The following is a 71,036-nucleotide window of genomic DNA, read 5'->3' as shown; positions in this document are numbered from 1 at the left end:
GGGAGTGTCCTGTAGGTGCCTTCTTGTAGGAGCAGTGACTCCTGGTGGTGAGGGGCAGCAATGCCTGGCATGTATCCCCCCCAGCATTGCTGCAGCGACCCCTGGTGGCCACTGAGGGCAGTTGCCTATGTGACCCCACCACTGGCATTGCGCCTGTGAGCGCTGGTGGGTGGGTGAGGCAGGGCCCTGTATGTATATCAGCCATTGGGGCAGTGCCCGCTGCGTATCCCACTCTCATCTCGGTGACTCGTGTTGCCCAGGTGGGGCAGTCCCCTGTGTGTATTTACTCCCCTCAACCCCTGCATTGGGCCAGTGACCACTGGTAGCCAGAGGAGTCAGTGCCTGAGGTGTGTTCTTCACCTCCCCCAAGGTGGCAGGGTGCCTGGGTGGCCGTGTCAGGCAGTGCCCTTGGTATCTTCCAACCCCTTTGTGGCAGTGAGCCCTGCTCCTGGTGTGTGTCACTCCCCCACTAGGGATGTGCACTGGTGGCCAAGTGGGGCAGTGCCCTGTGTGTAGCCCCCTCCCTCCCCCCGCCCAGGGTGACCAGATAGAAAGTGTGAAGAATCGGGACGGGGTGGAGGGTAATAGGCACCTACATAAGAAAAAGCCCCGAATATCAGGACTGTCCCTATTAAATCGGGACATCTGGTCACCCTGTCCCCTCTACCCCTGTGCCAGGTATGGCAGGCACTGATCCCTGGCATCCCCGTGGGGCAATATCCTCTGTATATCCCCCTATTGTGGCAGTGACCCCTGCTGGTCAGGTGGGGCAGTGCCCTGTGTGTGTGTGTGTCCCCCTATTTAGGTAGTGACCCCTGGTGGCTAAGTGAGGCAGTGGCCTTTGATTTCCTCTTCTTTCCCCAGCCCCCTCTCTCTCTGGGGTAGGGCCCCCAGTTGGGGCACTACCCGTTGTGTATCTCTACTAATTGGAGCAGTGACCTCCCCGTGGTGCCCTGGTGTGGCAGTGCCCTATTGGTATCTCCCTCCCCCTCTCCCCACACCATTGTGGTAGTGGCCACTTCAGGCAGTGGCCTGTTTATCATCCCCCCACCACCACCACCACCATTGCAGCAGTGCCCCCTGGTGGCCACGTGCAGCAGTGCCCTGCATGTATCCCCCCCCAACCATTGCTGCAGTGACCCAAGGTGCCCAGTTTGAGTAGTAGCCTGTGTGTACCTCACCTCTTGCGGCAGTAACTTGTGGGGCCACGTAGGGCAGTGGCCTGTATGTACCATCTCCTCTGGAGCAGTGACCACTGGTGTCTTGGTGCTAAGATGCAGCCACCTCTGGGTACATGGTGGGGCTGTTTACAGGACAATGGGGACAGCCCCCCCGTTCCAGGAAGTAGGGGAATGTCTGGTGTTCGGGGCAGAGCGTTCCACCTTCTATTGAACTGTGATGCTCTGAGCACCTTTCCCCTGCATGAAGAAGACCCTGTGTGGCTCCAAAGCTGGTCCAGTAACAGGTATCACCTCACCTGCCTTGTCTCCCTGGTATTCTGGCCAGTGTCCAACTTCCCCTTCGCTATTGGTCCTCAAACCTCCTCCAAGCAACCCCCCCCCAGTCCCTTAAGCTGCCAAACCTCCCCTGGAGCCCAACCCGGGGGGGGGGGGACCCCACCTGAAAACCCTACGGCACCATGGGAGTGGTAGTGTCCACTGCCTCCATCTCCCACCAGCCAGGACGGGCCCCACAGCACCATGGGAGTGGTCGTGTCTCCTGCTTCCATTTCCTGACAGCCGCTGCCAGGCCCGGCCCAGACTTCCCATTTCTGTTGCGAGTCCGGCAGCAGATGCTGCCATGAGGCGGTGCTGGGAAGGGTGGTGCTGGTGTCAGGGGAAAGCAGCAGTAGGTGGGGTCTGTGCTCCTGCGGGGAGGTGCTGCCCTTGCTGTGAAAAGGCCCCGCCATTAGGGGAGATGTCATCTCCCTGCCCTGCCACACTCTGCACCAGCCCCTTCTTGTCATGGGAGCAGGGCTGGCTCCAGGCACCAGTGTAGCAAGCAGGTGCTTGGAGGGACCAGTTCAAAGGGGCAGCCCGTCTGGTATCGGGGCAGCACGTCCATAGGCGGCAGGTTTGTATAATTTTTGGTGGGGCCCAAAATGGTGGTGCCCTGCTCCCACCCTGTAAGCCGATATAAAATGAAGCTACAACGCGTCAGTGCCACAAGATTACAAGAGTCAATTAAAAGTGGAAAGTCAGAAGCAGCACTTGCCTACTTCAATATACAGTATTATATTTTGTTGCACCTGTTGTGATTAAGTGGGAATGTTCTTAATATTTTCTCTGAATACTGTGTGGGTGCCTCAGTTTCCCCTGCAAGGTGCCAACTGAAGGTGTTGGGGACAAAGAGATCAGGTGGCCTCCTTGTCCAGAAGAGACACAGAGGCCAGAGGAGGGAGTGTCATTTTGGAGCTGGCTGGGGAAATGGGGAGAGACCCAGAACTTGGTTCTGGGCTCCCCACCCCCGAAGATGGACCTGACAGAGGGGTTCTGTTTTCTGTACCAACAAGCTCTGTTTAAACTGTGTTCCCGTCATCTAATAAACCTTCTGTTTTGCTGTCTGGCTGAGAGTCACATCTGACTGCAGAGTTGGGGTGCAGGGACCTCTGGTTGCCCCAGGACCTGCCTGGGTGGACTCACTGCGGAAAGTGCATGATGTGGAAGGGCTGAATGATCTGAGGTCAGACCCAGGAAGGTGTAAGCTTCTTGCCCTGGAGACAGTCTGCTCAGAGAGGAGGCTCCCCCAGAGTCCTGACTGGCTTTGTATGGAGTTGTTCCAAAGCATCCCAGCATCCCCTTCCACACCATACACTTCCCAGAAGTCCTCACAGGCACTGACACTCCCTCCTTTGGCCTTTGGCTCTTTTCCAGGCATTAGGAGGCCACCCGATCTCTCTCTTCTCCAACACCTTCAGTTGGCACCTTGCAGAAGAGCGGCCCAGGCCATCAGTTGCCCAGAGACAGGGTTTCGGCCATTCTCTGTGCAGACAGCATCACACTGTCCCTCTAGGGCTCTACAACAATCACACCCCCTTATCCCACCATCTAGAGCCTTGAGAAATGCAGAGAGGAAACTGAGGCACCCACACAGTATTCAGAGAAAACATTAAGAACATTCCCACTTTGTAACACCTGTATACGACTAGTTATACACTTTAAAGGGGTGTAAAATAGTCAAGTATTGTGCTAAACAAAATGATACTCCAAACTGACCACCAAATTTAAGTTGCACGTTTTTCCCCTCAGGTGAGGGCTCTGGGATGGGGCTGGGGATGAGGGGTTCACAGTGCAGGAGGGTGCTCAGGGCTGGGGGCGCAGGGACTGGGGTGGGGCAGGGCTGGGGATAAGGAACTTGGGATGCAGATAGGCTGCCCCAGGGCTATGGCCAGAGAGGATCCTCCCTCCCCGTTACCGGCAGCCGCAAGCTCCAGGGGAGGGACCCATCCTCCCCACCCCCCACAGCACACTCACTCTGCACCACGGTCACTGCACATGCTCCTAGGGACTCTCTCAGGTCCAGAAAGCTCACTCGCCTCCCCTATGATGGGTACTGGGGGGGGGGGTTGCCATCACAGGTGGCCTTCCATGTTGCTGCCCCTCACCATAACTTCACTGTGGATGGGGGATGGGGCTGCCCCTTGCCCAGCATGGGGCAGAAGTGGGGTCTGCAGGGTGGTGGCTATGGGGTGGGGGGAGCAGGGTGTCATAAAATTCACCCAAGCCCCAGCTGCTCAGGTCTAGGAAGCCTCCCTCTCCCATCCCTCCTGTGGCGGGTGGGTTGGTGGGTGCTGGGGGAGGGGGCATTGCTTTCACATGTGGCTTCCTGCCTCCCCTGTGCAGCCTGCTGTGCCTCACTGGGGGTAGGGGATGGGGCTTCCCCGTCCCCAGCGTGGAGCAGGAGTGGGGGGGCTCCAGGGTGGTGGCTGGGGCGGGGACGGAGAGGGCAAGTTGTCACAAAATACACCCAAGCCCCAGCTGCTCAGGTAGGCCTATGAACCCCCTCCCCCATCTGCCCTGTGGTGGGTGGGTGCTGGAGGGGAGGGGCACTGCCTTCACATATGGCTTCCTGCCTCCCTGACCCCTGCTTCAGCCTGCTGCCCCTCACCATAGCTTCACTGGGGGACGGTGGGAGGGGATGGGGCTGCCCCCCCTTCCCCACCATTGGGCATGAGTGGGGGTGGGGGCTGGGGGGGAAATCATAGGGTCAAATACGGAAGCCCCAGCAGCTGCTAAGGTGAGTGATGTCCGTCTCCTGGCCGGAAGGCCCCTTTGCGTCTCCTCCAGGTAGGGGCAGGGGAGGGGGAGCGCTCCCAGGCACGGCACGGCCCCCTCCCCTCCTGAGGTGCTACAGCACCAGCAGCTTGCACTGCTCTTATGCTGTAGCCCTTAGGCGGCGGCAGCAGCAGCAGCAAGGGAGAGAGACGCGCGCTGCGCACTCTTTACGTCCAGGCAGGGAAGCTCCAGGGCGGGGAGCGGGGGGGAAGCTCCAGCCCTGGCGGCGGCGGGGGGGATGAGAGGAGGGGGCGGGGGGGGGCGCTCCAAGCAGGGGAGAAACCTAGCTCCAAATATTGGTGGAGCAGAGCCCCTGACTGTGAATATTCCTGGGGCTTTAGCCCCAGGAGCCCATATAAGTTGGTGCCCATGGCCTCCACGAGTGCCGCACGCTGACCAGCAGAACCAGGCAAGCCACGGGAAGCTTCTCAAGGTCTTCCCCTGCTGTGGGTTTGGATGCGAAAAGCACCTGGCCGTTCATCAGCTGTTGCAAGAAGTGTGCAGAGTAGGAGTAGCGATGGGGCTGTAAGTTTCCACAGCATCTCAATTTTGGCAGCTTTCCATTCCCCTTTTCTGTGTAATGTCCCTCCCACAGGTTTCACTTGCGGAGCTGTACGACTCTGGCAGGGTGGCCATTTAGAAATCTTTTCCTTGCTTTTCTTTTTCGCCTGGCCCCAGCGTTAGGACCGTCTGGGTGTTTCAGTGGGTGTGTTTTCCCATTTGGAGGCATTTGGAAGTTTGGAAGGGGAGCCGAAAGAGGCGTTGGCTTTCTGCACAGGTAGGGCCCTTGGCCGTAAAGCTTAACTCCATCAGTGTGTCTGCATGGGGTTCCTCCAGTGCCTCCAGAGCCCGTGCTAAACTCTTGGTGTGGGCGTTTGCTTGCGCCAGTCAGAGTGCGGTGCCTGCGTCTTCCCAGGGCCGGCTCCTGTGAGGCGCGCATAACTTGGGAGGAAAGGGGTAGAAGAGAAAGCAAGTGAAGCTGACTTCGAGTGGTGGTGCCCCTGGGCGGAGTGGTCCTCCTGCTCCTTCCTGTCGGAGGGGTGGGCTTGGGGGTCTGGCTGTGGGCGGTGGGAGGATGGTGTCCAGGGAAGTCCCAAAGGTCACCCTGCGCCGGCGGAGTGTGAAGCCTCTCCCCTAGGTTGGGGTGCCGAGGATTAAGCCTTCCTCTGTGGCTTGGGCTGGGGAGCGTGATCCGGCGTCGGGTCCATTTGGGTGGAGCTGGCAGACGGCAAGAATTCGGGCCATCAGGTCAACCCCCTGTGGACAATGGGGGCGAGCTGGCAGGCCTGCGATTTTGGCTTCGTGGGCGGGCAGCTCAAGCCTGGCCTCCTATGAGCCTGGAAGGCAGCCGGCCGGGCTCACCCGTCTCCAAGTTCCTTTCAGGCAGCAGGTGGAGCGAGGAGCCCAGGGAGGGGAGCCCAAGGAGGTCTCAGGAGCCTGGTCCTGCCCGGCGCCTGTGCCCAGCAGGGCTCTTGCCCGCTCCCGGCCCACCTGGTTTTGGCCTCTGCCACCCCTAGCAGTCAGCCAAAAGAGCAGAAGCCACCCTCTTCCACCTGGAGTGGCCAGCATGGGGCTTGAACCCATGACCTTGGTGTTATTAGCACCACGCTCTAACCAGCTGAGCTAGCTGGCCTACAGGAAGCCCTCCCTTGCCTCACCCTTTTGGAAGGAGTCACCGGCTGGCGTGGGGAATGATGTGGCCTCCGTTATCGAATGGATGGATCAAGACACAGCCTGCTAAGGTAGGGGAATTAGCTCACGTGGTAGAGCGCTCGCTTTGCATGTAAGAGGCAGTGGGATCAATGCCCGCATTCTCCAGTGGTAAGGCAGCCCCAGGGCCTTCTCTTGCCCTTCTTTTAGAAGCCATGGACAGTCAGCCGGCTCAGCTCCTCCAGTGGCCTCCATCCCTCTCCCCGCTTGGCCTCCCAAAAAGCCAGCCCTTGCGGAGTACAAAGCTCTTCCTCCCCGGCCCTTCTCTACCTTGCGCTGACTGGGAGGCCACTGGAGACAGCTGGGGGAAGTTAGCTCAAATGGCAGAGCAGGGGAGAAGTAGTCAGACCCATACACTGACTAATTCTCCAGCCTGCTCCGCTCTGCTCTGCTGTGCTGGGCTCTAGTGGGGGACCTGCACCTTTCTTTCTGAGCTCTCACTGGAGCACAATCCCTTTCCTCCTCCCTCCTTGCTAGTCTACACCAAGCTCATTGGCCGGGAGGGAGAGCCACTCAAATACAGAATTACTCACATCCCAGGGGTCCATGAAGGGAATGAGGAGATGGGCGGGGTGGCACGCGATACCAGCTCAGCTGAGACCGTGAGACCTTGCAGCCTCCTGATCTCAGGCAGCATGGCAGCCGTGGAGAAGAGCAGAGCACGCAGACAGCTTGGAGACAGCCAAAGCCGGGAAGGGCTGCATTGGTCTGGAAGAGGGAGTCGGTGGCTGTCTATCCTGGCGGAGGCAGGGTCGTTTTGCTGTATGCTGGGCCAGGGGCCAGGGAGTCTGCTAGAGTTGCTGAGCTGGGCCTGCTCCTGGCTTTGCTTGGGTTAGAGGAAAGTGGTGAAGATAAGAACGGCCCTCCTGGGTGAGACCGATGGTCCAGCTAGGCCACTATCCCGTCTTCTGACAGTAACCGATGCCAGGCGCTTCAGAGGCAATGGCCAGAGCAGGCAATCGTCAAGTGATCTATCCCTGCGTTGTCTTCTGAAGTTTGGTGCTTGTTTCAGGGGCTAACTCTCAGCCCAGACACACTCCAGGGAGGGAGCGTTGGTGTTTGTGCCGAGGAGCGTGGCTGGGACTCGGACCCCCTTCCCCAGCTCTGGGTAGCACGCCCCCCTCCCCCCCATTTCAGGCTGTGTTCTGCTTAAGTCCACAGAGCCCTTGCCTTTTTTTGCCCGGTGCCTGAGAGTCAGGCCAGCTGCGGGGAATTAGCTCAAGCGGCAGAGCGCTCGCTTTGCATGCGAGAGGTAGTGGGGGACGCTGCCCGCATTCTCCGACCCTGTCGACTAAGGGCTCCTGATGAGCGTGGTGGACGGGAGAGCCGTCCATCTGACTTTTGGCCTTGCTACCCGTAGCGGTCAGGCCGAAAAATCAAAAGCCATCCTCCCCAGGCCCACAGCCACCCAGGGGCTCCTCTGCACCATCTTGCTTGAGCCGGTGGAAGTGGAGCCTGGAACTGAGCTGATGCTCTGAGGATTATTTGCCCTGCGCGCTTCACATGGAGGTTAAAACACGGGGCACAGATCTTTGAGCACCACCCTTGTCCTGAGGAATGGGGTGGGGGCTGCATAAAGAGAGACTGACTCTCCCTGGCGGGCCTGCAGTGGCTCTTCACAGGGGCAGTCCCACTGGCAATTCGTACCAGAGTTTTGAAAGCCTCCTTTCCTGGCCTGGCTCCCCTCCCTTTAGGGAGACTGGTAACCCCAAACTTCCTAGAAACCATCATAGCGAGGCCAATCTGAGCACAGACACCTGCTCAGCACCCTGGTGTGCAGTCCTGAACTCCAGCAATCAGCTACACTCAGCTGCCCACCCAATAAGCGTTACATGGAAGAGCCTTCATGAGCCGCGTGTTCAGGTCCCTCCCAGCGCCAGCTTTAAACTCCGCTGCTCAGTTCTAAGCTTTGGCCAGACGGGGGCAGCCCAGAGCTCAGCCAACGCCTCCCGTTGCTGGTTGCATTTCCCACTCCTCATGGCAGGTTCACACCGCGCAGGCAGATCTCTGAATCGGAGCCGAACAGTTCCCCAAATCCAGCGCTTTAGCAGCAGCTTTGCTAGGAACGTGCTGACGTCCCCAAGTAAAGTAAGAGCCAGAGCGCTGTGTCCAGGATCTCCTATTGGGCCCCTCACCGTGGTGTCTGTCAGGCGCAAGGAGAAACCAGGGAAATGTTTTCATGGCGTTTAAGGGCAGAAGGGGCCATTAGCTCAGCTAGTCTGACCCCCGAATAACACAGAATTACACCATGACACGTACTGATCCCACAGACCTTAGATAGATCAAAGCGTTTCAGCCTCAGGAAGGAGGCTAAACTGGGTACCAGAGGCAGCGAACAAGGGGCCCCCAAGGCAATGGCAGGGAGCTGACGAGGTGAAATATGCCCAGATGATCCCAGCAGGTGACCCACCCCCATGCTACAGAGGTGGGAGTCCCTTTTCCTCCTGCCCTTAAGAATCTCTGGTGGTAAGTGGGTCCCCCCAGTTCCCCAGATAAGAATCCTCCATGTGGTTTCCCTGGCTTCACCTCCAGATAAGAACATTGTGTGGAGGGAGTGGTAGGAAGGTTGTCTGGCAGATCTGTAAAGGGGGACTGTGTCTCCCTGTCTGGCCCAGGCTCCTGGGAGGAAGTGATCTCAGTGTGTCTGGCTGTCTCCATTCCTCCCACCCATAAGAATCCCTGGTGTGTGGGTGCACCCTAGACCATTAAGGATCTCTGGTGGGTGGGTTTCTCTCTCCCCCTAGTCAGGATCTCTGGGGCGTGCCTGTATAAAAAGAGACTTTGACTCACCCAGGCTGGGCTGCCATCATGGAACAGACCAGGTCCTTCTGTGGAGGGTTTGCGTTCCTCCAAGGACGTGATCTCAGTGTGTGTGGGTGTCCCTGTCCCTTCAACCCTTAACAATCCCTGGTGCGTGGGTGCGCTGGGCCCCATTACAATCCCCTCTGTCTTACTCCCCATGAGGGATCTGGTGGATGTGGGTGTTCTCCACGCTACTGGGGGTGCCTGGTGCCCCTGTCCCTCCTGGTTAATGGAGTGTGTGGGTGTCCCCCCGCCCGTTAAGGATCTGTGTTGTGCGGATGCCCCCGTTCTTCTCATTAAGAATGGTGCAACGGAGCATATGGGTGTGTCCCCCACCCCATGAACTAGCTCCCGTGTGTGGTTCCCCTGCCCCCATCCAGGCTCTGTGGTGTGTGGGTGTCGCTGTTCCCCTTTTCAAGATCCGTGTTGCGGGGGGGCGTCCCTCCCCCCAAGTCAGAATTCCCAGCATGTGGGTGCTCCCATCCCCCCAGCCAGGCTCTGCGGGGGATGGGGGATGTTTAAGAAGAGACTGTGTCTCACTGTCTTGCCCAGGCTATGCTGCAGGGGCTATTCACAGGTGCGATCCCACTACTGATCAGCACGGGAGTTTTGACCTGCTCCGTTTCCGACCTGGGCCAGTTCACCCCTTCTTAGGCAACCTGGGGACCCCAAGCTTCCCCAGGATCACCATATTGATGCTGAGCTTAGTGCAGACACCCGATCGGCACAGCCTGCTGCAGCCCAGAACTCCTGAGCTCAAGTGATCCGCCGGTCTCAGCCTCCCCAGGAGCTGGGATCACAGGCACCAGCCACGGGGCCCGGCTTGTTTTGCAGCCTGGCAGCTGGAGCTTTAAACTCTGCTTGTGAGCTCTGTGCCTTGGCCAGACGGGGACTGGGAAATGCTCCTGCTCCCCCCGCCCCCGTCTCATGTCGGGGTGCAGGCTCTTCTGTCCTCTCATGTAAGATCCCGGATGTTTCGGTGCCCCCCATCCCCCGTCCAGGAGCCCAGGTGTCCGGATACCTCTGCCCCCCATACAGAATCCTGGATGTGTGGGTGTCCGTCCCTCTGCAGAGGATCCCGGAGTGTGGATGCCCTTGTCCCCCCCTACAAGATCCTGGGTGTGTGGGTGCCACTCTCCCCCCCCAGAAGATCTCGGGTGGGTGGGTGGATGCCCCTGTTCTCCCTTACAGCATCCCTGGTGCACGGGGGCCTCCCTCCGTCCCTCCCATCCCCCGATGCAGGCTGGGGGTGGTGGTGTATAACTGGCTCTCCCTGTCCTGCCCAGGTGGTGCTACAGCAGCTGTGCACAGGGGCAGCAACCCCACTGTCAACCTGCAGCTTTAACCTGCTCCAGGGGTGACCTGCTTCACCCTCCTTTGGGAGCCCGGGGACCCCGAACTGCCCAGAATCACCTGATTGACTCCAACCTTAGCACAGACAGACAGCGGCTCAGCATGGCAGGGTGCAGCCCTGAATTCCGTCAGATCACCTCAGCCTCCGACTGCACAGCAAGGATCCCACGCGAGAGGCTTTGTGCCCCGCGTGTCCAGCCAGGTCCCTCCCAGCTCCAGCTTTCAACTCTGCTTGTGAGCTCCCCTCTCCGGCCACACGGGGGCAGCACTAACGGTCTCATCTAAATTTGACCCTTCAAACTGCAGATTATAACCGAGCAGGAGATTATAACCCAGGAAGCCAAATCCTTCTCCAAACTGACAGTTGACGCCAAGTTCCCCTTGGAAAGATCAGGATTTTTGCCAGGTGTTGGATCTAAGAACTAAAGAATTGTGTTGTATTCAGAGTTGCAGACTGAACAAAGAATCCCTGTTCCTATTGTGTTAGTCTCTTCTGTAGGGAGACGTTCTTCCCACAGATCCAATCTTGAGTTTATGAGAAGTTGGCACATGTCAGTATAAGATATGGCATCCTTCCACCTCCCTTCCCAGGGACCAATGCCTGCCTTTAGACACACAGAAAACAATATTTATTGCCATAGACTTTCACTGTTTCTTTGCTTTAACCCCTAGGAATGTACCTGTTGGACAATCAAAGGAGTTGCTCCATTCCTATGGACCTCAAATCAGAATTCAACATATATGTTTTATACTACTAACATTTTATCAAAGTATTCATTAAACGTTAACTTGCTAACTTGAGACCATGGGCAGAGACATTATGGAACCTGTTAAACACTGGCTACTGTGCTATCTTGTCTTGCTGCAAAACCTATCCCAGGATGTGGAACTGCCTACCCCGTCACTTTCCCCCGCCCATGGAAAACCTATATGTTCTGTTGTAATCAATTGATTGACAGTGTCTCTGAGCCTAATAAGCCAGGTGACACTCCGCCAGTGCTGTGTGTAATAAACTCCTATTCTTGACCTCTACATGGTGTAGATTTATGTCCTTCACAGACACCTGCTGAATAAAGAGGAGATTCAGCATCCAGCACCCAGTGGTGCCTGGCTGAATGCGTCTCCTCTCCCCACAGCTTGCAAAAGAAACAGGTCTTTTTGGTGACAAGTGTTGAAAGGAGCCACTAGACGAATGTGGAGACAAGAAAAACATCCCCCAACTGAACTTGCATCTGTGGATGCTGAAGCCACAACACAGAGTGCTAAATGCTATATGACCATGGCTGGTGTCAGAAGAGTCTCTGCCAAAGCCTTTTTCCACCAGCAGGGGCCTCTCTGTGCACAGAACTCCTGGTAGCGTGATGGCTGCAGGCAGTGGAGAACTCTATTTTGGCATCTCTCAGTCTCTTTTGTGGTGAACATCTGCAGTGACTGTTAAAAGGCCTCTGGATAGTGGTCTTTGGGAAGAGCTGGCTGAAGAGCCTTCCTAGTAACCAGGAAGTCCTGGCTTGGCCTGACAGTTCTTCCTTGCTGAACCTAATGTCTCTGTTGGCTCCTTTTTTGTATCTCTTTTCTGTCAGCAGAATCCTTCTAAGCGGTGGTTCAAGACAGAGAGAGCCTTCCTTGCGGCTAAGTCTTGGTGCCATGGGGCATGTCTCACCACTGCAGTGCCTCCTATTGGTCGTCCTGGCAATTAGTTCTGGTCCACCGGTGCGCCTTCTTCTAGTGGCGTCTGGCTGCCATCTGTTCTATTATTAGGACCCATGTCGCTCTCAGGACTTCAGTGTCCTGTTATGGACACAGCCCTCTGGCTGTGCCCCACTCAGTTCTCTCCCCTCTTCCAGGAGGCAGCTGTCGTCTAGCCAGACACTTGCCTCAGTGGCCAGCTGCAGTCCAGGGTGTAACCACCTGTGTCAGTGGCGACTGAGGCAAAAGGGGTGCATCTCCAACCCCTGCCATCTGTTTCCCTGGACCACTTCCTCACAGACCTAGCACCTTCCTCTGCCTTTGTATCAGGGCCTCAGTCTGGCAGTAGTCGGCCAGGAGGTCACTCATGCTCCCCTAAACACCTACTTGAGGTGGGCACCATGGCTTAGCTGGTTAAAGCACCTGTCTAGTAAATAAGAGATTCTGGATTCAACTCCCAGTGGTGCCTTGTTGCATGGCTTTTGTCTCCTCTGCTCATATTTTCCTGTGTCTTTCTAGGAAACAGAAGAGACCTCCCTTGGTATCCAAGTAATTGCTTGCTAAGGAAAAGGCTTCTTTGGAGAGAGACATTGGAAAGAATCAAATCACAAGCCTGGAGCTGATGAAAAGGCTGCTGTGACTGGCATTGGCATGGCAGTTGCTTCAACTGCAACCGCTGCAACACGAGAGCCTGCGCCACACGTCCTTGTGATTCGCTGGGGATGTCCACACACAGAGGTCATGTCACCTTCCTTTTGATTGTCAGTGATGAGACATGGAGCAGCTGGGATAAAAGTCCCAGAGAGCGGCACTGTGGCTAAGCTGGCCAAGGCACCTGCCAGGTAAAGTGGAGGTTAGGGATGCAGCACCCAGTGGTGCCTTGCCAAATGTGTCTGCTCTTCCCACCTTTTAGTCAATCTTTTGAGGAAGCAGAGAAGACTGCCTCTGCCTTATAGTGCAAATGCTTCCAAAAGAAACCAGTCATTTTTTCTGACAAGTGTCAGCAGGAGGCACCTAAGAAATGTGGAGACAAGGAAAAGGTCATCGTAACTCAACTTGCATCCATGGCTCTTGAGGCCACAACGCAGAGCACTGAGCACTGTACGACCACAGCTGGTGACAGAAGAGGCTTTTCCAAAGGCATTTTCCACTAGCAGGGTCCTCTCCGTGCGCAGAATTCCTCATCGTTTGATGTCTGCAGGCCCTGGAGATCACTATTTGGCATCTCTCTCTCTCTGTGAACATCCGCTGTGGCTGTTGAAAGTCTGTGATGGGATCTGTGGGATGCAACCTGAACAGTGGGACCCCTGAGCCCTGTGTCCCACCGCCTGGGCTCCCTCTCACACTGTGATGCTGTGACAGGCTGCGAATCTCTGGCACATACTGCACTTACACAGACATCCACAGGTAGGGGCACATCCAACCAAGTTACATGAATGCTTCTCCCAGCCACTCATAAAACTAACGATAGATAGAGAGCCTCCCGCCAATTCCCCCAGCTCTGCAGCCTGGCACCCCTGGATCATACCATCTTGTCCTAGTCAGAAGCCTGATCATGTGAGTTTATTACCCAATCCACCCCTCCCTCATTGTGAACAGTACATGCACCAGCCTTCTAACTGAGCTGAGATTTCCCATGGACTTCAAGCAAAATATGATATTTTCAGTAAAGTATAAAATAGATTCATTAACTACAGAAAGATGGATGTTTAAGGATTATACATGGTAGGCATAAAAGATCAAAGTAAGTTACCAAAGGAATTAAAGATAAATGCACACGCTAAACTTTACACCTTATTACACTAGGCAGTAGTTAGGACAAGCAATTTTCTCACCCCACTGGATGTTACTGTTAGAAAAATAGGCCAATACAAGCCTGTTAGCAAGACTAGGCCCTTAGCATAAGTAGAATCAAGGCCCTTAGCATAAGTAAAATCAAGGCCTTGATATGCAAGCAGAGAGAAAAGCCTGTGTCAGCTATTATCAGTTTATGCTTGGTTTGTACTAGTTCATGCTTATCAGCTAGGCCCACGCTTGGCATAACATATGTGCAGCTGTCCCTTTTATGCCTATGGCCAAAAGCAGTTAGCCTAATGGGTCATCTTCTCATGCATGAAGCCAAAAGTAGTTAGTATGATAGGATAGGAGGTCAAAGGAGATATCTTATGTCTTCCTTACAATGATAAATGTATCCGTGCAGCTGCACCCTTATCATGATGGATGTATCTGTGACAGTTATGCATATCTTGTTCTTTTTTGACTGATATATGTATTCTATGTACTTCAATATTCCCTATAGATACATTTACAGGACCTATAGGGTCAGCCAAGTAACGCAAATAAGACGTCAACAAGGTTGTTTGTTTCGGGGTATAAAGGTAAGCCCCTCTGGCCATGTAAGGTGTGACTCTCTCGGGCATTAGCCGAGACGAGGACACCCGCTCAGCTGATCGATCAATAAAGCTAATGGTACTTGTTTTCCTGATCTTCCGTGCCTTCTTGGTGTAATTGGGTAAGCTCCAGGGAGAACGGGCCCTTTTGGCTAACAAACTGGCGACTCCACGCCGGGACTTCTCTCCCTGTTGGGGGCGTTGACCGGCGGCCGAGGACGGCTTAGGAGAGTGGCCACCTTGAGCTATTGGTTTGCTCGAGCTCCGGGTCGCCGCAATCGGCCGGGACGGCTACGCCCCCTCCACAGAGAACTCCAGCCGACACGGAAGTAAGACAGTACCAGAAGAGGGGAGTCCACCTGCCGGACGCGGCCACTCCGGGCGCGGTAAGTGCGTTTACCTCTTGGGATTGAGGATTAACGCCCCCGAAGAGTGAGGGTTGGGACATTGGGCCCCTAATGGTAAAAGAACCCACAGATAGGAAGGTGTGTGGGTAAAAGTTTTCTGACTAAGGTACCTAGGTTCAGGCACGGCAAATGTATAACTTTACTAACTCCACTGATTCGTGGACCGTGCTGAATGAATATTGGAATGTAAATACTACCCTCTTGTGTTTGTTTTTGATAGCAATACTTGTGTTTTACATTGTACTGACAACTTGGAAACCGCGGTTGTACTAGCCTGGTCTAGGACTTAAGCCAACTCTAGCCGCCCCAAGACTTTCGCGAGGGGAATTTCCCCCGGGACCGGAATATCTTGAAAGCAAGGGGAGTTGGCCGAACCCGTGACCAGGCTGATATCTAGGTGTAATGGGGTCCGGACAAAGCTTGTCTACCCGGACACCCCTAGGATGTATGTTAGAAAATTGGCCGGAGTTTAGACGCCAAGCAGATTATGGAATTGTACTGTGTAAAGATGATCTGGAAAAATTCTGTACCTTAGAATGGCCAACGTTTGGGGTGGGGTGGCCCGCAGGGGGAACACTCAAACTGGAAACAGTGCAGGCTACACATAACGTTGTCACTCGGGATGGGCATTGGGATCAATACCCCTATATAGATATTTGGCAGGATCTCGTGGCCAACCCCCCCCCGTGGCTACGGGAATGCAGAGCGCAAGCTATCAGAGTTTTATTGGCCCGCGCCCCTGTTAAAAAGCCCTGTCCCCCTTATGATACCCCCCGTCCGCCTGCTGTGCTTCCTTCTGCCCCAGACCCGATGCCTCCTCCCCCTGTATACCCTGGTCTCCCGGTCTTGGCAGCTGCAGCAGCTCCACTGGCTCAAGCTCTTGCTTCCCCTCCCCCGAAGGCGGAAGCCCCGGTCGTAGTTGTAGAACCCTTGCCCGACACACAGGCAGCTGCAGGGACAGACCCGGCCACAGAGCTAGGAGATGAGCTGTGTGTTTCAGAGCACTCTGATAAGAGTAGCTCAGTGGCAGACCGAGTTAAACAGAATCATAGGGCAAGCCTCAAGGCGCAGGGGACAGGAAGCTCCACGTTTGTTGCCCCTTTCGGGGACTCCCCGGGTAAGGCTGGCCCAGTTTTTCAGTGCCCCTTACGGGAGACTAGGCTTCCTGGTGGTGAGGGGGGTGTTGGTGTCCTGACTATGGTATATGTCCCCTTTACCACCAGTGATCTATATAACTGGAAAAACCAGAATCCCCCGTTTACGGAAAATCCTGCCCCGCTGACTGCCGTCTTTGAGACCTTGGTCACAGCCCATAAGCCCACCTGGGGGGATATGAGGGTCGCCCTAAATACCCTTCTTACTGCAGAGGAGAGACGCTTAGTTTTCTCCCAAGCCCGTAAGTGTCTCCGAGAATCGGGGGTGGCGGAGGAGGATCTGGTTGCACAGCTCCCCACTGCACCACCCGAGTGGGGACATACAAAGCCTGAAGACCTGACACTGCACCATAACTATGCTACGGCAGTGGTTCAGGGAATGAAACGTTGTATTCGGAAAACCACAAATTGGGCCAAGTTGTATAATGTTAGACAAGAAAAAAATGAGAATCCAGCCGCTTTTTATGAGCGCTTGTGCGACACCTGTAGGAGGTATACTGACCTCGATCCAGAGACCGCCAATGGAAAGCAGGTATTAATCCCCCTTTTCATTGGACAGTCCTATGAGGATATCAGAAGAAAATTACAGAAGCTAGATGGAGCCGCAGGCAAAAACATAGAAGAGCTTCTGGGGATTGCAGTGAAAGTATATGATCGCAGGGATGACAAGGAACAAAGGAAAGGGGCTCGCGTACTGGCTATGGCTCTGAGAGAAGGGAGAGAGGAAAAGGGGGGCAAGGGAAAAGGACGCTCAGGCTCAATAGGCAGGGGAAAGGGCTCCCGGTTGGGTCGGAATCAGTGTGCCTACTGTAAGGAGGAGGGACACTGGAGGAATGAATGTCCCCACCGACAGGTTAGGGGAGAGGGACACAAGGATAGAACTTCACCCGTGCCTGTTTTCTATGGTAGCACGGGGGAAGGGGCCACACTATAGGGAGGCCGGGGGACCCAACGGCCCCTCCTGGCAGCACAACCCGCCAGTCTGGATCCCACGGTAAAAATTAAGATAGAGGGCCGCCCAGTTAAAGCCCTTATTGATACAGGGGCTACTCTTAGTTTACTACCCCTTGACACGGCACCACGAGCCAGAGCCCACGGGTGTGTCACGGTCCAGGGAATAGAGGGGCAACAAATCACACTAAAGAAAACCCTCCCCCTTTTAGTGAAAGTAGGGGACCACCAAATATCCCATCAATTCGTTTGCAGCCCTTCCTGTCCCATTGCGCTGCTAGGACGAGACCTCCTCACCAAATTACAGGCGGAGATCTCGTTCACTGATGGGACTATGGAGGTTAGGCTCCCAAAACAACAAGTTTCCAACTATCAGATGGCCCTACTTAATGCTGCTGTGACACCTGCCCTAGCACCCCAAGGGGTTAACGAGGCTTGCCTGCCGGGCATTAATGCCAGAGTTTGGGCCGAGGAGGGAGGTCATGCCCGTGCCAGAAACGCCTCACCGGTACACATCACCCTTAAGGAAGGGAGCTGCCCAGTTCGTATCCGACAGTATCCCCTTAAGCTGGCCACTCGAATAGGGTTGAAACCTCTGATTCAAAAGTTTGTACAATGTGGGTGGCTAAGGGAGGGCACGTCCCCGTATAACACCCCGATAATGGGAGTGCCTAAGCCCAACGGACAATACCGGCTTGTGCAGGATCTAAGGCAGGTCAATAAGCTCATAGAGGCGCCTTATCCTGTTGTCCCAAACCCCCACACGATCCTGGGACAGATACCAAAGAGCCATGGTTGGTTTTCAGTAATAGATTTGAAAGACGCTTTCTTTTCTATCCCCCTTGATCAGGAATCTCAAAAACTGTTTGCCTTTGAATGGGAAGATCCCGACACCCATTACAAAGCCCAGTACCTTTGGACTGTTGTTCCGCAGGGCCTTACCTGTGCACCGGAAATTTTTGGTAGTCAGCTACGGAGGGACCTTGCTCCCTTCCTAGCTCGACACCCTGCGTGCAACGTAGTCCAGTACTGCGATGATTTACTTTTAAGTACTGAGACAGAGCAGACTTGTAAGGAACAAACTGTAGAACTTCTTAATTTCCTGGGGGCACAGGGATACAAAGCCTCTAAGGAAAAAGCACAACTGGTTAAACAGCAGGTCACTTTCCTAGGGTATTGGCTTAGTCAGGGGAGTCGAAGTTTAAGTAACGATAGAATCCAAGCTATTCTCGATAGCCCTCAGCCCCGAAACCCCAGAGAATTAAGAGCTTTTCTGGGACTGACTGGCTTTTGCCGACTCTGGATCCCTGACTATGGGGGAAAAGCCAGACCCCTATATGAAGCCCTTACTAAAGACGGTCTGCTGCGTTGGAAGTGGACTAAGGACAAAGAGAAAGCATTTCAAGAGCTTAAAAGAGCTTTAATTCAGCCTCCTGCTCTGGCTCTCCCAGATCCACGGAAACCATTTACTTTGTATGTCCACGAAAGAGCCGGGGTAGCGTCTGGGGTCCTCTGTCAAAAGTCAGGACCGACCTGGAGACCCATCGGCTATTATTCCAGAGTCTTAGATCCAGTTGCCAGGGGGTGGCCAGCCTGCTTGCGGGCTGTTGCTGCGACTGCTCTCCTCGTACAGGAAGCCGAAAAGTTAACCCTTGGTGGGGACACTGAGGTTGTGGTGCCTCACGGAGTTCCCCAGATACTAGGAACAGGGGCGGGGGATAGACATCTGAACCCCAGTCGGCATACTAAATATGAGGTGGGACTCTTACTAGCCCCGAACCTCACCTTTAAAACAGTCAGTTCTCTCAACCCAGCTACCTTACTGCCTGACCCTCAGGCTCCCAATGGTGTTGTTGATCCGACCCATGACTGTGTCGAAGTCCTGCAGCAAGAGACTAAACCCCGTCCCGATCTTTCGGATTTGCCCTGGCCCAGCCCTGATCTCGAGGCATATGTCGATGGTTCTAGTTATGTACTAGATGGGAAGCGGTACACAGGGGCTGCTGTGATAATTAAAAACACAGAGGTGGTGTATCCCTTTAAACTCAGCTCCTCTCTATCCGCCCAAGCAGCAGAACTAGTAGCTCTCATCGAGGCTCTTCGATTGGGGGCTGGGAAGACCATAAATCTCTACACTGACAGTTGTTATGCGTACATGGTAGTACATGCTCATGGGACCTTGTGGAAAGAAAGGGGTTTCATTACAGCCTCGGGCCAGAGAATTGCCCATGGGACCCTTATCAAATTGTTGCTTGAAGCCTTAATGCTTCCCCTGCGGGTCGCCGTAATCCATGTCCGTGCACATGGGAAAGCTCCTGATGCAGAGCAGCGCAAGTATAATCGTTTGGCTGATCTGGCTGCGAAGGAGGCAGCACGCAGGGGAACTGTGTGGCTTCTTTTAGTCCAGGACACTGAGGCCGAAACTCCTGTCCCCCGTTACACGACAGAGGAGGTATCCTGCGCCCAAGCTGCAGGGGCCCGGCAAACCCCCTCTGGGTGGTGGAAACTACCCGGGGGAGAAATATTCGTACCCCGTCCGGTGCTCCAGGAAATTCTTCAATCCCTGCATAAAGAGGGACATTTAGGATCGGGAGCGATGGTTGACTTGGCTGCCCGATCCCTTAGAGCAGTGGGTATGCATACAGAAGCCCAGAGAATTGTCAATAATTGCTCTGTTTGTCAGCGCACTAACCAGAAGGGATCTGGCCCCCCTGTTCCACTGGGAGGCCGACCCTGGGCTGCCTACCCCTTTCAAAGGTGGCAAGTGGATTTCGCTGAAGTACCCCCTTGCCGAGGCTACAAATACTTGCTTGTTTTTGTTGACCAGCTTACTGGGTGGGTGGAGTGTTTCCCTACCCGACACTGTCAGGCTCGAGCAGTTACTAAGGCCCTGCTGCATGAAATACTTCCCAGATACCACCTCCCTGAAGTGATTGAGTCAGATCGGGGAAGTCATTTCATCTCCCAAGTGGTCCAACAGGTAGCACAGGCCCTTGGTATCCAGTGGAAGCTGCATACTCCTTGGAGGCCACAAAGCTCAGGCCAGGTAGAAAGAATGAATAGAACTCTCAAGGATACTTTAACAAAGCTCTGTATAGAGTCTGGTTTAAAGTGGCCTGATGCCTTGCCGCTTGCGCTTACTCGCATTCGAAGGGCCCCCCGTAAGGGTCTGAGACTCTCACCCTTTGAGTTGGTTTTCGGGTTCCCTCCCCGAGTACTCATCCCCGGGTTCCGGGAAAATGTAAGCTGGGAGGTAGGGAATGACTCTTTGTGGAAACAGGTCTCTGCGCTGCAATCTGTCTTGTTTCAGCTACACCGGTACGCAGCACCCTTCCAGGCCCTTCCCTTGGATCGACCTGTGCATTCGTTCCGGATCGGTGACCGGGTCTTTATCAAGAAGTGGAAGCGTGATCCTCTTACAGCACGGTGGGAAGGCCCACATACTGTTTCGCTCATCAGCCAAGCTGCCGTCAAGGTTCTTGGAAGCGACAAATGGACGCACTGCACGCGCGTTAAACGCTTTGTTAGCTCGGATCCAGAGGACGCCTCTACTGAAGAGGACAACGGCCCTCTGCTCACCCCGGCTCCGGACGCCCAGGGTGTCACAGGTGAAGATTCCAACTGGGAGTATCAAGGACTGGAGGGCTTAAAGGGACTCTTTAAAAGAAGGAAACAATGAAGTTGTTCCTCCTGTTTCTGTTTTGTTTCCTTGCTTGCTCTTATGGTTGGGAAAACAGGTTTCTGCAGTTAGGAGAAATAATTGCCAGTTCCTTTAACCTCACTAACTGCTGGGTGTGCGGTGGCCCAGGGGAATTGGATGAATGGCCCTGGGTAGCCCAGCCAGTGCAGCCCAAATACTTGCTGAGTAACCTCAGCATCGTGCATAATGGCACGGAGCTATGGTCCACAGACAGTAGCCCCTGGCGACTCTATTCAGCTGGCATGGGTATCTTTTGCCTTAATCGGACACGACGCGGGGGCCGGTACTTGGGGGAAAGTAAATGTCTTTGGACCCTATCCCGGGGATATGATTGCTACCATCATCCTGGCTGTCACACCTATGATTGCTCTAAATACCGGGGGCGATGGAACCATACCCATGTAAAATTAACCAATAACAGCTGGGTACGATGTTCCTATCAACACCATACTGGTGATGGTTGTAAGGCAGTAGGACTAGATGGGTTCTTTGATTCCCTCTTCCTAGCCTGTCAACGCGATAATACCACTAGCAAAAAGCATGTAATACGGTGGTATCAATGGGCATGGCAGCACTCTAATGGAACTCGGGTAACTCATTTCAGACACTTTTGGTCTAACACCGACAGACCCAAATCCGGTTGCAGGTGTGCATGGAAGGCAGGAGCTGGTGCATGGAAATGTGAATACTGTGCTTCTGATGGGGTACCGTCCTCCGTAATGGGTGGGCCATTCGGAGGACCCCTAGGAACGGGCAACCACATATACTATGAACGACCCTTGGACCCCGACACTTGGGATGGCCCTTTTGCCAAAGGGACTTGGGCCCTAAAGGGCCATTATTGGATCTGTGGCTCTTATGCCTATCGCAGATTGCCGCCAAATTGGTCGGGGATATGTTATGTGGGATATATTCGGCCCTTATTCTTTCTCCTGCCCCAGCACCAGGGAAACACATTAGGCATTAGAGTGTATGATGATCTCGTTAGGGAAAAGCGGTTTGTGGACTCCACTTTAACTGCCGGAAGTTCCCAGGCCTGGGGAGCTCAGGAGTGGCCCCCAGAGCGGATCATCAAACATTATGGGCCTGCCACCTGGAATCCCACCGAGCTTGTCACGGGAGCTAGGGAACCGATTTACAATCTGAACCGCATTATCAGGCTGCAAGCTATCCTGGAAATATTAACCAACCAGACAGCTGCAGCGTTAGATCTGCTGGCAGATCAGTCAACCCAAATGCGAAATGCCATCCTCCAACATCATATAGCTCTTGATTACTTGCTGGCGGAGGAAGGCGGCCTCTGTGCAAAACTTAATGAGTCTAATTGCTGCCTGCAAATAGATGACAATGGGCAAACAGTGAAACAGTTGACCAAAGAAATGAGAAAACTCGCCCACGTCCCAGTCCAAACCTGGGGTGGGTGGGACACAGACTGGTTCACATCCTGGTTGCCACAAATGGGATGGCTTCGTAAGGGCTTTTTGCTTTTTATGCTTGTTATAGTTACCCTTGTAACCTTTGCTTGCTTTACCCCCTGCTTGGTCGCTATAGTCCGACGACTGGCTACCCATGTTACCTATCAGCAAATAATGACTTTATATCGGCCTGAGGATCGGCCAAGGGAAGCAGAGGAATGGGGAAGTTTAAGCTCTTAAAATGCTTTAAGGGGGGAAAGCTGTTAGAAAAATAGGCCAATACAAGCCTGTTAGCAAGACTAGGCCCTTAGCATAAGTAGAATCAAGGCCCTTAGCATAAGTAAAATCAAGGCCTTGATATGCAAGCAGAGAGAAAAGCCTGTGTCAGCTATTATCAGTTTATGCTTGGTTTGTACTAGTTCATGCTTATCAGCTAGGCCCACGCTTGGCATAACATATGTGCAGCTGTCCCTTTTATGCCTATGGCCAAAAGCAGTTAGCCTAATGGGTCATCTTCTCATGCATGAAGCCAAAAGTAGTTAGTATGATAGGATAGGAGGTCAAAGGAGATATCTTATGTCTTCCTTACAATGATAAATGTATCCGTGCAGCTGCACCCTTATCATGATGGATGTATCTGTGACAGTTATGCATATCTTGTTCTTTTTTGACTGATATATGTATTCTATGTACTTCAATATTCCCTATAGATACATTTACAGGACCTATAGGGTCAGCCAAGTAACGCAAATAAGACGTCAACAAGGTTGTTTGTTTCGGGGTATAAAGGTAAGCCCCTCTGGCCATGTAAGGTGTGACTCTCTCGGGCATTAGCCGAGACGAGGACACCCGCTCAGCTGATCGATCAATAAAGCTAATGGTACTTGTTTTCCTGATCTTCCGTGCCTTCTTGGTGTAATTGGGTAAGCTCCAGGGAGAACGGGCCCTTTTGGCTAACATTACCATCCTAAATACATAAAAAATTCCCACTGAAACCTGGACCAGTCTCCTCAGATGACTTTCAGCCTTTCAGGATTCCTGCTGCTTCCAGCATACGTGGTGGAGGAGAAAGGCAAAAACATGATGCCACAGTCTCCTATTTTATAGTCTTAGTTCAAGTGTCTAGAAGACAACCTCCAAGGGCAGGGAAGGCCAAGCCACAAGCCTCCAAAAGGTGACATGCCACACTCCTCTAGGTTCTCCAGACTGACGCCAAGGTGCTTTCTCCACTGACATCAGCACCCTCTGTCGTGCAGGGGTTGGAGTTATCCCAGAGACAGGCCAGTGGCAGAAGGAGCAGCGCCTTCCTGGACAGCAAGGGGATCCAGGAAAAGGAAGCCAGTATGTTCCTGACTGGTTTTGAACCAGGGACCTTTTGCATGTTAGGCAAATGTGATCCCCACTACACTACAGAAATGCCACCTGCTTGGCTGGTGCTCACCCTGGCACACACTGATGGGCAAACCTAGAGAAAGTGGTGGCAGCCCTCCAATAGGTCAGCTGGAAGAGCAAAGGACTGAAGCCGGGGCTCAGGAAGTCATCCTTACGTCATCCTTGTGACTCCAGCTTGAGGGAGAGCTGCTTTTTCTTCCCCTTGCTGACAAAGAGCAAGGGAAGAATGAAAGGTCAGGTGGGCCAGCTTGGTGCAGAAGCCCATGCTGTCTTTTCCTGCTGCATAGCCTGAAATGAGGGACTTGCAGCACATAAAGGAACTGATGCATCTTCAGAAACACCCCACCCCTGTACACAGGGGGATAGAAGAGCATTCCAAGGCCTGGGATTGAACCATGAACCTTTAGTTTAGCGCTCACCCAACTGAACTACTTCAGTAGCTGCTCGGTTTCTTTTTAGCCTGCTGCTTTTCTGTCTGGGATGTTCTTTTCAGCTGTGGCACAGAAAAAGGACGCCATTGCGAGCGGCCCATGAAGGCAAGATTCACTTTTGCCTTCCTTGCTCGGCTTTACTCACTTCCTCACCCTATTCCTGCCTTAGCTCCTGGGTTTCCTGAAGGCGACAGGGGCCCAGTGGTATGAGGAGGAAGTTGGGCAGCTAAACCCTGGTGGCAAAAGTCCTGCCGCCACTTGCCACCCCACTCTCTTCTCCCAGCGTCACATATTGGCCTCCAGGGACTTGGTGCCCAGCAGTGCAACAGAAGGAAGTGGACAGAGCCACCCTCGCCTTGAAGCTCTGCCTCATTAAATCATATCGTCAATCGATGCTGGCCAATGAGAGACCGACGTCGCTTGCTATTTTAGCACTTGAAAATGCCATTGGCCAATCTTTGGATCTCTCTAATGCTGCGCTTCAGTTCACGAGGGCAAAGGCGAGAAAAGCGACCTTTGAACTAAAGCACTAGGGTTAACATCCTAACGCTGCCTCCTCCTGTAACACTATTTAATACTGGCCCACCCTGTGCTGGTGACAGTTCCATTGCTAGGTGTTAGCACAGTTCAGTTACTGTCAAAATTAAAAAGTTTCTATATGCTCAGAGGAAATGAATTTGTTTTATTTGCTTATACATGGCATGAATAAATACAGGTTTACAGATCCTAGCCTGCAAATTTATCATCTTATATGACAGAGAGAATCATGCATCCAAATTGTGCATCAAAATCATGAACTGAGCTACAAATGCAATAAAAAATAAGGTTTTCAATGGTTTAACATATGGAGCAGGGGTGGGGCTGGGGGGCACCGAAGACACGTCTTGCCTGGGATGGCACTTGGTCTAGGGGAGGCCCTGTCAGGGAGAGCAGGAGTTAGTGTCATACGCCTATTTCCAGGCTGTTATCTGTGGGCGCCCTGCTCTGGGGGAGGGATCGTGGCAGCCCAGACTCAGGGCTGGAACAGGCCCCTGACTGGGGGGGTGGCTGCAGGGTTTACAGCGCTCTGATGTCTCAGACAATGTGTCTCCCCAAAGCCTCGGATCTGCGTCCCCAGAAGGCTCCTGCGCTGCCTCCGCTCCTCTCACAGTCTATAGCAAGGAGCAGCAGCAAGGGTCAGGGATGAGCCATAGGGCACTAGGTGGGGGGCAGAGGCTTCAGGAGCCCAGAGTGTTTGCCTGTCTGGGGCATTTTGGCTGAGACCTCAGGGGCACATTGTGAGGCAGAATTCCAGGCATCTGTATGAAAGGAGCATAAGGACGTGAGAACAGCCAGACTGGGTCAGACTGGGTCCATCTAGCCCAGTGTCCTGTCTTCCCACAGTGGCCAATGCCAGGTGCTTCAGAGGGAATGAACAGAGCAGGGAATCATCAAGTGATCCATCCCCTGTCACCTATTCCCAGCTCCTCGCAAACAGAGACTAGGGACACCATCCCTGCCCATCCTGGCTCAGAGCATGTCCTCCATGAATTGATTTAACTCTTTTTTTGAATCCTCTTATAGTCTTGGCCTTCACAACATCCTCTGGCAAGGAGTTCCACAGGTTGACTGTGCGCTGTGGAAAAAATACTTCCTTTTGTTTGTTTTAAACATGCTACCTATTAATTTAATTTGGTGACCCCCTAGTTCTTGTGTCATAAGAAGGAATAAGTAACACTCCTTATTTACTTTCTCCACACGAGTCATGATTTTCTAGCCCTCTGTCAAATCCCCCCTCAGTCACCTTTTTTCCAAGCTGAAAAGTCCCAGTCTTATTATTCTCTCCTCATATGGCAGACACTCCGTACCCCTTTTCGGAACCTTTTCCAGTTCCAATACAGCTTTTTTAAGATGGGGCGACCATATCTGCACGTGATATTCAAGATGTGGGCGTACCATGGATTTATATAGTGGCAATAAAATTTTCTCTCTCATTATCAATCCCTTTCTTAATTATTCCCAATATTCTGTTCGCTTTTTTGACTGCCGCTGCACACTGAGTGGATGTTTGCAGAGAACTATCCACAGTGACTCCAAGATTCCCCCCACTTGAGTTGCAACAGCTATTTTACATCCCATCGTTTTCTATGTATAGTTGGGATTATGTTTTCCACTGTGCATCACTTTGCATTGATCAACATTGAATTTCATCTGCCATTTTGTTGCTCTTTCACCCAGTTTTGTGAAATCTCTTTTGAACTCCTCACAGGCTGCTTTGGACTTAACTAGCCTCAGTAGTTTTGGATCATCTGCACATTTTGTCACCTCATTGTTTAGCAGATCGTTTATGAATATGTTGACTAGTCTTGGTCCCAATACAGACACCACTAGTTAACTGTTTCCATCCTGAAAACTGACCATTTATTCCTACCCTTTGTTTCCTATCTTTTAACCAGTTATTGATCCATGTGAGGACCTTCCGGAGGTGAAAGTAAGCCGGTATGTTCCGGTATGGGGTACTGGCAAGAGCCAGTACGCTGTGCCAGCCAGGCCTGGCTTCCCCAGGCTGGTGATTTAAAGGGCCCAGGGCTCCATGCAGTGGCCGGAGCCCCGGGCCCTTTAAATCACCTCCCGAACCCACCTGCTGGAGCCCCGGGAAGCAAATCACTGCCATGGATGCTGCTCTCTCCCGCTCTGCCAACACAGAGCAGGGGCGGCAGAAACTTCCTTACAGGGGGGGTGGGCACCGTTGTCTGAACTGTGGCACCCCCATGACACCCCTTCCCGAAGGACCCTCACTCACACCACCTCTCCCCCCGAGGCCACACGCACAGACGCCTCTTCCCCAAGACTGCACCCTCCCCCCCATCATTTGTCCTAACAGCCAGTAAAGAGTGGTGGGGCCATGACCCTCTAAACCCCCTGTTCCAGCATCCCTGACACAGAGCTAAGCAGGCAGCAGTGTGTGTGTGCGACAGAGAGTGCTGTGCTGAGCTGAGCCAGTGAGAGAAGGGGGCTGATGTCAGGGCTGTCCCCTGCCCGGTTCCTTCCAGCAGCTTTCTGAACTTAGAGACAGTGTGCCGACACACTCACTCTTCCGCAACGCACACACTGCAGTTGAAAAGCAGCTGGCAATCTGGTAGGATGCCCATGGAACAGAGAAACCTGCATCATGTAATGCTGTACTGGCCCATGAGGCATTGCAAACCCTTCCCAAAGCACCCTGCAGCCAGTTGCACAGTGGGATAGCTACCCACAGTGCACTGCTCTCTGTGGCAATCCAACAGATGCTAGCATGGATGTGCTCTGGTGACATAGGGTGGACGTGCAACAGTTGTTCAATTAAAACACCTTAACTAAAGCCACATTATCCTTTAGTATAGGCCTAGCTTAAGAGTGAGACAAGACCCAGCTCCATTGAAACTAAAGAACCACAACTTGCTCTGTAGTTGACAGGATTTGAACCTGCGCAGGGAGACCCCAATGGATTTCTAGTCCATTGCCTTAACCACTTGGCCACAACTACTTACTTGATGTTGAGTTCTCACTACACTCTAGTTCTGTTTCCATTGAGTGATCAATTCCAGTTGTTTCTTCAGACCAGCTTCCACTAGACCCACACTGCTGTGCCCTTGTGTAAGTGTGTCCATGGCTGAACAGCAAGAATTCCTGCTCCTTTCCCTTCTGGCGGGAGCATGAGGAGAGTGTGTTTGTGGCTAATGACATTGCTGTAGATTGTTGTCCATTTCCTGCCTTGATCATTCAGACAGTCCCTTTCTCGTCATATCCCCAGTACATCAGTGATTGCGATAGCAGGGGGCAGGTTTTCTCTGGGGCACTGAGCTTTGCCAGGGGGTTGGTGGCTCCTTTCTTTTCTCACCCTGGAGTAAACTTGCTTTTTATTCCATCCTTGGTGTTTCAAGGAATAACAACAGATGACCAAAGAAAGAGGTGGACAGGGTGGGCCTCAGGGGAGGGGCAGAGAGGTGTGGGCGATGGACAGGGGAGGGGGCAGAGAGGGGGGGCAGCAGGCAGACCTTGGGGTAGGGGGTGGAGAGGCGCGAGGAGGCCCTGGGGGAGGAGAGGAGCCAGCGACCAGCAGGCCTCAGCCAAAGAGCAGGGGTGGGAAGTGGCCAAATGGGAGTGAGGGCGGCGCACAGGTGGGGCCTCGGAGGGAGGAGAACGAGGGCAGGGGGTGGAGTGGGGGGGCAGCACCACGGTCTGGGCAGGGGCCGCCCACAGGATTCAGGGGCCTGGGGCAAAACAATTTCAGGGGCCCCTTCCATAAAAAAAAGTTGCAATACTATAGAATCCTGTATTCTCCTGGGGGCCCTGCAGGGCCTGGGGCAAGTTGCCCCCCCTCTGGGCGGCCCTGGCCTCAGCCTCTCCTCGTAAGTCCCCTGCCCCCCAATCATTTTTGTTGCCCTCCCCTAGACTCTCTCCAATTTGTTTCTGTAGTGGGCGGGGGGGGGAGGGGGGGCGCTGGATGCAATGCTCCAGATGTGGCCTCACCAGTGCTGACTAGAGGGGAATAATCACTTCCCTCGATCTGCTGGCAACGCTCCTACTAATCCAGCCCAATATGACCAGTTACCCATATTGAATGCAGACACAGCAATATCTGATACATTGGTTCCTGTCCATTCAGGAGGTTATTTCCCACCTATTCATAAATAATGAAGCTGCTCTAAGCGGAGGGGAGAGAGCTGTCCCGTCCGTGCAGTTAACCCATCTCCCCGAGAGGTGGTAGCTATGTCAGTGGGGGGAAGTTATGCTGGTGGGTGTGCAAGCTGTGGTGTCTACATGTGTATATAAAGTTTAATCAAACCCCTTTTTTAAAACCCCTGTGGTCTGGGACTAGAAAAGGAGCTCTCTGAGGCAGGGCCCGTCCTTCAAAATCCTAAAGATCATGGACTTGCCTATGCAAATGTTATGGGGGCATAGCTCAGTGGTAGCGTGTTTGACTGCAAATCAAGTGGTCCTTGGTTCAAATCCACGTGCCTCCTTACAAGCCTTTTTCTTCAATAAAAATAATTCTATTTCCAGTATGCTCAAGAGTTCCACTAATCAGGGATCCCTGAAATGAATGGACACACTCAATGTCTTCCTGTGCAAATGCATAAAAACCTAGCTAACATGTATTATGCACCAAAGGAGCCTAATGTGGTCCAGGAAAGAAGTGAAACACATTCTTTAATTGCTTTCTGTTGCAAAATTGCCACCTTCAAGTCTGTCACTGAGTGGTTAGAGAGGTTGAAGTGTTCTCCCACTGGTTTTTGAATGTTATGATTCCTGTTGTCAGATTTGTGTCCATTTATTCTTTTGTGTAGAGACTGTCCGGTTTGGCCAATGTACATGGCAGAGGGGCATTGCTGGCACATGATGGCATATATCACGTTGGTAGATGTGCAGGTGTACGAGCCCCTGATGGCGTGGCTGATGTGATTAGGTCCTATGAAGTTGGCAATTTTGCAACAAAAAAACTTCAAAAACAGACTCCAAAGAGAAACTGCTGAACTCGAATTAATATGCAAATTAGATACAATTAACACTGGCCTAAACAGAGACTGGGAATGGTTGGGTCATTACACTAATTGAATCTATTTCCCTATGTTAAGTTCTCCTCACACCTTCTATGGGCCTGTCAGAGTCTACCCTCACTTGAAACTGGGCGGTTTCAAAGTGAGGACCCGCATGTCTTCCCCCACCCCAAAATCCTAGGGTAGGTCTCCCCTTCGGCTGCCACCACCCGGTCAATTCCGTGGGCCGGGACACCCCTGTTTCCCCCCTTGGGAACACAGATCAATTCACAGAGGAGGAACCTCCCCCCTCTTCCCTCTCTCCAGCCTGCTCTGGAGACAGAGGTGCCTGGATTCAAACGCCTTGAATCTCACACACACAGGGAAGCAGCCCACTTCCCCCTCCCCTTCCCCTGAATTTCCCCAAGGGAAGGAATTAACCAAGTCCAAAGAAAAGAAAAGAATTTATTAAGAGAACAAAAGAAAATACAGAATCTCTATGAATCCAAGCTGGGCACTCATAGGGTATAACCTTGCTAAGTTCTGGAGAGACTTCCCTCTCTTTCTCAGTACAACCAGTACAAGCAGAATTAAGAATAATCAATAACAAACACACAGAATTGCAAACATAGGATTATTAGATAAGGACACAAAGTATCTTTCTAATACTCACTATCTTGACTAGAAGAAATTAGTTCAGAAAGGTGGAACTTGTAGGGACTTGATTAACTCGTCTGGTCTCTTGAACTCCAAACGGCCAAAGACAAAGACCCCCCCAAACAGAGGGAAAAGTTCCCTCCTAGGAGTTTCAAATTCTCTTCCCTGATTGGTCCTCAGGTCAGATGCCCACCAGGTACTATGCTTTAACCCTTTACTAACTATTCATGACAGGGCCATCTTACTTATCACTTCAAAAAGTTTTTTTTCCCTCCTGCTGATGATAGCTCACCTCAATTGATTAGACTTTTCCTGTTGTTATGCATACTTCCACCTTTTCATGTTCTCTGTATGTATAAATATTTCCTGTCTGTGTGTTCCATTCTATGCATCCGAAGACGTGAGCTATAGCTCACGAAAGCTCATGCTAAAATAAATTTGTTAGTCTTTAAGATGCCACAAGTACTCCTGTTCTTTCCACTAAATAGGGATCTCTGAAATGAATGGACACACTCAATGTTTCCCTGTGTAAATGCATAAAAATCTAGCAAACATGTCCCGCAGCTGAAATCAGTTCCAATCCTCTAAGTGTCTAGATTTGTTGTCATCAATGAAACAAAGGCACATGAAGACACATTTGCAGGTCCTTGGCCTCCATGGGCTACAATGTGCAGAAGAACAAGAACCACATCCACTTGGGAGGCATGGACTAGTCTGTATTACATTTGGTAAGTAAGTTGCCATTGGGACTGAAAACTCTACTGGAGGTGGATAGGAGCCTGTTACAAAACTAAAATAACCAAGATTTACCAAACTCCCTGTTCCACATTCAGTCCTTTGTTTGTGCACACGGCATCAATTGGGGCTCTAGTAAATGGCAACCTTCCTTTAACACAGATCGTTGGTCCTTGTGACTTTCAGATGCATTCGAATGGCGCTGTTTAGAAGTCATGTGCTGTTAGTTCATGAGCAACAGCAGAGTGTCTGTACGTTTACCAACCGTAGAGCTGGGTGTGTCTGCATCCAAGTAACTGCAGAGTCAGTGTAGTCCCAGACAGTTAATTGCACAGTCTCCCTTTCTGGTCTCATTGATCATTTGGGTAGAAACAGCAACGGTTTGGTGGGTTTTGTTTTTTCCCCCTTCGTTTTCTTCTAAGGAATGTGTGATCTTGAGCATGTTAGTTTAAGTTCCCTGTGGGTCAGGAAAATTCCATCTCCTTGAAATAGCTGGGAAGTGACCTGTTTGTATATCCTAAAATAAAGTAGCTTTTGTAAAGCAGTTTCATCTTTAAATATGCTGGGATAAAAATAGTAAATAGTAAATTCCACAGCCAGACACCAGGCCAGGATCAATTGATGGGGCCAGGATCAATTAATTACAGAAGAAACAAACTCTTTGGGAAGTAGCTGTAATTTGTCCCCAAACCTTTCCTTGTTCTCATATGCTATCAGGGATTCTCTTCTAGAGGGCAGAGTTAAGGTTATCTGGGCATGTACCATCACTCTGTATTCCCTGTTTTTCCAGAGTTTGAGTTTTACTGAACTCGATGTTCTGGAAGGTAAGAGATAGTCACAGTCAAAGTTAACTCTCTGTTCATAGAATCATAGAATCATAGAACTTAAGATCAGAAGGGACCATTATGATCATCTAGTCTGACCTCCTGCAAAATGCAGGCCACAAAACCTGACTCACCCACTCCTGAAATAATTCTCTCCATTGACTCAGCTGATGAAGTCCCCAAATCCTGATTTAAAGACTTCAAGTAGCAGATAATCCTCCAGCAAGCGACCCCTGCTCCATGCTGCGGAGGAAGGCGAAAAACCTCCAGGGCCACTGCCAATCTACCCTGGAGGAAAATTCCTTCCTGACCCCAAATATGGCGATCAGCTGAACCCCGAGCATGCGGGCAAGACTCTCCAGCCAGACACTCAGGAAAAAGACTTTCAACATCCCAACATTGACCCTTGGTACTAATTACCAGTGGTCGCACGTTATTGACCTATTGACTAAATCACGTTCTCCTATCAAACCATTCCCTCCATAAACTTATCAAGCTTAATCTTAAAGCCAGAGAGGTCCTTCGCCCCCACTGTTTCCCTCAGTAGGCTGTTCCAGAATTTCACTCCCCTGATGGTTAGAAACCTTCGTCTAATTTCAAGCCTAAACTTCCTGACTGCCAATTTATATCCATTTGTTCTCGTGTCCACATTAGTACTGAGCTGAAATAATTCCTCTCCCTCCCTGGTATTTATCCCTCTGATATATTTAAAGAGAGCAATCATATCTCCTCTCAGCCTTCTTTTGGTTAAGGAAAACAAACCGAGCTCCTCAAGTCTCCTTTCATATGACAGGCCTTCCATTCCTCGGATCATTCTAGTGGCCCTTCTTTGTACCCGTTCCAGTTTGAATTCATCCTTCTTAAACATGGGAGACCAAAACTGCACACAATACTCCAAATGAGGTCTCACCAATGCCTTGTATAACGGGACTAGCACCTCCTTATCTCTACTAGAAATACCTCGCCTAATGAATCCCAAGACCGCATTAGCTTTTTTAATGGACACATCACATTGCCGACTCATAGTCATCCTGCGATCAACCAGGACTCCGAGGTCCTTCTCCTCTTCCGTTACTTCCAACTGGTGCGTCCCCAGCTTATAACTAAAATTCCTGTTAGTCATCCCTAAATGCATAACCTTACACTTCTCACTATTGAATTTCATCCTATTACTAATACTCCAGTTTACAAGGTCATCCAAATCTCCCTGGAGGATATCCCGATCCTTCTCTGAATTGGCAATACCTCCCAACTTCGTGTCATCCTCAAACTTTATCAGCCCACTCCTACTTTTGTTTCCGAGGTCAGTGATAAATAGATTGAATAAGATCGGATCCAAAACCGAACCTTGAGGAACTCCACTGGTAACCTCCCTCCAACCCGACAGATCACCTTTCAATACGACCCGCTGCAGTCTCCCCTTTAACCAGTTCCTTATCCACCTCTGGATTTTCATTTCGATCCCCATCTTTTCCAATTTAACCAGTAATTCTTCATGCGGTACCGTATCAAACGCCTTACTGAAATCAAGATATATTAGATCCACCACATTTCCCTTGTCTAAAAAATCTGTTACTTTAGCAAAGAAGGAGATCCGGTTGGTTTGGCACGATCTACCTTTTGTAAAACCATGTTGTAATTTGTCCCAATTGCCATTGACCTCAAGGTCTGTAACTACTCTCTCCTTTAATATTTGTTCCATGACTTTGCATACTACAGATGTTAAACTAACAGGCCTGTAGTTACCCGGGTCACTTTTTTTCCCCTTCTTGAAAATAGGAACTATATTAGCTAATCTCCAGTCAAACGGTACAACCCCCGAGTTTAGAGATTCGTTAAAAATTATCGCTAACGGGCTTGCAATTTCACTTGCCAATTCCTTTAATATTCTAGGATGAAGATTATCTGGGCCACCTGATTTACTACCGTTAAGCTGTTCAAGTTTGGCTTCTACCTCGGATACTGTAATTTCCAACCCCGCACCTTCATTCCCATCAGTCACTCTGCCACTATTCCTAAGCCCTTCATTATCCTCATTAAAGACCGAGGCAAAATATTCGTTTAGATATTGTGCCATGCCTAGCTTATCCTTGATCTCCACTCCGTTTACAGTTTTAAGCGGTCCCACTTCTTCTTTCTTGGTTTTCTTCCTATTTATATGGCTAAAAAATCTTTTACTATTGATTTTAATTCCCTTCGCAAGCTCCATCTCTACCCGGCTTTTGGCTTTTCTCACTGCATCCCTACACCCTCTGACCTCAATAAGGTAGGTTTCTTTGCTGATCCCTCCCATCTTCCACTCCTTATACGCTTTCTGTTTTTTCTTAATCACCCCTCTGAGACGCTTGCTCATCCAGCTCGGTCTAAAACTGCTACCTAAGGACCGTTTTCCCTTTCTCGGGATACAGGCCTCTGACAGCTCCTGCAACTTCAACCTGAAATAATCCCAGGCATCTTCCGCCTTTAGATCCCTAAATATGTTAGTCCAATCCATTTCCCTAACTAGTCGCCTTAATTTCGTAAAGTTAGCCCTTTTGAAATTGTAAACCTTAGTCTCAGATGCAATTTCGTTTATCCTTCCATTTATTTTGAACCAAATTAGCTCATGATCACTCGAGCCAAGGTTGTCCCCTACAACCATTTCCTCAACAAGGTCCTCACTACTCACCAAAACCAAATCTAAAATGGCATCCCCCCTCGTCGGTTCAGTTACTACTTGATGAAGGAATTCATCAGCTATCACGTCTAGGAAAAGCTGAGCCCTATTATTATTACTAGCATTTGCTCCCCAATCTATATCCAGGAAGTTAAAGTCTCCCATGATCATACAGTTCCTATTAGTATTTACCTCCTTAAAAACATTAAAGAGTTCTCTATCCATATCCAGGCTAGATCCCGGCGGTCTATAGCACACCCCAATCACTATCCCAGGGGAGGCTCTAGTAGTTTTCTTCCCTAATGTGACCATTGCCCAAACAGACTCCGTATTATCCATTCCATTACTAGTTATTTCATTACAGTTTACCTCATTATTGACATACAATGCTACTCCCCCACCTTTACCTTTGTTTAGGTCTTTCCTAAACAGCACATACCCTTCCATACCTGTACTCCAGTCATGACTACCGTTCCACCATGTTTCGGTTATTCCTACGATATCCGGTTTCAATTCTCGGACCAGGAGCTCCAATTCCTCCATTTTGTTACCTAGGCTTCTCGCATTGGTGAACAAACATCCTAATTTTTGCTGTTTGGCTTCTCTCACCTTTGTTACCCAATTTGGTAGGGACACAGTACCACCAGTATGACCTATTAGTATCCACCCCCCCACACACTCTTCCTTACGTCCAAACCCCTCCCTCTGGCTATATCCGTTCTTATCCTGTTGACCTCCCTCTCAATGTTTAAATTTGGCGTGGAGAGTGCCTGGACATCTCCCAACCGTCTCCCCCCCAATTCCTAGTTTAAAGCTGTTAACAAAGGTTTTGTTAGTGGCAAATAATGTGACTAATCCCTCACTGCAGTAATTCCACTGACTTCAGTGTACTCTTTCCCCATTTCTAGTTCCAAAAAAATAAGCAAATTAAAACAACCTTGAGACCTAAAATGCTGTGAGAAAATGGAAATTTTAGTAGCTCAAATAATTCAGTTTCTTCTATGTCTTGCACGTGTGTAAATGGCACATGTTAATTTATAAGCACATCTTTCTTAACTTCTTTAAATATTCTGTAGTACATTAACTAGATCAAGTGGGTTGTTCAATGCAGTGAGCTTTTCATGCATTGCCTAATACATATTTTTCATATTATGTAAATGAACACAACTCATTGAACACAAAATTGTGTATTTCATGCTGTGAACTGTGTCGGTAGCTCAGATTAATAGGTTTATTTTCTCTCTCTCTTTCTCTCTCTGTGAGGCACAACAAAATAATTTAGTGATGCTGAAAATGTTCCCTTCTCCTCCAGAACTGTCTTGGAATCACCTTCATTTGTAGATTAATCTGCCCCTGTGTCTCTACAAGGAAAATATAGTTTCTATGAAAAAAACACAATTTTTTAATTAAAGGGACTGAACAGAATAGGTTACTCAGACATAGGTTAGGGGTTTGTTATAGAAGTGGGTGGGTGAGATTCTGTGGCCTGCGTTGTGCAGGAGGTCAGACTAGATGATCATAATGGTCCCTTCTGACCTTAAAGTCTATGAGAATAGCCACACGATGGTGACACATCAGGAATGCAAAGCAACAAGTTCCTGGTTTGCACATCGATGGTGACAAGGGATTGAATTTGACTCTCTTCGTTTCACAGACACATTTTTTTTATTCTCTGAGGTCAAACATAAGTTTAAATGTTGTACTTAGTCCTCTGCGTTGTAGCTTCAACAGCCGCAGATGCAAGATGAGTTACTGCAGCCTAGACCTTGTGTCCGTGTTTAGGTGGTTTTCACCTAAACGTTCAAACAGCTCCCAGTAATGTCCTGAGCTCCCCAAGTCCCACTGACAGCTGAGCTCTTCCTGCCCACTGAGCCCAGCCCAGACAGTGGGTGGGGGGTGAGTTTGTACTCAAATAACTGACTGAGCCAAGCAAGGAGCAAAGAAATGTTTGCTTCGGTCACTAGGTCTCTGTTTCTATTGCTCGTTTGCTCTCTCCCCTTCCCTGATAAGGAGCAACGGTAAGAGAAGAGGTTAAAACATGTGCTAGGTGGTGGCTGGGTTTGGATGACAAATTTAAAACCATCTCAGCGCCCTCTAGTGTGACACTGACACCATCAGATTCTCACCTTTCATTCATACTTCATTAATAACAGTTTCCCTGAACTACTTTGCTATGATTATTTCAATAGCTCCGACACCGATACCTGCTGTCCCTTCTGGCTGGTTAATTGCACTATTTGGAAACTGCTCCTAAAATTACACCCTTCCTGGGAGCAAGATTCAAAACTGCCCAAGGAAACCCCATTGGGTTTCAAGTGCAGCCTAGGCAAGGTGGCAAGAGGACAGCCCAGGGGTCTCAGAGCTTCTTCTTCTTCACAGAGAGAAGGTTAAGGGGGGCCACTAGTTATGACTCCTGGGTTTTAGTCCTGGCTGTGGGAGGAAAGGGGTGTTTAGTGGATTAGAGTTGGGGGCTTAGGAATCAAAGAGGAAACATCTCCTTTTTCAGCTTCAGTGCACATTGAACAAGAACATGGCTTCTCATCTCTTAGGTTTCAGAGGAGCAGCCGTGTTAGTCTATATCCACAAAAAGAACAGGAGTATGTGTGGCACCTTAGAGACTAACATGTTTCTTAGGTTCTGTTGCCATCATGTGGCCATTTCATTTAACTTCTTATTGTTAAAAGGTTTGGGTACTTTGCACAGAAACATCATTTCCTTGGCAGAGACGGAGAAGTGGAAGCTGCATTGATTTAATCCTCTGAAAATTAGATAAGGATTAAAATATTCCCCAGACAGCTCAGTCCCAACCATACTCCCTTGCTGCTGCCAGTGAAGCTCAGTTCTGTCCCATGGCCCCAAGAACTGCTGGGTGCAAGTCCTGGGTCTGATGTGAAGTAAATGTAGGGGTGACTCTGCCTGCCTAGACTGTTCTGTAGAAAAATTCAGACACAGACCATGTCTGGTGAAGGAGATACAGATGTGTTGTTTGATTGTTTTTCTCATTTTAAATTTACTTGATCATTTTGATGGCAAAAATATTTGTACGAGACCATGAAAAAAGGAAGAAACCATGAAAATATCCATGGGAGAAAGGGGGTGTCTGACGGATGGGGTAGATATGGAGATTTTTATGAAAGGGGGAGAGGCCAACGTAGGGCCTTTAGCTGGAGCAAAGCGGGAGGGTTTTTTGTGCAGTTTCATTTCAGCCAGCCTCACATCCTGTAGTCCCTACTTCCCCACCCCACCAACATGTGACCTAGCGCCTCCCCACTGGCAAAGCCACCTCTGACTCCTGAGACAGCCCCACTGGACTGGCCCTCCAGAGCCCCCAGCACTCCCTCTCCTAGCTGGATCCCCTGGCAGCCAGAGCTCTCCCCAGAACTGCCATGGTTGCTCTCCTGGGTCTATGGTCAAGGACGGCTACTGGCTACTCCTGAGAATGCAGCTGAGAAATGACTTGTCCTTCTCTAGATTCTCGCCTGTGGGCTCTGAGAAGCCGGATGGGCTCTATATGATAAAGTCCATGTAACATTCCCCTCACACCCCAGCCCTGGTATGTCACCAGTAGCTGCTGTCCCTGGGTAGCAGCCAAGGATGTTTCCCACCATTCAGGAGACCCCAGCCTGGGACTAAAGTCAGCTTCAGGCTTCTCCTCTCTCCCTTCTTGGAATCAAGTTCATGTTTTTGCCAAGAGTTAAAGCAGCCCGAACCCCCAGAGTCTGGATCAATGTCACAAGTTCCCAGTGTCTCCATGGAAGATAATTTGTTAAATCCCAGATGAGTGGGGTTAAATCAGTTCTCAGCCTGAGTCCTTTGCTCTTAATCCTGAGGATATTGTCCCACCATGGGGCCATTTCCTGCCTCTCTTTCCTAGGGAAGCACAATTTTCCTTGCACAGACACAGGAACAGCAAGATCTTTCTCTGTCCCTTGTGCAAAGCAGGGGGCCAAATTCCATGGAAACAATGGAGAAGCAGGGGGCCCTGGGCACATCCAGTCCTGGCCGTGAGATGTTCCCTCCCCTCTTTCTTTATGCCCCTGTTGTTATTTCATGGCTTGTCTGGGATGGGGGAAAAGCTGAGTTCACTCCAGGTGGAGGGGAAAAAGGACCCTGAAAATCTCAGGACCCAACCCCTGCTAGCAGGATCACCAAGGTGCTGGGGATTTGAGTAGGAAAGGGACTGTGTGAATTGTCACAGTGGGGCCGAAAGAATAACAATTTACAACAAGAGCCACCTCAATCATTGACACAGGTTAATCCTGTTGCAGATAGAAGGGAAACTGGGAGTGATTCTTTGCTGTTCAGCCATGGAAACAGTGACCCAATTGCACCGCAGTGAATGTGCTGGGGAAAGCTGGACTTCACAGGCAGGTGGAAAGAGCAGATCCTAGAAACACCTGGAGCTTCCCACAGCACTTCTGCCACCAGGGTCAGGTGTTGAGCTACTCACAGCGCCCCTCCCCCCAGGGCTGGCTCTGGCTTTTTTGCCGCCCAAAGCAAAAAAAAAAAAAAAAAGGGTGGGGGAGCAGGGGCCACCGGAGCGGCAAAGCAGGGGAAAAAACAAAAACAAAACCACAGCGGGGCCAAAGCGGCAAAGCAGGGTGGGGAGGGACAAAAAAACCCAGCGTGGCTGGAATGGCAAAGGGGGAGGGGGGGAAACTGCAGCACAGCCGGAGCAGCAAAGCAGGGAGAAAAAAACCCCAAAACAACAACATAAAACCACGGTGGGGCTGGAGCGGTAAAGGGGCGGGGGGGGAACAGGGTGCTGGAGCGGCAAAGCAGGTGAAGAAAGAAAAAGAAAACACGGCGCAGCCGCAGCGGTAAAGCAGGGTGGGGGAAAACAAAAAAACCTGCACAGCTGGAGCGGCAAAGCAGGTGAAAAAAAACCAACCTGCGGCGCGGCTGGAGCGGCAAAGCGGGGGTGGGGGAACGGCGCGGCCGGCAAAGCAGGGGAGAAAAAAACAAAAAAAACCCACAGGGCGGCCGGAGCCAGGGGACTCCCTGTGCTGCAGAGTGCGTGCCCGGTCTAATGGGGGGAAGGGGAAAGAGCGGGGGAGAGAGAGAAGGGGGGTAGCCGGAGCTTCAAGGGGGCGCTCACCCCTCGGCCCCGACCTCCGCGCCGCCTGCCGGGAGGGCTCCAAGCTGCTCCGGTCGGTGGGGAGGGAAGGATGCGGGCTGCCCTGCCGGGCTTGCTGCAGGGCGCTCCCCTCCTCTGCCCCGCAGGGTGGCCAGAGCAACAAACAAACAAAAAAGCGTCAGTGCCGCCCTAGGATTGGGCGGAAGCCGCCCCCCTAGAATCTGCCGCCCCAAGCACCAGCTTGCTCAGCTGGTGCCTGGAGCCGGCCCTGCCTCCCCCGACACATTACCTTCTAGCAGGGGGTGGCAGCACCCCCCACCTAATGCAGGGGAGAGGGCTGAGTGTATCTCTGCACCCTGAGTCCCTGGCACCCACTCTCTCTGCCCCACACATAGAATCTGGCCCTGCTGCAAAGTGACCGCTAAGAACCAGCAGCCTCCAGGACAGCAGTTTTAGCCTCAGAGCAGGGAATGTGTCCCTCATGCTGCTTTTAGGCCATTAGGTGCTCTGGAAACGGAAGGGCTCTGAGTGTAACATATAGCACACATGACCCATCTGGGGATGTAGTTCACTTGTAGAGCACATGCTTTGCATGTGTGAGGTCCTGGGTTCAATCCCCAGTGTCTCCAAGTTCTTTTCACCCTCCTGCTTTGCTCATGCCCAGAGGGGATGTGGCCCACCAGTCTCCCTGCAGGAATTTCAGTCCTGCTCAGTGAGGGGTAAGTGCCAATTGCATGGAAGGTCTGGGGGGGTTTCTGCTCCTAAGTCTCCTCTGTACATTTAAGATTCCCACCCACTGTGCTGCTTGGGACAAGGGTACATGAGAAGGGAGAATCCCTCCAGCACTGGAGAGAAAGGTCCCATCTGCAAAGACTAGACTTATTTCTTGTCTGGGCCCAATCTTTTCACCTGGTATAGCCCTTGTTCCAGCTCAGGTGATAGCTAGGGGATGTCTCGTGACTGCAGCCATGTTTGTTCAGTTCAACCCCCTTATACAGCTTTGGTACAAGGCAGGAATCTTTTGTCTCTCTCCTGGGGAAGAGCCCCAGGTTTAAGATGGATTCCTGTACCAGGTGACATGGTCACATGTCCTGTGAGACCCCCAAGCCTTCATTCTTCCTGGCCTGACTCACAGATGGTGCAGGACAGAGCCATCTACAGTCAATTGTCCTGGTTAATGGGAGCCATCAAGAGTCCAAACCACTATTAATGGCCCACACTTTGCATCATTACAACAGGACCTCAGAGTTACAGTTCATATTTCTAGTTTCAGATCCAAGAATGATCGGTTCATACAAATAGGATGAACACACACAGGAGATTATAAACTTTGTAATGATACCTTACATGAGACCTTTTGCATGAAGCATAGTCCAGTCACTTTATATTCACACTCATTAGCATACTTCAATAAAATCCTATGGAGGGCCACATCACAGCAGGGAAAGGGTTTTACTGTGGCACCTGGGAGCAGTCAAGTTTCATGTTCAGGCTGTGGTATGAGTTCCTCCAGGTTTCTTGAAAGCACACAGGGACCTTTGCAGGTGCTCTCGATACAAGAATGGCCCAAACATGATAAAGTGATGGGAATTGCATTTTCCTTTTTTATTTCTGTATTTCCAATGACATTTCTGTTTGTGATTTCGTTTTGCTTTGTATAACTGTGTTTTCTCCTGGATCTGATATTTAACGAAAAAAAGAATAAGGCCTCAGGGCACCAGATGGAGGAGCAGACTGGGGCTAGGACTGCTAAGAGAGCGAGAGTAGCAGGTTTTCCGTATTGTTTCCCGCCCTCATTTTTCTTGACTAGTTTCTCTTCTGCACGAAATTTGTCTTTTTTCAAATGTCAGCCTGGCTAGCTCAGTTGGTAGCACATCAACCTTTTAATCTGAAGGTCCAGGGTTCAAGTCCCTGGTCAAGCAAAGAAACACTCTCTACCTGTGACGTTCCCAAAGAGGTTCAGAAAGACTCTCCTTGACTTTAGTTTTTCCTTTTCAGGACATGGCCTTTCCTAGGAAGGGACCTTTACTGCCTGGGACTGAAGGTGCTACTGCCTCACCTGTCCACTGGCCTCACAGTCTGGAGGAAGAAAGGCCTCTGGGCCTGCAGCAAAGTGCTGGGTGCTGACTTTTTGAGCAAATGCAGGGCTGGCCAGAGAGGCATCTTCCCACTGAGTCCTCCCTGCCAGAAAAAATTGTCCCCACAGACAGGGGCGGCTCCAGGCCCCAGCACACCAAGCGCGTGCTTGGGACAGCAAGCCACTGGGGGCGCTCTGCAACCTGCCTGCCATGCTTGGGGCGGCAAAATGCCTAGAGCCGCCCCTGCCCACAGAGTCCTCCCTGCTGGAAGTCTACAGTAATCAACAGGTGCTCTGCTGGTCCCATGGTGTAAGGGCAGCACTCAGGACTTTGAATCCTGCAATCTGAGTTGAAGTCTCAGTGCAATCTGAGAATAATTCCTGTGCCACAAACCCTGCTGGGTCTTCCAAGGCTCTGTCTTGCTTTCTCAAAGGCCATGAAAGCCACTACAAAAGATTTTTTTCTCCTGCTGATAATAGCTCACCTTAACTGATCACTCGCGTTTATAGTGTGTATGGCAACATCCAATTTTTCATGTTCTGTGTGTGTGTATATCTCTCTATATATATCTTCCTGCTGTATTTTGCACTGCATGCATCCAATGAAGTTGGTTTTAGCCCAGGAAAGCTTATGCTCAAATAAATTTGTTAGTCTCTAAGGTGCCACAAGTACTCCTCTTTCTTTTTGCAGATAAATTAATGGAGGTTAAGTCCATGAATGGCTATTAGTCAGGATGGGTAAGGAATGGTGTCCCTAGCCTCTGTTTGTCAGAGGGTTGAGATGGATGGCAGAAGAGAGATCACTTGATCATTACCTGTTAGGTTCAGTCCCTCTGGGGCACCTGGCATTGGCCACTGTTGGCAGATAGGTGTCCAAAACCGATTGCGGTTCGATAAGCTTTGTATTGGGAGAGGAAAAACAGGCTGGACAAGAATAAGGTTTAAAGCCAAGTGGCTGCGTTTATTTGGGGGAAAGTTACAACTTGGGCCGAGGGAGAGAGGCAATTCTTAGCTGGGATGTTATTAAACGATACAAATACACCCAAAAATCATTAACAATACAACTCTATACTGCTCACTGCTTCACACTGAGTAGGCAGACACACCAATTACACAAGATGGAAATCGGGTTCGTCAGAGCGGTGCCCGGTGCAACACAGAAAAGAGGCCCACAGGCCACTGCCTCAACTGCCCTTGCTTTCACACTAAGGGATTTACCCAGAGTGTGGTGCGGCTGCGATTGTGCAGATTCCACTCACTCAGACCGCGGGGACAGAAACCCCTTGGTCAGCTAATCCTCAGGTGGAGACAGCACCTAGCACCAAGCACTCCAGACAAAGACAGAGCAGTAACTCACACAACTTATAACAGTCTATAATTAGCTATCTACTAAAACCCAGAAAAACTAGACAACTGTGCAATTATGAGCTCAATACTTCAACTCTCATATACTGTATACATACTTGGTACCGAGTTAAAAAAAGAGGGTGGGGGGGAAAGAGGAAGCTAGGTAAGTAAACTGTCAGAAATTAGAAAGCAAATACCGCACTCCAGGTGCAGCTGACCAGCAGAACAGACACCAGAAGCATGACGAGCTGACGGAAATGGATCCAAAATGACACGACACGAGCTAGCTATACCGGGAGGAGACCCTGGCTGAAAGGTTGATCAGGCCCTTCAGCTGACACGCGGACACTCCACACAAAGTTTGGGGGGAAACCTAGTTTTATTCGAAGGGTCTCACTCACTCGTGTCAGCATCTGATTGGTCCCTGGCTCCTACACCCTTCAGGCTCTGAGCTGTTGCCCCCCACGCCAACAGGATTTGCACACGGCACACTGGCATCTCTGCACAAGGCACTAGCCTGACCCCTAGATAACCAGGCCAAAAAGAGCGGGAAAATGCACACAGCACTAAAATGTTGCACACCGCACCTCAGGGTTGCACATGACACCACGGTGTTGCTTGGCAGAATTAGGTCTCTGCCCTCTCCTGTGGAACAAGAACCTGGTCCAAGATGGAGGCTGCCTTGTCCTTTTAGCAGAACAAGATGGCCGTGGACCGACAATTGGCCATACAGAACCATAACTATGTATAGGGTTGCGACAATAGGATGCAGGGTTGGATGGACCTTTGGTCTGACCCAGTATGGCCGTTCTTATGAAGGGAAGGGCAGAGCCCTGTGACAGAGTTTCTGTAGTGTAGTGGTTAGCACATTTGCCTAACACGCAAAAAGTCCCTGCTTCGAAACCAGGCAGAAACATGCGGTCTTAATTTTCCCACCTCGTACTGGCCTGTCCTTGCTGTTGAGGGAGCAGCAGTGATTTCTATGCTCAAAAGGTCTGTTACACTTCCCCTGCTCCCACTTTTGTCTCCTCTCCCTCTCTGAATGCCTGTGAAGTGGCTTTTCCTCTCCCGCTCCCCCCTGGAATGCTCGGGGGATGAATGGGCTGGTTGAAGAGCAGAAGAGCTCCCAGGTAGACAAGGTGTCTGGGATGCTAATTAGGCAGCGATCACACACCCAGAGCATGGACACTGCCCAAGGTGGAGTGTGACCCACCAGATGCAGCCAAGTCATCTCTAGTCACAGGCCATTAGGTGCAGGTCCTTAAAAGGGGAAGGTGCCCTGTGCTCAGGAGAGCACTCACAAGCTTGCACCTCCAGTGAATGCCCTTTACCCCGACCGCCTGGCCAGTGGTTCTCTGCGTTGTATTTCATTGTGCCTCAGGAAGACTTACCTTCATCGCACCATCCATAGCTGCGCTGTGGGACACTTACCTTGCAGAATCCAGACATCTCCAGTGCCGTGTGCGTCCTGGGAGAGTGATTATGCAAGTACGAGTGTGACACCCCCCGCTTCTTTTGAGCTTAGCTGTCAGTATAATAAACATGCTGCTTTCTGCCAAACTCTGGTGGGTCATTAGTCCTCCCTATGCTGACTAGCTGGCCCAATTTTGGGTAACACCTGCGATAACCCCAACCCCTGTAGGATAGAGGGTGGTGAAATGAGCTGGAAAAAAACCTTGGCATCAGCAGGGGAAAGCTAGAGGATCTTGGCCAGTCACCTTTTGAAGCCTTGTGGCTTGGTCTCCTCTGCCCTTGGAGGTTGGCCTATGGCGGCCGGCTCTTCTGTGTGACTTGCCAAAGGAGGAAGTGAGGCGGGAATGGGACAAAAGAGGAAAGTCGAGCTGAGGAAGGCAGGGCAGAAGCTAAGCACCTCAGTGCGGCTAAGTGGGGTTAGTAGAGCGTCACCATTCGTCCTGCAAAGCCTGGGGAGGTGCGTTTGGCTGCTGGGAGGTAGAATCCTGTGCCTGCCTCTTGGCTTCCCAGGGATGGCTACTTGCAGCCCAGGAGAAGAAGGACAGTTCCGGGTGAAAGGAAGACAGGGAAAGCTATGGGAGGAAATTTGGGTGCGGGGTGCGGGCTCTGTGCTGGGGGAGGGGGTTGGGGTGTAGGAGGGGTGGCGCTTACCCCGGGCACTGCAGCTCCCAAAGTGACTGGTACACACAACCCTGCGGAAGCAGGTCCTAGGTGGGCCGTGCCAGGGGGTCTCTGTGTGCCGCTGCCTGCAGGCGCTGCCCCCAGAGCTCCCATTGGCTGCAGTTCCTGGCCAATGGGAGCTGCGGGGTTGGTACTCGGGGCAGAGGCAGTGAATGGAGACACTCCCCCTGCCCCAGGGGATGCTGGGACATGCCGGCCATTTCTGGGAGCGGCACGGAGGGACAGAGGCAGAGTGGGCAGGGAGCCACCTCAGTGCTGCTGGCACATCTCTGCACACCCATGGGGAGAGGGGAGCAGAGGGCCTCCATGTGCTGCCTGGGGTAGGGGCAGAGCACAGAGCTGCCTTCCCTCCCGGGTCTATTACAGGAGTGGGTGGGTGGGGTCTTTTTGCCTGCAAAGTGCAGGACGTCGGACTAGATGATCACATTGGTCCCTTCTGACCTTAAGGGCTCTGAGTCTAAAAGGGAGATGGAGGTAAAGGAAATTTCTTTTAAAATATACACCAAACATTGTAATACCAGGATGACTCCACCTGCTCATTGTATAGTCCCACCCCTTTCTTCCTCCATTGTATGTTGAATGACCTGCAGCACATTGATTCTCTCGTTCCATTGATAAACTGATACAATGTGACTGAAATTAAACCAAATCCCAGCAGAGAAAACATCACATCCCTGTATTGGCTGGGAATCAAACACAGATTAACTGCTTGAAAAGCAGCTATGCTCACCACTATACCACCAATGCATCTGGTAAACGTGATACTTATGCTTGCCCAATGAGGCTAGACCAGCATTGAGGTGCTTTTCTGCCTGTTAAAATGTACTGGATTCTCATCACTAAAAAAACCCACCTCCATCTTCACTTGGGTTTGAACCATCAGCCTTTCAATTAGCCACCAAAGTTGTTAATCACAGGGTATGTCTACACTACGGGATTATTCCAATTTTACAGTGCATCTGAGTTCAGATTGTTGTCCAGAGCAGTCACAATGGTGCACTGTGGGATGGCGCCTGGAGGCCAATACCATCGAATTGCGGCCACACTAACCCTAATCCGACATGGCAATACCGATTTCAGCGCTATTCCCCTCGTCAGGGAGGAGTACAGATATCGGTATTAAGAGCCCTTTATATCGATATAAAGGGCTTCATTGTGTGGACGGGTGCAGGGTTAATGCCCTTTAACGCTGCTAAATTCGATATAAACTCATAGTGTTGACCAGGCCAGAGAGAGCAGCAGGTTTCCCCTATTGTTTCCTGCTCTTCTTTTCTTTACTAGTTTCTCCTCTGCACCAACTTGCTCTTTTTCTTCATGAGCCTGGCTAGCTGAAGTGGGTATTCACCCATGAAAGCTCATACTCCAAAACATCTGTTAGTTTATAAGGTGCTACAGGACTCTTTGCTGCTTTCAGTTGGTAGCGCATTAGACTTTTAATCTGAGGGTCAGGGTTCAAGTCCCTGGTCAGGAGATAAACTACTCACCAAGATCTTAAACTGTCTTGATGGAGTCCTCCTTGTTACTTTTTCTCTTCAGGATTTTCCCTTTCCTCAGAAGGGCCTTTTTGTGTGTGGGTTTGAAGGGGCAACTTCCTGACAGCCCCTCTGTCCCTGCAGCCTGGAGGAATAAAGGCCTATGGGCATAGAGCATGTTCCTCCCCTGCACACACACACAGACAAACACACAGAATATCCCTAAGGAATTAGAATCACCTGCTGCCTTCCCCTTTCCTGCTGAATCCCCAAATGAAGATGCTCTTCAGCCTAAACCCATGTCCCCTCTTTTCCCAGTGCCCCTCAGTCCCAACCCTCAGTCCCTCCTGTGCTCACTGCTCCCCACTCCCAACCAAAGCCTGCTCCTCTTCACCCTTCTCCTCTGTCCCAACCCACAGCCCCCTCCTATTCCCAGTGCCCCTCAATCCCAACCCACAGGCCCCTTCTCCTCACGCTGCTCCTCAATCCCAACCCACAGCTCCCTCCTTCCCTCCAGCAGCAGGTGCTTCAGACCCCCTCAGGAAGATTTTCTTGCAAGGTTTCGTGTATGAGTCTGCATGTGGATTTTACAGTATGTTGGAAATAGGTTGGGTTGTTTGCCGAAATGATCACTTTTGGCTGGTGCTGGATTCCCAGTCTCCATGTTATAGGGGCAGGAGAAATAAAGAGTTGTTATCCTTGTTGTGTGAATTGAGGGCAGCACAACTGTGCTTGGCAGACCCCGATTGAGGGACTCACCCTCAATTCAATAGCACTTGCTAGGCAGGGGACAGGGGTTCCAAAGCTGAGTGGGCTGGGGCTATGTCCACATTGCAATGAAACACCCATGGTTGTCCTGTGCCAGTGCAGGCTCCCAGGCTAAATAACAGCAGGTACCATGGCTTGGCTGGTTAAAGCGCCTGCTTTGTAAACAAAAGATCCTGGGTTCAACTTCCAGTGGTACCTTGGGGAGTGGCTTTTGGGGCACCTGGTATTGGCTACTGTCAGAAGACAAGATTCAGAGCTAGATGGACCTATGGTTTAAATTACACTCGCAGGCACTGATAAAGGGTTAGTGAAAGTTTGGGTGTTAAGAGCTGATAGGTCAGTGGTCCAGTACCCTCAATGTGGTTTTAGCTGGAAACACACCTGGAGGACAAAGACTGAACTGAACTGAATCAGAAGAGAATAATAACAATAATACTTTCAAACTCTCCCCAAACAGATTAGTATTGGTTTTTCAGTTTGGGGAATTTTGTTTTCTCAGTCAGACCTTGCCAAGGGAAGCAGGGAGAAAATGTTTGAGTTGCCTCCTTCAGAACAGCTTGGCCTAGACACTAGCTCTGGTTCACTGCTCTGGCCTTGCTTGGGTTGAGGGTATTTTAATAATTTGGGCAGGTCCCAGGGTGTTTGGAGGAGATGACGAGGATGTTACCTTTTGAGATAAAAATTAAGAAATACAGGACTAGAGAATTTTTGTTTTTTTAAGAAATCTGGGATTTAGACATTTTATTTAAAGCAAGAGAGTTCTGAGTTTCTGAGAAGGTTTTTGTTTGCAAGAAGCAACATTGTACCAAAGGGGGAGATGGTTGTCTACAAAGGAGGAGTAATGACTAAATGCATCCGATGAGGATGGGATTTGAACCCATGCGTGCAGATCACAATGGATTAGCAGTCCATCGTCTTAACCACTCAGCCACCTCATCCAAGCTGTCAAGAAAAGGACAGGAGGAGAAATCTAAGGCCAGCAGAGATAGGGACAAAAAGGAGTTTCTAAACACTAAGCGGAAGCAGGGGCTGAATGAGCTCCCCCCTCACATCTAGTGAGGAGCTGGGGGAAAGACTTCAGGAACAGACCGTGTTTGCATAGACACACCTACTCTGCCTAGCTATGCAGCATGATGGGGCCGCTTTCCCAAAATGACCAGTTTTGGCTGGTGGTGGGTTACAAATCACTTTAGGATTGAGTGGACTGAAATGTTATTATCCTTCCTGTATGAGTGAAGGGCAGCAGAACATACCTAGTCCGTCCTGATGGAGGGGTGGGTGGGTGAGGAATAGCTTTTATTGGACTGTATAGAAGCGATTGAGGACATCACTCTAAACCAGGGATCCCCAAACATTTCGCACTGTGCCCTCTTATCCATGGCTGTGGACCCTCGGAAGCTGCAGTCAAGAACCGGGGCTGGGAGTGGGGCTGTTGCTTGCTGGGGAGAGGGGTGCAGACAGGGGTAAGGGGGTTGAGGCCAAGCAGGGAGCCAGAGGCCCAGGCTGAGGGTGGGGCTGAGTGCTGCTGCTCCCTCCATGGGGGCTGGCTCAGGCCCTGAGGTGCCCCCATGAATGTTCCTCTGTGTCCCCCTAGGAGTCATGCCCCACATTTTGGGAACCACTGAACCCTACTCACTAAGCAGGGGCTAGTGATGCCAAAGCCCAGGGAAAGGGAGAACAAGTGCGGGGCCCCAGCACTGGAACCATGTGAAGGGGCTGCAGGAGAGGGGCAATGGCTGGTGACCCAGGGAGTTATGGGCAAAGGGGGCACAGGAGGGGGCAGGAGTTGGGGTGAAGGAGGTGCAAAGGTTGGGAGTGCAGGGGCTAGCGGTAAAGGGGGAGTGGGGATCATCCAGGGGCAATGGGGAAGTGCCAAAGTACAAGCTTTGCCCAGGGCACCATTTTCCCTAATGCTGGTCTGAGCAAACAATTGGAAATGACCCTTCAGTGAGACCAGAACCATAGCGTAGAAAAGCCCCTTTGTTAAGTGGTGGTGGCTGAGGGCTTAGGGAGATGGGTTAGAAAACAACAGGTGTCTCTCTGTGGAGGTTTGATTCTTGCCTGCTAGGCAAGGCTGGTGTGTGGTGTCTCCATGGCTGCACTTTCAGTGTCTGATCTGCCACAGGAAGCCAAGTCTAGACATATTCAGAGGCTCTATGCCAGGGTTTCTCAAACTGCCTTTCACTGCAACCCCCTTCTGCCAAAAAAACCTTACTACATGGCCCTGGAAAGAGGGACCAAGCCCCTGGGCAGAGGCAGGGGAGACAAAGCCTGAGCCCTGTCCCAGTTGGGAGAGGGCAAAACCAGAGCTTGAGGGATTCAGCCCTGGGTGGTGGGGCTCAGACTTTTGGCTTCAGCCTCAGGCACCAACAAGTGTAATTCCAGCCCTGGCAACCCCATTAAAACAGGGTCACGACCAGTGATGAGCTTCTAAAATCTTAACAACCGCAACATCCATCAATGGAGGATGGCAGGGCAGGGGGTGCAGACAGGGGTTGCGGGCAGGGGAGGGTGGCAGGGCAGGGGGTGCAGACGGGGCTGGTTGCGGGCAGGGGGTACAATGGGGGGTGGCAGGGGGTGCAGACGGGGGGCTGGGGGCAGGGTGACAGGGGATGGCTGCAGGCAGGGGGTGCAATGGGGCAGGGCAGGGGGTGCAGACAGGGGGCTGGGGGCAGGGGAGGGTGGCAGGGCTGGGGGCAGAGTGACAGGGGCTGGCTGCGGCAGGGGGTGCAATGGGGCAGGGCAGGGGGTGCAGACGGGGGGCTGGGGGAGGGTGGCAGGGGGGGGCTGCGGCAGGGGGTGCAATGGGGCAGGGCAGGGGGTGCAGACGGAGGGCTGGGGGCAGGGTGACAGGGGCTGGCTGCGGCAGGGGGTGCAATGGGGCAGGGCAGGGGGCAGATGGGGGGCTGGGGCAGGGTGACAGGGGTCTGGGGGCAGGGCAGGGGGTGCAATGGGGCAGGGCAGGGGGTGCAATGGGGGATGGCAGGGCAGGGGGTGCAGACGGGGGGCAGGGGGCAGTGGGGTGACAGGGGCTGGCTGCGGGCAGGGGGTGCAATGGGGCAGGGCAGGGGGTGCAGACGGGGGGCTGGGGCAGGGTGACAGGGAGCTGGGGGCATTGCAGGGGGTGCAATGGGGCAGGGCAGGGGATGCAATGGGGATTGCAGGGGGTGCAGATGGGGGCAGGGGGCAGTGGGGTGACATTGGCTGGCTGCGGCAGGGTGTGCAATGGGGCAGGGCAGGGGGTGCAGGCAGGGGGCTGGGGGCAGGGTGACAGGGGCTGGCTGCGGCAGGGGGTGCAATGGGGCAGGGCAAGGGGTGCAGACGGGGGGCTGGGGGCAGGGTGATGGGCTGGCTGCGGCGGGGGGTGCAGGCAGGGGGAGCGGGGGAGGGGCGCAGACACTCACACGGGGCGGGAGGGGCTGGGAGCAGCAGGAGGCAGCCGGGGACTCACCACGCAGCAGCAGGAGCCCCAGGGCCAGAGGTCCTAGGAGCAGCAGCAACAACAGGGCCAGGAGGCAGCTCACATGGCTCCCGCAGCGCAGCGCCCCCTGCAGGCCGAGAGGAGGGATTACATCCTTCCCACCAGAGCCCATCAAAGCTTCCATCGTAGGGAAGCAAGTTTGCAAGCGGTTCTAAAATCGCTTCTAAATTTAACAGATGGTTTGTGCGAACCGGCTCCAGCTCACCCCTGGTCACGACCCACTTTGGGGTCCTGACTCACAGTTTGAGAACGTGCTGAGGGGAGAGAGTTTTCCTGTGGGTGCAGTTAATCCACTTTCCCAGGAGGCGGCAGCTATGTCAGTGGGGTGTGCAAGCTGTGCTGTTTACCACATTAAAGAAGTTTAATCAAACCCCATTTTTAAAACCACTTGTGGTCTGGGAATGGCAAAGGAGCTCGATGAATCAGGGTTTGTCCTTCAAAGTCCTGGAGACCACGATTCCATGTGTTAGCCAAATGGGCTCGTTCCCCCTGGAGCTTACCCAATTATCCCAAGGAGGCATGGATAGACAAGAGGACAGATATCAGACCCTTTATTAGTCAGTCAGCTGAGAGGGTGCTCTACTCGGCTAGTGCCAGAGAAAGAGACACACCTTACAAGCACAAGCAGGCCTCTTTTATACACAGAGACAAACAACTTAGCGTGTCTAAATTCTGCTAACCTATGCATTGTTTAAATTCAGTTCTAGTAGTAATCAGGATACATCTGCTTGACTCCCCTTCCTCCACATTCCTTTCCCAGGGTCAGGACGCATCCACCCAACTCACTCCCCCTTTCCATATATATTCTATATATCCTGTATACGTGCAGCTTCGTGCATGGGAAATGACAAGCGAGAGCTGAGATAAGCATGAACGACTGGGATAACAAGCAAGAGCTGAGATAAGCATGTTTTTTGGCCTTTGGGCCTAACACATGTTTTTATTGTCATGGTAGTATAGTTCAGTGGTAGTGTGTTTGATTAGCAATCAAGTAGTTCTTGGTTTAAATCCCTGTGTTCTCTTATAACATTCTTTCTTTTTTTTAAAAAAAGGAAAACATTTTCATTTCCATTCTCCATTCTGTTCAGGAGCTCCACTATACAGGGGTGCTTGATATGAATGTAAACACTCAACATTTCGCTGTTCAAATGCATAAAAACCTAGCAAAGCTGTCCATCAGCTGAAATCAGTTCCAATCATCTAAGTGCCTAGTTTATGTTTTCATCAATTAAAGAAAGGGATCATAGTACATTTGCAGATCCCTCTTCTCCAGGAGCTGTGCTGTGCAGAAGAACAAGAACCACATCCAGCTGCAGTTCAGGAATCTGATGACCAAAGAGCCAATAAATGTTCTGAGGGCTGGAGAAAAATGCCTTCTAGTGAGCTATTGAACGAGCTCAACCTGTTTAGCTTATCAAAAGAAGATTGAAAGGTGACTTCATTGAAGTGTTGAAGGGCCTTAATGGAGAGAAAAGATTGGATATGAAAGGGCTCTTGAATCTAGCAGAGAAAGGCATAACAAGACCCAATGGCTGGAAGGTGAAAAGAGACAAATTCATATTACAAATAAGACACAAATATTCAACAGCGAGGATGATTCGCTACAGGAACAAGCTACCAAGGAAAGTGGTGGATTCGCCATCTCCTGATGTCACTTAATGAAGACTAGATGGCTTTCTGGAATGTGTTTGCCCCAAAAGTAGCTATTGTGTCATACCTGTGATATGCAGGGGGTCAGATTAGATGCTCTAATGGTCTCTTCTGGCCATAAAGTGGACTAATTTCTGAAAAACTGAGTGTAGCATTGGGAGCAGCGTCTGATGTTTTCCTGTCTAGCCGGCTTGCTTCCTAGAACGAATGCTCCTTGAGTGGGGTGATCCACAGGGAGTAGCTCAAACCTCCAAAGTGCCTGGCCAGGGGCAGGACATTAGCACAGCAAGGGAGGGGTGTGGCAGTGACATCACAAAGGCCTTTTGCAGGACCTCAGACTATTGGTCAAAGGTGGTGGGGAGGTGGTGACCTCACAGAGAGATGCTGACATCAGCCAGGCAGGACAGGGGCGAGGGGCCAGGGAAACCTCAGAGACCCCTGTGGCTTTGCTTCAGCAAGTCTCCTTCCCCAGGTCTCTCTTTGAGGACTGAGAGAGTATTCGGGGCCATGGACGTGAGCGCCAGGAGGAACCTCTTTAGAGTTTTCTCCTTCCCTTTTCCTGATTTTACTAGAAAACATCCATCCCTGTTTAGAAGGTAAGAGCCTCCTCGAGGTTTGAAACCTGTTCAGTCTGATCCATCTGGTGACCATTGAATTTTAGGCATGGAAAACACGAACTTAAGGAGGCAGAATTTTATTCCACACCTGGGATTTTGTCCCTTAGAATCACTGTGGTCATTAGGGTTTGTCCTTTTTGTTTAACCTTTTCCTTCATCCATCCCTTCCTCCTTTCTCTTTGTCTCTTGCTTCTTTTGTCCTTTCACCTGTTCCCCTCCCAACACCAGGAGCAGTGTGTGTGTGTGTGTATTGCAGGGGGTAGTGCTCGGCACCTCCCACTCTGGGAGGTCCACCCAAAAATGTGGGGCTGAAATAGTGCTCGGGCAGTGATCTCCGTCAGTGACCTGGGACATCCTTTGGGCTCTCTGGTGAGAACCCTCAGTCTCCCATCTTCAGTCTCTACCCTGATTGGCTGAGCAGGGGGTTATTGACAGGGAGGAGACTCAGGTCCTTGTTGTTCTCTTTTAAGACCAAGGAAATAAGTCAGAACCAGTTATATGTTTGATGAATTTTGCTGCTTCGCTGCATTAATGGTCTCTGAGCAGTTCATGATTCTCTCTAACATTGCAGTTCTCAAATACTTACTGAATAATTACTGTGCACTGTTGTTGGTCTGGAGCTCATCTGAGAGCACTTTATTCAGGTCATTCAATGTGTAAAATTCAAGATCTGATGGTTAGTTTGAAAATCAGAGCTTTTGGGTCCTATTCCCAACTCAGACGCTGCTCCCAATGCTATACTCAGTTTTTCAGAAATTAGTCGACTTGATGGCCAGAAAAGACCATTAGAGCATCTAATCAGACCCCCTGCAAATCGCATGCCTCCTGTATGACACAATAGCTACTTTTGGGGCAAACACATTCCAGAAAAGCATCTAGTCTTCATTAAATGACATCAGGAGATGGTGAATCCATCACTTTCCTTGATAGCTTGTTCCTGTGGTGAATCATCCTCGCTGTTGAATATTTGTGTCTTATTTCTAATATGAATTTGTCTTTTTTCACCTTCCAGCCATTGGGTCTTGTTATGCTTTTCTCTGCTAGATTAAAGAGCCCTTTCATACCCAATCTTTTCTCTCCATTAAGGCCCTTCAACACTTCAATGAAGTCACCTTTCAATCTTCTTTTGATAAGCTTAACAGGTTGAGCTCATTCAATAGCTCACTAGAAGGCATTTTCTCCAGCCCTCAGAACATTTGGTGGCTCTTTGGTCATCAGACTCCTGAACTGCAGCTTGTTCTTCTGCACAACATAGCTCCTGGAGAAGAGGGATCTGCAAATGTACATTCATATGATCCCTTTGTTTAATTGATGAAAACATAAACTAGACACTTATAGGATTGGAACTGATTTCAGCTGATGGACAGATTTGCTAAGTTTTTATGCATTTGGACAGCAAAATGTTGAGTGTTTACATTCATATCAAGCACCCCCATATAGCGGAGCTCCTGAACATAATGGAGAATGGAAATGAAAATGTTTTCCTTTTTTTTAAAAAAAAGAAAAAAGGTTATAAGAGAACACAGGGGTTTGAACCAAAGAGCACTTGATGGGCAAGCAAGCACTCGACCACTGAGCTATACCCCCATGACAACAGGAATATGGAATCATGATCTCCAGGACTTTGACGGACAAACCCTGCTTCATCGAGCTCCTTTGCCATTCCCAGACCACAGGTGGCTTTAAAAATGGGGTTTGATTAAACTTCTTAAATGTGGCAAACACCACAGCTTGCGCACCCACCGATATAGCTTCTCCCACTGACATCGCTGCCACCTCTTGAGAAGTGGATTAACTGCACCCACAGGAAAACTCTCTCCCCTCAGCATAGAGCAGTGGTTCTCAAACTGTGAGTCAGGACCCCAAAGTGGGTCATAACCCTGTTTAATGGGGTCACCAGGGCTGGCATTAGACTTCTTGGGGCCTGAGGCTGAAGTCAAAAGTCTGAGCCCCCCCACCCAGGGCTGAATCCCTCAAGCTCTGGTTTTGCCCTCCCCTAACTGGGGCAGGGCTCAGGCTTTGTCTCCCCTGCCTCTGCCCACTGTGGAGAGGCTTGGTCCCTCTTTCCAGGGCCATGTAGGAAGTTTTTTTTGGAAAAAGGGGGTTGCAGGGAAAGGAAGTTTGAGAAACCCTGGCATAGAGCCTCTGAATATGTCTAGACTTGGCTCCCTTGGTGATCGGACACTGAAAGTGCAGCCATAGCGACACCACACACCAGCCTAGCCTTGCTGGCAAGAATCAAACCTCCACAGAAAGATAGCTGTTGTTTATTAACCCATCTCCCTAAGCACTCAGCCACCACAACTTAACAAAGGGGCTTTTCTACACTCTGGTTCTGGTCTCACTGAAGGGTCATTTCCAATTGTTTGCTCAGACCAGCATTAGGGGAAATGGTGCCCTGGGCAAAGCTTGTACTTTGGCACTTCCCCATTGCCCCTGGACGATCCCCCTCCCCCTTTACCGCTAGCTCCTGCACTCCCAGCCCTTGCGCCTCCTTCACCCCTAACTCCTGCCCCCTCCTGTGCCCCCTTTGCCCTTAACTCCCTGTGCCACCAGCCATTGCCCCTCTCCTGCAGCCCCTTCACATGGCTCCAGTGCTGGGGGCCCCGCACTTGTTCTCCCTTTCCCTGGGCTTTGGCATCACTAGCCCCTGATTAGGGAGTAGGGGTCAGTGGTTCCCAAAATGTGGGGCATGACTCCTAGGGGGACACAGAGGAACATTCATGGGAGCACCTCAGGGCGTGAGCCAGCCCCCATGGAGGGCAGGGAGGGAGCACCACTCAGCTCCACTCTGTCCCAGCTCTTCCCCAACCCCACCCTCAGCCTGGGCCTCTGGTGCCCAGCTAGACCTCGACCCCCTTACCCATCTGCACTCCACTTCCCAGCAAGCAACAGCCCCACTCCCAGCCTCGGTTCTTGACCGCAGCTTCTGAGGGGCTACAGCCATGGCTAAGAGGGCACAGTGCGAAATGTTTAGGGACCACTGGTTTAGGGTGATGTTCTCAATCACTTCTACAAAGTCCAATAAAAGCTATTCCTCACCCACCCACCCCTCCATCAGGACCGGCTAGGTATGTTCTGCTGCCCTTCACTCATGCAGGAAGGATAATAACATTTCATTCCATTCAATCCTAAAGTGATTTGTAACCCACCACCAGCCAAAACTGGTCATCTTGCTGCATAGCTAGGCAGAGTAGGTGTGTCCGTGCAAACATGGTCTGTTCCTGAAGTCTTTCCCCCAGCTCCTCACTAGATGTGAGGGGGGAGCTCATTCAGCCCCTGCTTCTGCTTAGTATTTAAAAACTCCATAGTTTCCCTATCTCTGCTGGCATTAGATTTCTCCTCCTGTCTCTTTTTTGACAGGTGTGATGAGGTGGCCGAGGGGTTAAGGTGATGAACTACTAATCTATTGTTCTCTGCATGCATGGGTTCAAATCTCATCTTCATCACACATGTTTAGTCTTCATTCCTCCTGTGGAAGCCAGTAAATAATTAACAAGGTTTTAAAGAGATCTTAATGAATGTTAGTTAGCATGAGTTAGGTTAACTGTGACCCTGGTGACGTGAGGAAGCAAGATAATGTAAGACAGAGGGAATTGTGTGAAAGTTATTATGACCTTGCAATATGCAGTCTTGCAGTCTTGTTTTTCTAGTGAGATAGCAGAGAAGCTTATGTATAAACAAAATGTATTTGTTGCTTTTTACTGTCTGTATTATTGTTAGAAATTGTCTGTAAAAGGTATAAAGGCTTGCTGTGATTGTTTACCAGTGGAGAGACCTGTCCAGGACCCTGTGTCCTATGGCACTCTCTCCCTCCATGGTAATTACTGGAGAAATAATAAAGTATTTGGTTTTGCTGCACCCAAACAAAAAGCGAGAACTGAGTTTTTCTTCGACAATTTGGGGGCTCGTCCGGGATGGCAACGCCCACGGACCCACAGACGGCTACTACGGATCATTCCCCTTCGAACCCCATGGCGCCACATGAGAGGTATGAGACCTTTTGAAATCTCTATTGGGGTATCGGAGGAGGACTTTCCGTGAGGACGTCTGTCTCTGTTGGGCTCACGCCATCTGAACTTATTGACTGTGCAGCAGGATCAGATGCAAGTGGTATTGGGGAGAGGCCCCAATAAGGTTAGTTTATAGCAGTACTGGGAACTGCTGAGTTGGCCAAGGAAATGCATAAGGTAATGCATAAGGTAAATGCATAGGTAAATGCATTAGAATGCACCGGTGCTGAGGGGTTTTTACCGCCTCAAGAGGGGTTGTCATACCGCCTCATGGTATTGGTCCGGACCAGGTAAAGATGCATCGTGGTTAAAGAGATAAAAAGGAAAAAAAATTTAAAAAGAGATAAAAAGGAAGAAAAAGAGGCCTTGGTGTGTGTGTGTGTACACCAGTGTGAGTGGCTGTTACCGGGCTAGCCCGGTAACTAGTGGATCTTTAGGAGATCCGACCCACAGTGGGCTGACTCGGCCAGGCATTGTCCGGCGAGGAAGCTGCCTGGGTCTAGGAGTGTGTGAACCCATCTTCCCTCCCCTTTCCTTGTGAGTCTCTCCTGTGTGAGTGGAAAATGGGTAAGGGACTGTCTAAATATTCCACCTCACCCCCTAAGGGTACCCCAGCATATTACATGTACGTACATTATGGTTCTAAAATCTGCAGGTATTTAAATGATTGGAATCTGTACATGCGTGAAAAATTCATTTAAACAATGCCCATTAGAAGGTACCTTCAATCTAGATAAGATCATATATCTCAGTGGAGCTTTAATCACAGAGAAAAGCCTCTGACACAGTGTGAGCAATTTGTCTAGGAACGGGTTAATTTGAAATTCGGCTTAGCCCTGAGATAAAGGAGAAGTTGTTTTGTCTTCAAGGTCATGAATCAGTGCGGACTATGCTAAGTGCAAAGGCTGTACAAGTTACAGAATTGGAATTATATTTGCAAAGCTTAACTTCCCAGTGAGACATGTGTGAGTATTGAAGTGGTTTAAGGCTTGGGGCATTCATGTTTTCCTGTGTGAGGTGGGAGCATTCCCAATACTCTCCATTGTTGTTTTATTATTTTAATGAAGCTTTAAAATTTGATTGTATGCTCTGTCAGTCTGATCACCTGACATGAGGGATAAATTAGTAACAGGAATTTGTCACAGTTTGGTGTGCAATTAATAATGGGGGGGCCCTGCAGAATTTACACCATCTCTCTGTTTACCCTTGTTATTTTGTGTTTGCTTTGTTTGGTATTGTTGGTTGCATGATTAAAGGTGAGCTCTAATAGAATAAGGAAACACTATTTAGCTTTGGCTCTGTTTTGTTTAACCGGTTACTGATGTTTTTCTGCTCTGTTCATTTGGGCGTTAGGTGTGTGAGCGGAACTGAACTTCTCGTTCGTAATTCCTCAGGGTGGAAGCCATGTGTGCGATGAAGCTCTGAGGTTGTCCTGAGATTTTTACAGTCCCGCCCCCCCGTAGCGGACAATATAATAGAAGTAGAAAAATTTGGCTTAGACTGTAATTTTTTGCTTTTTGTGTAATTTTCTTTTTTGTTTAAGTGTCAGCAGACAAATGGGTGGGTCTCTGGGTAGACCCCCAAAGGGGTCTGGATTATGTGTTAAGTGAATGGCCATGTATTTTTGCCCAGGTGGCAAGCCTTACTAGGGAGGACTCAGGTAGTCTTGTGAGTAGAAATGTTTTGGGGAAAAGACCAGTAGGGTGGGGCTAGTTGAGAAGCTCACCATCCTAGCTAAACTGGTTGTGGAACAAGCTAGTGTCCATGGACGGGACGATTCAGCGAGAAAAAAGGATCGGGCCCAGGCGACCAGGCAACAGACAGAGTGATTGGAAAACAGGTTGGAAACTTTTGAGGGTGTAGTGGAAAGAAGGAGTAAGTGAATATAAGCATGAGGATTTCAAATACTCAAGAGGATATTTGGAATGGTGATTTGAATTGGTAAAGTGGCTGTTGGAAGGGAAAAGCGAGTGATTTTTAAGAGAACAGTTTTGGTGTCTTTGAACTGTTTGTAAATAACTTCAGGCAAATAAATTTATTAGATTGTAATAATTTGGCTGTGACCAATTTTGTTAAATCAGTTGAAGACTGTATACAGTGCTATGTAATGAAAATTTTATTAGGCTCTACAGGCACTATAAGTGGTGATGTTTTCTTTCAGTGTTTAAAAGCAGGAGTTAGAAGAAATAAAAAGCAAGCCAGAAATAATCTGTGTTACTGCAAATTAACTAACTGATAAGGTAAAGGCCTCTGAAACCAAGGCTGTCTAAGAAACACATACGAGAAAATATGGGGTAATTCCTCTGTTTTGCCTAGAATCAACAAGAGTATTTGTATATTTTAAGTATTTAATTGCCCAGATGGGGTGGACCTCTGTTTTTGTCTTTCAGATAATCAAAGAAAACTAATGCCAGCAGCACAGCATTCAACGTACCTTGATTTACTGGCACAGTAAAAAATTATGTTGTGTGTTCTATGTTCTGTCTTGTTGTGTTTTTTTTGTGTGGCCAGAATTGTTGTGTTTAATATTTTCATGAGATGGTCTGATTTGATATCAAGCGGACATGTTGGATTGAGATGCAGATACTTGTTTTGTTCAATTTAGAATACAAAGTGTTTGGTTACATCAGAAAATGTGATATACTAAAGTCTAATACATTTTCTTCAGTAAGAGAAAGAAACTACATTGGCCAAATCTTTTAATTGAGAATTGTTGTTAAAATTTGCATACTGACAGTCTTTGGAAGCGAGGACATGAAAAGTTAACCCACTCCCCATATTGTACAAGGGATCCTTCTGGCTACCTCAGACTTTTAGCCAGCGGGCTGGGGATGGTGGATAGCTATTGGACTAGAAGTTATATTAAGTGAACTTCTCAAAGTGGGTGTGCTTGTCCTGGCTTGTTCTTCCAAAGTTCTGTAATAAGGTTATTTTAGTGAAAGGGTATATGTGGCATACATTGAATGATAATACTTCTGTACTGTATAACAGTACTGTTTATGTGTTCATGGTATGAAAAAGGTGTATAATTGAAGAGTAAAAGTTTCCTTTGTAGGTTAAATGAAAAAAAAAAAAAAAGCCAAGAAGAGAATGGCTAACATGCGCTGGCCCCAGTCAAGGACACCGCTTGGCTGCCTACCAAGAGAAGGGGGGGGGGGGGAATGCTTGCTGCAGTTACACGAGATTGGTGTGCACCGGCCAGCCCACTCTCCTCCTTGGGACCTTTTGTAAATATTCAGATTGATTTTATTTAAATGTCTAAATGTTGTGGTTATGAATATGTATTAGTTTTAATTGATGTATTTACCACTTGGGTTGAAGCTTTTCCCTGCAGGACAGTAGATGTCTTTGCTTACAGATTTTGTACCACGTTTTGGCATCCCTGTGACTATCAACAGTGGTCATGGAACTCATTTTACTGGACAGATTGTAAAGGGGTTATGTGCAACTCACTGCCCTCACCACCCACAGTCTGCTGGGACAGTGGAACGCCGGAACGGGACTTACAAAAAATGAACTGGCCAAGATTTGTGCTGAGACACACTTAAAGTGGCCAGATGCCTTTCCTTTGGCACTGATGTGTATGAGAGCCATTCCCAATCGAAAGACTGGACTCAGCCCTCATGCAGTTTTGACAGGACGCCCAATGTGACTACCAACTGCATCCCCACTAACCCCAGCTCAGATGGACATTCATTTGCTGGATAACATAATGCTTAAATATTGTCAGGCACTAATGCAATGTGTTAAGTCTTTTTATACACAGGTGATGGAAGCACTACCAAAGGATCCTGTGCAACCTTGCCACTCGTTGGAACCAGGGGCCTGGGTCTACATAAAGATCCATCAGCGAAAGACTGCCTTGGCTCCATGCTGGAAAGGCCCTTTCCAAGTCCTGCTGACTACCGACACCGCTGTGCAGTGCCACAGACTGACTGCTTGGACCCAGGATTCTCACTTCATTCTAATCATGCATTGTCATTACGTCCCATGACGGTTGACATGTTTGCTGTAGAATCTGAAGTCCATGGTTTCATGTGAATTGAGAGTTGAAATTGTTTGTTGTACTAGAAGTACAAAAGGGGGGAGTGTGGAAGCCAGTAAATAATTAACAAGGTTTTAAAGAGATCTTAATGAATGTTAGTTAGCATGAGTTAGGTTAACTGTGACCCTGGTGACGTGAGGAAGCAAGATAATGTAAGACAGAGGGAATTGTGTGAAAGTTATTACGACCTTGCAATATGCAGTCTTGCAGTCTTGTTTTTCTAGTGAGATAGCAGAGAAGCTTATGTATAAACAAAATGTATTTGTTGCTTTTTACTGTCTGTATTATTGTTAGAAATTGTCTGTAAAAGGTATAAAGGCTTGCTGTGATTGTTTACCAGTGGAGAGACCTGTCCAGGACCCTGTGTCCTATGGCACTCTCTCCCTCCATGGTAATTACTGGAGAAATAATAAAGTATTTGGTTTTGCTGCACCCAAACAAAAAGCGAGAACTGAGTTTTTCTTCGACACTCCTTTGTAAACAACTACCATCTTCCCCCTTTGGTACAATGACAGACCAAACAGTGTTGTTTCTGGCAATCAGAAACTCAGAACTCCCTTGCTTTAAATAAAATCAATAAATCCCAGATTTCTTTAAAAAAAATTCTCTAGGGCTGTATTTCTTAGTTTTTATCTCAAAAGGGAACATCCTCATCATCTCCCCCAAACCCCTGGGACCTGCCCAAATTATTAAAATACCCTCAACCCGAGCAAGGCCAGAACAGTGAACCAGAGCTAGTGTCTAGACCAAGCTGTTCTGAAGGAGGCAACTCGAACATTTTCTCCCTGCTTCCCTTGGCAAGGTCTGACTGAGAAAACAAAATTCCCCAAACTGAAAATTTTCTGCGGAAAAAAACAATACTAGTCTCTTTGGGGACTTTGGTTTGAAAGTATTATTGTTATTATTCTCTTCTGTTTCTGAGTCAGTTCAGTTTAGTCTTTGTCCTCCAGGTGTGTTTCCAGCTGCTGAGTTGTGGGGGAGAGAGGCCAAGTCATGATGTCTCTTCCCCTCTTTCATAGTTTCTTCCAACTTGCTAGGAAGCTCCTTTGCTACCATGTGAGTCAAGCAGTGTCCATTGTCTCTTTGCTATCTCGAAGAAGCCTGCATTGTACACGGTTCCTGGGATAGTCTTTGGGAGTATGGATCCCTTCAATGGGCCAGCAGCGAGTCTGGCTCCTCCCTTGTCGCACCTGAAAGGCTGGTGGGGGGCATTTGCCAACCTCATAACATATCTCAGTAACACACACAGAGCAAAACTTCATAACTTCCCAACCAATGCGAGCACACACAATCCAACACAATATTAATGTTCAACAGATCAAGACTTTTGAAATGACACCTCACCAGGCAGACTTTGTACAAACCATGTCATCATTATATGAGAGTGGTGAATATGGGGCTTCCAGGTGCTGCTTTGAGCACAGCGTGCCACACCTGGGCTTACATTGCAATGGAGACGTACCCTTAGAGTCCATCTCTCCTGGGATAAAGATGGCAGCAGGGCTGGCCTGGGTCATCTGACTTGGGCTCATGGAGCTAAAGCTGAGGGGCTAAAAACTGTGGTGCAGATATTTGTGTTCACGCTGAAGCGTGGGTTCAGAAACCCTCACCCCTCATGGAGCCTCAGAGATTGGGCTCAAGCCCATATGTCTGCACTGTAATTTTATAGAGGCTGGGTGGGAGTTTAGTGAGTGGAAATGGTAAAACCGCATTGAGGGGAGTGGACCACTGACCTATCAGCTTTTAACATCCAAACTTTCAGTAACTCTATTATCAGTGCCTGTGAGTGTAATTGAAACCGTAGGTCCATCTAGCTCTGAATCTTGTCTTCTGACAGTAGCCAATACCAGGTGCCCCAAAAGCCACTACCTAAGGCACCCCTGGGAGTTGAACCCAGGATCTCCTGTTTACAAAACAGGCATTTTAACCAGCTAAGCCATGGTGCCCGCTGTTATTTAAAGCCTCCTGTCTGCCCACACATGACTCTCTGCTAATCCCCACTGGCCCTGACAAGTGTTGTTCGTGTTTGGATTCTGTAAAGCAGAGGAATAGGTGAAGTTTTGCTCCCAAGCTGTGTGTGTGATTCTTTGGACACGTCTACACTACAAAATTAGGTTGGTGTAATTACATTACTTAGGCTGGTAATGCCGTTATATCAGCCTAATCCCGGTGTAGATAGCAACTCAGCTGTCAGAACTTTCTGGAGCTATGAAAGGGGAGGGGCGCAGCCTCTGTAGCAGGAATGCAGGGCAGGTGAGCTCACGGCAGGCATGGTGGGATACTGGTGGAGGCCAGTTATGGTGATATAATGACCAGCAGCATTTACACTGACACTCTGTCACTTTAAGTTTGCTGCACAAAGCTCTAGGCCTCTCGTCGAGGTGGTTTTATTTTGTAACCAAAACAGCGCAGTTTTGTCACCAGACATGGCATTGCAGTGTGTGCACCAGCTACAAGCTGCCGACCGAGGGAGCGTTGTGTGTTTTTCACACACCTGAGCAATATAATTCTGCTGAAACAGCTTTGTAGTGCAGACCTGGCCAAAGATTCACGCGCACACACACAGGTTGCAAGGAAAACCTCACCTGCTCCTCTGCTTTGCAGAATCCAAACACAAGCCCTGGTGGGAATGGCAGGGAGTCATGTGTGAGGAGACATGGTGCTTTAGCCATAGGTAGGCATCATGGCTTATCTGGCTAAAGCGCCTGTTTTGTAAACAGGGGATCCTAGGTTCAACTCCTAGTAGTGCCTTATTGAGTAACTCTTAGCGGACCTGGTATTGGCTACTGTCGGAGGACAAAACACAGAGCTAGGTGTGGCTGTTCTTATGGTTTAAATTACACTCACAGGCACTGATAATATAGATACTGAAAGTTTGGGAGTTAAGAGCTGATAGGTCAGTGGTCCAGTCCCCTCACAGATGACCCCCTCCCTGTGGGACAGGGGCAGGTCTGGACTCTCACACCAAATGGCTCATTGGGGCTGCCAGAATCTGTGGGCAGCTCATTTAGTTTACACCGAGGGTTGAGTCCTGCTTCGTGCACCGTGTGTGAGAATGAAAATCCTAAACCGCCCTTTGAAATAACGAATGCAGCAGGACATGATTCTGTCACTGCCCCAAAGCAGACAGACCAATGGAGAAATGCCATTGAGTCCAGGGTAATACTCCACAGCCGTTCTACCTTGTTCGCTTGCTAAACTCCCTCCCAACCTTGAGGGCTCCCAGAGCCCAGTATTGAGCCTGAGCCGAGATGTCTACAGTGCAAATTTACCACCCCACGGCCCTAGCCTGGGAGCCTGCACTGGCACGGGACAGCCGTGGGTGTTTCATTGCAGTGTGGACATAGCCTAGCATTATGTCTACACTGCCATTAACACACCCAAGCCACTATTCTCAAACCCTGGGTCAGTTGATTCAGGCTTGTGGGGCTTGTGCTGCAGGGTTATAAAATTACAGTGTAGACACTTGGGCTTGAGCCCAGCCTCCAAGACCCCACGAGGGGTGAGGGTCTCCGAGCCTGGGCTCCAGTCTGAGCCCCAGGAGCCCAAATCAGATCATCCAGGCCAGCTGGGCCAGCGGGATTTTGTCACAGTATAGATGCCCTCTCAGGGTATGTCTACACTGCAATGTAAGCCCAGGGTTAGCAGAAGTCATGTCAGCAGCCCCAACACATAAATATAAACCACGAGGGAAAGTCCCACCCCCAAATAAGCTGGGCAGTGTCCTTCTCCCTACGGTTCGTAAGTCCGGCAACCAAAAGTTCTTTAACATGAGCCATCCCCTCTCTGCACCCCACTCACAGCTGTTGTCCTTAGTCAGTGCAAGCCCAGAGGTGCCTCTGTAGAGTTCACCTCCCATCCTGGGTGGAAAAGGGGGAAAATAAGAAGGCACCGTACTCACTATGCTGTCTAGGGGCTCACTCATCCCTCTACAGCCACCCTGTCCTAACGTTGATCTAACACCTACATGTTAGTATTGGGACCCAGACCCTGACCCACTTGGCTTTGGAACCCCTGTCCCATGCCTAGCAAGTGCTATTGAACTGAGAGTGAGTCCCTCAATCAGGGTCTGCCAAGCACAGTTGTGCTGCCCTCGATTCACACAACAAGGATAACAACCCTTTATTTCTCCTGCCCCTGTAACATGGAGACTGGGAATCCAACACCAGCCACGAGTGATCATTTCGGCAAGCAACCCAACCTATTTCCAACATGCTGTAAAATCCACATGCAGACTCATACACGAAACCTTGCAAGAAAATCTCCCTGAGGGGGTCTGAAGCACCTGCTGCTGGAGGGAAGGAGGGAGCTGTGGGTTGGGATTGAGGAGCAGCGTGAGGAGGAAGGGCCTGTGGGTTGGGATTGAGGGGCACTGGGAATAGGAGGGGGCTGTGGGTTGGGACAGAGGAGAAGGGTGAAAAGGAGCAGGCTCTGGTTGGGAGCTGACCTGAGCCCTGGTTGGGAGTGAGGAGCAGTGAGCATAGGAGGGACTGAGGGTTGGGATTAAGGGGCACTGGGAAAAGAGGGGACATGGGTTTAGGCTGAAGAGCATCCTCGTTTGGGGATCCAGCAGGACAGGGGAAGGCAGCAGGTGATTCTAATTCCTTAGGGATATTCTGTGTGTTTGTATGTGTGTGTGTGTGTGTGTGCAGGGGAGGAACATGCTCTATGCCCAGAGGCCTTTATTCCTCCAGGCTGCAAGGACAGAGGGGCTGTCAGGAAGTTGCCCCTTCAAACCCACACACAAAAAGGCCCTTCTGAGGAAAGGGAAAATCCTACAGAGAAAAAGTAACATCAAAGAGGACTCCAGAAAGACAGATTAAGCTCTTGGGGAGTAGTTTATCACCTGACCAGGGACTTGAACCCTGGACCTTCAGATTAAAAGTCTGATGCTCTGCCAACTGAGCTAGCCAGGCTCACAAACTAAAAGAGCAAGTTGGTGCAGAGGAGAAACTAGTGAAGAAAACAAGAGTGGGAAACAATACGGGAATCCTGCTGCTCTCTCTGGCCTGGTCAGGGGGCTGTGCCAATCGGGTGTCCGCACTAAGTTCAGCATCAATATGGGGATCCCGGGGAAGCTCGGGGTCCCCAGGTTGCCTAAGGAGGGGTGAACCGGCCCAGGTCGGAAACGGAGCAGGTCAAAACTCCTGTGCCGATCAGTAGTGGGATCGCGCCTGTGAATAGCCCCTGCAGCGTAGCCTGGGCAAGACAGTGAGACACGGTCTCTTTTTATACACGCCTCCCCCACCCCCACCCCCGCAGAGACTGTATGGGGGGATGGGAGCACCCATTGTGGGGATCCTGGACTGGTGGGAGGGAGGCACCATGTACCAGGGATCCCGAAACACAGAACAGGGACACCCACACACCAGGTGTCTTGCAGCAAGAGCTGCAGTCTTGATTTACAAACTGCAAGTGATGGGGAATTTACCACCTCCCTTGCGGAGCTTGTTCCACTAGATAATTAGCCTCACGGTTAAAAAATGGTCATTTCCAGTTGGGATTTTCTGACATCGACTGCAAGCCAATGGGGTCTTGTTCAGTCTTTGTCTGGTGAATTAAAGAACCCTTTAAATCACATATTCCCCCCTCTGGGAATTTGTAAAACGTATTTAAACGAGTGATTAAATCACCTCTTAACCTCCAGTCAATGAAATCAATTGAGCTTCTTCAGTCTCTCGCTGTAGACATTTCCCTTGTTTTTAAAGGCCAAAATCCTGATCTTTCCAATGAGAGCTGCTGCTTCAATGTTTAGTTTGGGGAAGGATTTGGCTGCACTCAGAGATCTGCCTGCGGGTTAGAATCTGCGATCCGAAGGGCCGAACGCAAACAGCGTTTAGATGGGACCGTTAGTGCCGCCCCCGTGTGGCCAAAGATTAGAACTGATGAGCAGAGTTTACAGCTGGAGCCTGGGACGCTCCTGAACAAACTGGACAAGAAGCCTCTCGCGTGGGATCCTCGCTGTGCAGCAGGAGGCGGAGGGAAGCTGATTGTCAGGGCTCAGGGCAGCTCCCTGCCAGGCTGAGCCGGTGTCTGTGCTAAGCTCGGCATCAATCAGGTGATTCTGGGCAGTTCGGGGTCCCCGGGCTCCCAAAGGAGGGTGAAGCAGGTCACCCCTGGAGCAGGTTAAAGCTGCAGGGTGACAGTGGGGTTGCAGCCCCTGTGAACAGCTGCTGTAGCACCGCCTGGGCAGGACAGGGAGAGCCAGTTATACACCCCCCCCAGCCTGTATCGGGGGCTGGGAGCACTCACACCCTGGGGACCCACCCACCAGAGATCTACTGGGGGGGAGAGTGGCACCCACACATCCAGGATCTTGTGGGGGGGACAAGGGCATCCACACTCCGGGATCCTCTGTAGAGGGCCGGACACCCACACATCCAGGATTCTGTAGGGGGGGCAGAGGTACCCGGACACCTGGGCGGGGGAAGGGGGCACCGAAACATCCGGGATCTTACCTGGGAGTACAGCGGTGCCTGCACCCCGACATGAGACGGGGGCGGGGGAAGCAGGAGCATTTCCCAGTTCCAGGCTGTCCCCGTCTGGCCAAGGCACAGAGCTCACAAGCAGAGTTTAAAGCTCGAGCTGCCAGGTTGCAAAACAAGCCAGGCCCTGTGGCTGGTGCCTGTGATCCCAGCGCCTGGGAAGGCTGAGGCCGGTGGCTTGCTTGAGCTCAGGAGCTCTGGGCTGCAGGGGGCTGTGCCAATCGGGTGTCCGCGCTAAGTTCAGCATCAATATGGTGATCCCGGGAGAGCGTCAGGTCCCCAGGTTGCCTAAGGAGAGGTGAACCGGCCCAGGTTGGGAACGGAGCAGGTCAAAACTCCCGTGCTGATCAGTAGTGGGGTCGCACCTGTGAGTAGCCCCTGCAGAGTAGCCTGGGCAAGACAGTGAGACACAGTCTCTTCTTAAACATCCCCCATCCCCCGCAGAGCCTGGCTGGGGGGATGGGAGCACCCACACGCTGGGGATTCTGACTTGGGGGGAGGGACGCCTCCCCGCAACACGGATCTTGAAAAGGGGAACAGCGACACCCACACACCACAGAGCCTGGATGGGGGCAGGGGAACCACACACAGCAGCTAGTTCATGGCATGGGGGACAGACCCATATGCTCCGTTGCACCATTCTTAATGAGAATAACAGGGGCATCCGCACAACACGGATCCTTAACGGGCGTGGGGACACCCACACACTCCACTATTAACCAGGAGGGACAGGGACACCAGGCACCCCCAGTAGCGTGGAGAACACCCACATCCACCGGATCCCTCATGGGGGGTAAGACAGAGGCACCCAAACACCGGGATTTTAATGGGGCCCAGCGCACGCACACACCGGGTATTGTTAAGGGCAGGAGGAACAGGGACTCCCACCTCTGCAGCATGGGGGTGGGTCGCCTGCTGGGATCATCTGGGCATATTTCACCTCGTCAGCTCCCTGCCATTGCCTTGGGGGCCCCTTGTTCGCTGCCTCTGGCACCCAGTTTAGCCTCCTTCCTGAGGGCTGAAACGCTTTGATCTATCTAAGGTCTGTGGGATCAGTGTGTGACATGGTGTAATTCTGTGTTATTCGGGGGTCAGACTAGCTGAGCTAATGGCCCCTTCTGCCCTTAAACGCCATGAAAACATTTCCCTGGTTTCTCCTTGCGCCTGACAGACACCACGGTGAGGGGCCCAATAGGAGATCCTGGACACAGCGCTCTGGCTCTTACTTTACTTGGGGACGTCAGTGCTTTCCTAGCAAAGCTGCTGCTAAAGCGCTGGATTTGGGGAACAGTTCGGCTCCGATTCAGAGATCTGCCTGCGGGGTGTGAATCTGCCACGAGGAGTGGGAAACGCAACCAGCAACGGGGGCGTTGGCTGAGCTCCAGGCTGTCCCCGTGTGGACAAAGCTTAGAACTGAGCAGCGGAGTTTAAAGCTGGCGCTGGGAGGGAGCTGAACACGCGGGGCAGGAAGGCTCCTGCGTGTAACGCTTGTTGGGTGGGCAACTGAGTATAGCTGATTGCCGGAGTTCAGGGCTGCACCCCGGGGTGCTGAGCAGGTGTCTGTGCTCAGGTTGGCTTCGCTATGATGGTTTCTGGGAAGTTTGGGGTCGCCAGTCCCCCTAGAGAGAGGGGAGCCAGGTCAGCCTAGGTATGACTGCGGAGGGTCCGCTGGTCCCGCGGCTCGGGTGGACCCCCCGCATGCATGCCCGCGGATGCCCCACCGGAGCCGCGGGACTAGTTGACCCTCCGCAGTCATGCCTGCGGGAGGTCCGCCAGAGCCGCCTGCCGCCTTGCCGGCAAAATGCTTGGGGCGGCCGGATTTCTAGAGCCGCCCCTGGGTAGAGCACATGCTTTGCATATACGAGGTCCTGGGTTCAATTGCCAGCATCTCCAAGGTCTTTTCACCCTGCTGCTTTGCTCATGCCCAGAGGGAATGTTACCCAGCAGTCTCCCTGCAGGAATTTCAATCCTGCTCAGTGAGGGGTAAGTGCCAATTGCATGGAAGGTCTGGAGGGGTTTCTGCTCCTAAGTCTCCTCTGTACATTTAAGATTCCCACCAGCTGTGCTGCTTGGGACAAGGGTAGATGAGAAGGGAGAATCCTCCAGCACTGGAGGGAAGAAAGGTCCCATCTGCACAGACTGAGAGGCAAAGACTAGACTTATTTCTAGTCTGGGCCCAATCTTTTCTCCTGGTATAGTCCTTGTTCCACCTCAGGTGATAGCTAGGGGATGTCTCATGACTGCAGCCATGTTTGTTCAGTTCCACCCCCTTATACAGCTTTGGTACAAGGCAGGAATTTTTTGTCTCTCTCCTGAGGAAGAGCCCCAGGTTTAAGATGGATTCCTGTACCAGGTGACATGGTCACATGTCCTGTGAGACCCCCCCAAGCCTTCATTCTTCCTGGCCTGACTCACAGAGGGTGCAGGACAGAGCCATCTCCAGTCAATTGTCCTGGTTAATGGGAGCCATCAAGAGTCCAAACCACTATTAACGGCCCACACTTTACAACATTACAACAGGACCTCAGAGTTATAGTTCATATTTCTAGTTTCAGATCCAAGAATGATCGGTTCATACAAATAGGATGAACACACACAGTAGATTATAAGCTTTGTAACGATACCTCACAAGAGACCTTTTGCATGAAGCATAGTCCAGTCACTTTATATTCACACTCATTAGCATATTTTCATAAAATCCTATGTAGTGCAATGTCACAGCAGGGAAAGGGTTTTACTGCAGCACCTGGGAGCAGTTGAGTTTCATGTTCAGGCTGTGGTAGGAGTTCCTCCAGATTTCTCGTAAGCACACAGGGACCTTAGCGTGTGCTCTCGATACAGGAATGGCCCAGACATGATAAAGTGATGGGGATTGCATTTCCCTTTTTTATTTTTGTATTTCCAATGACATTTCTGTTTGTGACTTCGTTTTGCTTTGTATACCTGTGTTTTCTCCTGGATTTGATATTTAACAAAAAAAAGAATACAGCCTCAAGGCACTGGATGGAGAAGCAGGCTGGGGCTAGGACTGCTAAGAGAGTGAGAGTAGCAGGTTTTCTGTATTGTTTCCTGCCCTCATTTTTCTTGACTACTTTCTCTTCTGCATGAAATTTGCCTTTCATTTAAATGTGAGCCTGGTTATCTCAGTTAGTAAAACATCAGCCTTTTAATCTGAGGGTCCAGGGTTCAAGTCCCTGGTCAGACAAATAAACACTTTCCCTCTGTGACATCCCCAAAAAGTATCAGAAGGACTCTCCTTGACTTTAGTTTTTCCTTTTCAGGACATGGCCTTTCCCAGGAAGGGCCCTTTACTGCCTGGGACTGAAGGTGCTACTGCCTCACCTGTCCACTGACCTCACAGTCTGGAGGAAGAAAGGCCTCTGGGCCTGCAGCAAAGTGCTGGGTGCTGACTTTTTGAGCAAATGCAGGGCTGGCCAGAGGGTCATGTTCCCACTGAGTCCTCCCTGCCAGAAAAAATTGTCCCCACAGACAGGGGCGGCTTCAGGCCCCAGCACACCAAGCGCGTGCTTGGGACAGCAAGCCACTGGGGGCGCTCTACTGGTGAAGGGGCCGCTGGTCCTGTGACTTCGGCGGACCTCCCGCAGGCAAGCCACCGAAGGCAACCTGCCTGCCATGCTTGGGGCGGCAAAATGCCTAGAGCTGCCCCTGCCCACAGAGTCCTCCCTGCTGGAAGGCTACAGTAATCAACAGGTGCTCTGCTTGTCCCATGGTGTAAGGGCAGCACTCAGGACTTTGAATCCTGCAATCTGAGGTGAAGTCTCAGTGGAATCTGAGAACAATTCCTGTGCCACAAA

The 71,036-nt window shown here is 50.6% G+C and overlaps 5 non-coding genes across 5 annotated transcripts; 1 reads left to right on the top strand and 4 right to left on the bottom strand.

The window, feature by feature from the left end:
- Positions 1-5,833: 5,833 nt before the first annotated feature.
- On the bottom strand, positions 5,834-5,907 carry TRNAI-AAU. The gene has a single exon. It is a non-coding gene; the product is annotated as a tRNA-Ile (tRNA).
- A 21,181-nt stretch (positions 5,908-27,088) lies between these two features.
- TRNAS-AGA lies at positions 27,089-27,170 on the bottom strand. The gene has a single exon. It is a non-coding gene; the product is annotated as a tRNA-Ser (tRNA).
- Positions 27,171-28,578: 1,408 nt separating this feature from the next.
- On the top strand, positions 28,579-28,650 carry TRNAC-GCA. The gene has a single exon. It is a non-coding gene; the product is annotated as a tRNA-Cys (tRNA).
- Positions 28,651-47,786: 19,136 nt separating this feature from the next.
- Positions 47,787-47,868, bottom strand: TRNAS-GCU. Its single transcript has one exon. It is a non-coding gene; the product is annotated as a tRNA-Ser (tRNA).
- Positions 47,869-65,579: 17,711 nt separating this feature from the next.
- TRNAK-UUU lies at positions 65,580-65,652 on the bottom strand. Its single transcript has one exon. It is a non-coding gene; the product is annotated as a tRNA-Lys (tRNA).
- Positions 65,653-71,036: the final 5,384 nt, after the last annotated feature.

This window comes from Mauremys mutica, chromosome 22 (genome assembly GCF_020497125.1).
Source record: "Mauremys mutica isolate MM-2020 ecotype Southern chromosome 22, ASM2049712v1, whole genome shotgun sequence".
NCBI lineage: Eukaryota > Metazoa > Chordata > Testudines > Geoemydidae > Mauremys > Mauremys mutica.
Note: the sequence above shows the minus strand (reverse complement) of the source record. Positions and strands in the feature narration are given on the sequence as shown.